Below are 72,089 nucleotides of genomic sequence, written 5' to 3'. Positions count from 1 at the left end.
GTTTTAAAACTAGATAGAACTTGTGGTTGCACAACTTTATGACTTCACTAAATTCCATTGAAGTGAACACTTTAAATTAGTAATTGTATGTTACATGAATTTTATCCCAATTTTAAAGAAATTATACTTCTACAAGTATAGGGGCATACCTATTCCCCACACCCTCACCAATGCTAGAGTTGTAATTTCCCACAGGCTTTAATTTGGGGAAAATAAGCAAAACCTTAAAGTTATGCCTTCCCTTTGATCTAAAATTCCTAATTACGTACCAGAATATCTTCCAAGGCAGTGGCTCTCAACCAAAGGAAATATTTGGTAAAGTCTGGAGATATTTCTGGTTGTCACACTGCTACTGCTGCCTAGGGGATAGACATCAGAGCCGCTGCTAAATACTTTACAATGAACAGGACAGCTCCCTACAACAAGAACTTGTCCAGCCCAAAGTGTCAAGAGTACCAAAGTTGAGAAACCCTGTTCTAAGGAAATAATCAGAAAACTACAGGGATATATGGGCAAAGATGTATGTTTTAGCCTGTTTACAATTACAATTTTATCTAATAGTTTGCCTAAATGTCTACCAAACACATTAGATCCCTAAACATTGTTAATAAATATAATCAGTAACCAGACACAATGACACTATACACCACTTATGTCAATGGCACCCAAAGCTGACCTGTTTTTTGTCCAAGGTTTGTTTATATGCCTTTGTTCATGCAGCTGTGGTTCCCAAAGGAGTGCTGAGCATATAGCAGGTGCTCTGTAAATCTTGGATGGATGAATGTATATATTCATTAAATTTCAGGCATTCAAGAGGAAGTTCTGTGCTTCATATATCACGGACATTGCACTTTATCAATAAGTAGAAAAAAAACAGACTGTAAACCATGTATTTGAAATGCCTGGATCTTCATTGAGAACTATATCCATATGTAATATATGCAAAGGAAAGCTGGGAAAGATATACATCAAAGAGTTAAAAGTGGTTCTTATTAGATGATGATGGTGCACATGATTTTTCACTTCTTCTGTATGTTGCCCGAATTTTTTTTTACAGCAACCATAAGTTCCTCTTCTAATCAGAAAAATAAAAATTCTTAAGAAACAAGGAAGCCATTTCCACTTCAAAAAAGTTTTTCATTATGTTGTTTATAGTTCAGTTCTGAAGACTGCTAATTGGACATGCTGGATGGTTCCATTAAACTGCTTTAGCTGTTCTAAAGTCTAAATCCACTTAGCTCTCTGAAATAAAGGACTTATCCAAAGAAAACCAGACCTATCTGGGAAAATCAAATATTAGTTACACTCAACCACAACTGCAAGAGTTGTTGGGTCACTGTTGGCCCAGAAATCCAAGATGTATTTGTTTTAAGGTACAATGAACCAGCTCGTTCAGTATCTACCCAGTACCTCTCCTTCTATTGGCATTAACTGGCCCGTGCCCTGGAGTGGCATCATTAGGGAAAAGAAACAATCTAGCCTGTCAATGATCAAAAGGTTAAGGGAAGAACAATCCATTAGCCTGCTATTCCCAAACCACTAGAAAGTGTGATTCTCTTAAGGGCTCTTAAAAGCAACAAAAAAATCATTCTCTTTGAGTTTCTTTTGGGACCAAAGAGAAAACTCAAGTATAATTTTTCATTTGACACCATAGTTTCTTTTATGTTGTTTTATTGCCTCCATGTCACTTGTTTTCCATGACTTCTACTTTGGGAGTAATTAAACAAGGAACGTCTCCTAGAAGTTAGTCCTGAACTGGTCATATGTCAAATCTGCCTGTCAGGACTCAGCTGGGCACAGAGATCCTAAAGTGGGGAGACTGAATTTCAATTCCTACAGGGCCAGTATGTCTCACACCTTCCTCCTCACAAATTGAAGAAACAGCAGGGCTGGGGGAGCCCACACAGAATGAAGAGCACGCTGCCTCTCCACTCCTGATGTGCCAGACTTGGGGCCCAGTGGTCATGTCTTTCAGCTTTTAAGAAGACAACAGAAATTCTGATCTTTATATAACTCCTATTATTTTCCCCCTGATTTGATTTGTTTTTTCAAACAACACTGTGTAGGCCAAACAATGCACATCTGTAGGCCAGCAGTACACAATATCTGAGCACCTTACATTAAATTTGGTATTGACTCCAAATCTTTCTTCTCCTTGTCATAACAGAAGGACAAATAATTATTCTCGCTTCTTTGGCTTGAATTTCTTATCTTTGTCTTGTGACTTTTTAACACAATTCTAGGGGAAGTTGCCCCCTCTTAAGACGAAGGTGGTTTCTCCATATAACTTCTGTCCGAAAGTCACATTAATTACATCCCAAAATTAATTTTCCTCTCTAGTCAACTGGATAATAGGATTACAGCCTCTGTTCCTAGAAAGGGTGCTTAGAACAGAATTAGAAGATTATCATGATCTGGATACCCCTAGCCTACATTATCCTAGATTCCGATGCAGAGAAGCCAGAGCAGCTGTGAAACCAGGCTGCCTGGAGCAGGACATGAATGACTCCCCCTCAGCAGCCCAACAGCCTGGCACTAAAGAATGATGTTAGCCATTGATGATAGCCATTGCAGACACTGGATGTCACCATGCCAAGCATGCTAGTGTCCCTCTCCCAAATTCTTGCCCCTCAGCCTACTCCACTACCTGTCCCCCACAAAGTTTCCTATATCAAGTGCCTGGAGAACATTACCAAGTCCTTCTCCATCCAGCCCCTCTGGTTTCCAAGTACTAAGGAACAAAGACAAATTGCTCTTAAATCTGACATGACATTGACTGACACCTGGCATACTTTTATAGTGTTTGATAGAAATAAAATCCTTGAATATATGCTGCCTTTTTTTAATCCTCACAAAAACTCTATGAGTTTTATGTTTTTATTATGGAGGAGGAAACAGAAGCTTAGGGATTTACCTAAATGGAAAAAAAAGAAGCCTTTGGGAAGGTGAATGTCCAGTTGGTTCCAGAAGTCTGGACACTGGGACAAGAGCATGAAGGGTACATTAGGAGAACAATAAATTACCTAAATCTATCTTCCCCAAAGCACCTCTGTTAGATCCTACCAAGCCCACAATATTCTAGCTGCACAGGTCTTCCAGTGGGGGCTTTGACAAGCTTCATCCCAGAGAATAAGCATCTTGTATACCACCTGAAGACTTTGCAGCAAGATGAAAAGTATGATGATAAAGCTGAGTAGTCCAGTGGTAGAACTGGAGGAGACCGCCTTGAAACTGCAAACAGAAAGCTCTGCCTAGAAAGTCAATTAGCCATCATTCCCACCAAGCCTTATTCGCTATTTCTGTTTATTTTAGGTTACTCCTCTCTCTCTCTTTTGTCCCTGTAGGCTTTTGAGTTTGTATTACTTTGTGCCTAGAGTACAAATTAGGGACAAATTAGGGCGCTGAAACAAGCAAGAGATGGGGTGGGGGTGGGGGGCGAGCTGAGATGACAAAAGTGGGCCTGGAAAGGAGACTTGCAGGGAACTGTCTGGCCCAAGAGGGGTAGGATTTAGCAACCCAGAAGCTGGAGGAAAGGACTGATAGCAGGCAGGCTTGGACCATGGGAGGGTCAGCTATCAGGGAAGGGTGAATTTGATTCTCTCCTGGGAAATAACATCACATCCCTGCAGGGTTGTGCCTCCTGTGTCATGTTTCCACAGTTAGTAGTTACTCGCCTTTCTGGTGACTGTTTGGCCTGAGGGTATCTCCATCAAAACAAAAGGCTTAGAACTAAGAGGTCAGAGCTGGAAATGTGGCTCTACAAAATTTGTCAAAATCAAAGTAGAGTCACATTTCTCAAACCATAACCAAAAGTATAAACAAAGCTGGGAGGTTGCTGGAGGGGATCTCAGGCTTATAATGAATTATTCACAAAAGACTCTACCAAAACCACAACCTTACACAAAGGCCACCGTGACCTTACACAGAAAATACTTCTGCAAGGACATGTGTCCAATGACCACCTGTCCATTCTGGGACTGAATTCACCTGTTAGCAATCTTTATAGCCCAAGATTATTATACATAATCCCCCTCATTTTGCCTTTAAAAACTTCCCTTGTCTCAACCTCTCTTGAATATATACATAGTATACTATCACATACACATTCCCATTGTCATGCTACTCCCGAATAAACTCACTAATCTTTGGAGAATCTGTTTTTTATTTAGGTCAACATTGCATGAAGATTATATTTGAAGTTGCGCAAATAGATGTAAGCAGCAAGAAAGAAGGTCTAGAGGAAAGGATGGAGTGCCTAGGGATCTTCTACTATACGACCTTTCAGTAAACCCTTTTCCGATTGCTGACTGAAGCAAAGCTGTCTGAAAGGGGAGAACAAGAGCAGCCCTGGACAAAGGAGCAGAAAGGAATTAAGCTCTGCCCTTAGAATAACCAAACTACCACTCGGTTCAATCTTCAGTCACTCAGCTCAGGAACAAAGGTCCAGAGAGTTTAGATGATGTCTGTAGTAACCCATAGATACAGCTCTAGGAAGCTTTTCCCTAATCACAGGAAAGGGGCCAAAGATCAGCCAGTTTTACAGAAGAAAATTAAATGGCTGTGTCCAAATAGCTTTTCAGGACCAGAATCCTTGTCAGGATCCTCCTGTTCTACGACCCAAGAAGTAGGTTAAGGGCAATACTTCTCTCCTGGCCTGGATGAACCCTAAGGACATTGCCATAGGCTGTTTAGAGGGCTGACCCCTCTGCAATGTAAGGGCTATGGGTTTTTTCCGGAATAAACATGTAACTTTGAATACTGAAAAAGCACTCCTTTATTTTACACCTTCATTTTACACCTTCATTTTACTTTAAGATTTATTTGTTTCTAATGGCTTTCTACATATTGACCTATTACCACACTTGGTCCTAGAATCAGACACTGAATTATGCTCACCATCCAGAATTTCATCCTAATTTGATAAATTTGAAATGATTTTTAAATGTAGTTATAGCTTTATCTGTATAATAATAAATAAAAATATTTGAAAGGCTACAAGAAAAAAATCCCAGGCTATATTTAAGAGCCTAAGGTTTTAACCCGTGTCTATGACTTGGCTAAAAGAAAACAGAAAGCCTTCAGTGACCATCCTCCCAAGATGGAATCCAGGGAGAGAAGGAGAGATATCTCCACTTAGCAAAATCAGGATGGGATGCTTCACTAGGTTATCTCAACTACCCATCTAGACAACTGCACTGATTCTAGGAAAGGAAATTGTGTAAACTCACACGACAACTCATTCAAAAGAGCATTTTCAGTAGATGACAACAGGAAGTCCAGACTGACTCCTTCTTTCCATTTCCTCAAATCCATGTAGAGACAGTGGGGAGATCAAATGTAGAGCAAGCATGCAGGGAATGAGTTTTGGTTAAGCTCCAAGTTCAGTGAAATGTTCAAACAACTCACTAGTGACTGCCAAATGAAAAAATTAACAACCAGCTTGAAGTCAGAAACACCCTTGAACTTAAAAATAAACCTTTGGGAATGGGAATTTCAAATAAATCTTCGCAGTCAGGAACACAGCTGGCACACCTCTCCCCAACACACCCATGCACACATGCACACACGCATACACCAGCCACCATTGATAAAAGATCATGCCCAACTCACATCTAAAGTGTCTAATAGGTCTAGGAAAGAAACGTCCCATATTCTCTTCCCATGTTGACAAGAGCAGGGAGGCTTAATGAGTTAATGTTTTCAAAAGCTTCTGAGAGCTTTGATGGGAACAGCTGCATCACTACAAAGCAGCCTTTCATCTCTGATGCAGAAATAGTCTCTCTCCTCCTACCCTCTGCATCCAGCTAGTCTTGAGCAACTCCACCAAGTCTGTCCACTCTAAAGGGAGAGGAAAGGAGGTAACTCACACAGCTGGTGACCTATGAGTCTTTCTTCCTTCACCTAATGCACCTTGACTAATTTTGCCCAAACAGCATCAGCAGAGGCACATGTGGCTCTGCTGCAATGTTCTGTGCCATTTGAAGAAGCAAGAAACCCTTCTGCTGGAAAATAAATGCAAATAGATTCTAATCAACAGGAAGAGCTCAATTAGAGCCAAGTTCAGCATGCTTCAAAGGTGTTGCTATTTTCTCCCTGGCTGATCCCCTCAGCCATTTTGAAGGGGCCTCTGACCTTGGTGGGCCTCTGACCATAGACCTGCCCCAGACAACGCTCTAACTGGGCCAGCAAAGTTCCCACCCCTCTTGGACATCTTCTGCAAGCCAGAAAAGGGGAAAGTTTCCTTGTTACTGAGGATGTTTGAGTTCAGAGCCTCAGTTCTCCTCCAGCACACAACAGAAGCTCAGTGAAGACCTGTGTTTTGGCCACTGGTCTGAGGGGCCTTGTATCAGTCCCCAGGTCATTACCAACAACTGCTCTTTTGAGTGGCAAGGAACAGACACCTGCCTAAGTGACTTCAGGTAATGAGGAACCAGTTAAGGGTATGGCATCTGTGGAAGTGAGGCAGAGCAGGAAATGTGGCCCAAATGCTAGGCAGTGTTTTCTGGGTTCCAGATCTTGTTAGAAACTATTCATCAGCTGTGCATTCTTGGGAAGACTGCTTAATCCTGAAGGTAGGGATTACTGTTATATTCAGTTTGTTAAAGAAACAAATCCTCACAGTATCTCAATGATTTAAGAAAGCAGAGGAAAATCTCAGCACAGTGCATGCATATTCTAAGTGCTCGATAACACTGGCCACTGACATCATCCTTTCTGCTGCTGTTTATAATACTGATGTGTTTGGGAAAAGCTGGTGAAGACTCTGTGGGAAAGAATTAAAGGCCAGAAGTTCCAGGAAAAGCTGCCTACATACTCCTTTGGGAGTTTGAAAAGGCTGTGAAACCTCTCAGAGCCTTTAATGTGCTGAAGATAAGTTTAACTTTGAGAAACACTGAATTAAATAAATTTGCTTACATATTTTTGCTATAAAGAATATCTATATAAAGAAAAATATATGACTGCTATGAAGACCAAATTGAGAAATGCTGTACTAGTATATTTTCAGCTCACTCTCTGTTCCTAAGCAATGCCACCAAGACTGTCCCTCCAAGAGGAAAGGAAATATAATTATAATATCATTACACATCAACAGGCACAAGGAGATCTCAAGCAGCAGTGAAAGGAAATGGGCAATAGGCAGACAGCAGGCTGAGGTGTCTGTATACCTCACTATTTTGGACATTAGTCTGTACTGTAATATACTCCTCCATCTCTCCAGACTGGATCATTGTAGGCTGGAAGCCATTGTTAATTTACCTTCTATATTGCTTTTGGATTTGGTAAATTCCAGATTTTAGTTTAGTTTAGCTTTCTTTGTTTCCTTTTTAATATCTATCCTCTTTTTTAATTAAAAAAAAATGGAAATTGAGCTAAGAAAATTGGGTTGTGCTGTCAGTTTCATCTTTGCAAAAAATAGATTGGGTCAGTCCATTCACTCGTAATATCTGCTACCCCAACTGAGAGCCTTCCTTTTTATCACAAAATCTAAATTGAGAAAGTGCTTCTCCCGGGAAAGAGTTTTATTTATTCTTTTTAAAAACTCATGTATTTATGACAGCGAGGCATTCACCCCAGTGCAAGGGCCTAATCAGCAGAAGGAAGCTCCAGGACATCTCTGGAATATTTCTTTACTGTTTCTTATACAAAAACAGACCTCAGAGCCCACCAGGTATGCTCACCAACTTCCAGCTTGTCATGGTATTCCTGTTGATCTAAACCTTCATACCAGGCTCAAAGTCTTGCTCTGTCTTACCAGGGATTGCAGGGCTACCCTATGGTCTCAAAAACAACCCTTAGGAACCAGGTACATGTCCTAAATATGAAATATGGCAAAGCAGTGTTTTCACTCCTCTAAGTCTTGACCCTCTAAGCTTTCACCCACAGCAGAAAACTCAGACTCATGAACACATGTGATGGCAAGGATAAGCTCACTTAGAATGGAGTGGTGTGGTAAAACAGGAGTCTCTGTTAGCTTGTCCATTATGTCCCCAAGTGGAGGTGTGGGGTCACTGCTTTAGTCCCTTCTCTGATCCCAAGTGTCTTAATACAGTCAGGTCTAATCCAACTGCAAGATAGTAAAGGTATTAAAAGTTCAGGATGTAGTCTGCCTGCTCTGGGTTTGTCTTCCAGCTGCATGACCCAGGTAGGTGGCCTAACATTTTTGAGACTCATTGGCCCAGTTTCATAGGTACAGAAGCTAGTAATTGTCCTACAAGCTGTAGTTCGAAGTGAAAAAGATAGCATAAATGAAGCTTTTAGTTCCTCTCCTGGAACACAATTAATGCCAACCAACATTTATTGAGGACTTAATATTAGCATCATTAGTAACTAACTAATGGACACTAATGGGCAATTAATGCCCACAAGAAGAAGAGAAGAGAGAAAAGGCATAGAATCAATCAAGAGGAAAACAATAATGTAAAATTGCATGCTACTTTCCATTTAGAAAGCACTGGCACAGACATTGCCTCATCTTATTCAGATAAATGTGTGAAAGTGCCAGGGCAGGTACCATTATTCCTATTCCACAGGCAAGAGAAGCTGTCCAGGAAATGTGAAGGGGTTTGTCCAAGGCCAGGTAAGCAGCAGAAAATCCAAGACTGGAATCTAGGTTTTTGGCCACCAAATCCATCAGTCGAAGTGGCTTCCCATTAAAAACTGAATTATCTGCTTCCTAACCTTGCAGAGAACCAGCTTTATAACCAAGAGTTCTGAAAACATGTTCACTAATAGAGTCACTTTGGGAAAGGAAAATGAAACATGCACATGGGTACCCCATGCCAGGGCCACCCAAACTCCACTGTTTCTCACTCTTTGTCAGTGAGACAAGATTTTCTCCCAAATCATTTGACCTCTTTTCCATAAACCCTGCAACATTTAAAACTGGAGTGCTTTCCAAGGGATGAGTGCTCTGGAACAAATAGATGGGGCCATTTATTAAGGACATTTAGTGATTTTTGAGAATGAGCTAAATAATAATGAAAAAAGTCAAATTTAAAGAAAAAGAAACAGGCAAAAAAAACCTCAATGTAGGCAGCCCCTGAATGACTTGAGATTAAAAGTGAAACATTTCTTTAAAAGTGAGTTCTGACCTGATATTTTTGACTACCGTAATTGCTGGATTGTGTCCTCATTACTGCTATCTCTTCCAGCTTGGGTTCTTTGTGACTCACCTCTAGATCTCAGAGAAGCCTCCTAATTAAAGCCTTGCCTCCACTCCTCTGTCCTCCAAAGTATCATTACCCTGTGCTCAACATCTTTGGCCTGGCATCAGAACTTTCTAAAGATCAATCTCAAAGTAACTCTCAGCTTTGCCTCTTACTGCCTCACTACATAAGCCTATACCACAGCCAGACAACCCTCACAGGGAAGGCCTTCGCTTACGTGGCAGAATGAAGTGTTCCTGAAAGTCTTCTAATGTTCTTTCTGTCTCACCACTTTCCAAAAACATTCTATGGTCAAACAAACTTGAGAAATGTTCCTCCTACCCCCACCTCTATGCTGGAAATCAAACCAGGGCCTTGCACATGTTAGACAAGCGCTCTACCACTGAGCTACAACCCCAGCCAAGAAATACTGCTGATTCTAGCCCACATTTTGGGAATTCATAATGCACATTGGGATGGTAGTCCCACAGTAAAGAGGTACAATAGTCCCCCCTGGTCTGTAGGGGTTAGATGCCAAGGTCCCCAGTGGGTGCCTGAAACAGTAGATACTACAGAACTATGTATATACTTTTTCCTATACATATATACATGTTTGTATATATATACATACAGTAATTTATGTATTAGGCAAAAGAAGAGATTAACAACAATTATTAAAAATAAAGTAGAAAAGGGCTGGGGATTTAGCTCAGTGGTTCCGCCACTCGCCTTGCAAGTGCAAGGACCCGAGTTCGATCCCTAGTACCAAAAAAATAAATAATAAATAAAGTAGAAAAAATACAACAATATCTTGTAATTAAATTTATTCAAAATATGAATTGTTGGTTTGTTTTGGAAATTTTCCATTTAATATTTGTGAATCAAGTTTAACAGAGGGTAAACAAAATAACAAAAAGCAAGACTGAGTATTGAGGGGAGACTACATTTAACCCTTTTAACTCCACAATCCCCCAAGCATATTTTTTTTCTCATTAAGTTTATTAGTACATTTTAGGTATACAATAGTTACATTTATCATTGGGATCCTGTATCTTTCTTTATGTGATGTACTTTGGTTCTTATTTTTTCCCCCTTCCCCTGCCCTCCCTTCACCCCCTCCACCCTTCCCTGTTTACACAGACTTTGTTTCCATTTTATTCTTTTCTCATATTTTTTTCCCTTCTTTCCTTTCCTCTACTCCTCCCACTTCCCCTACTCCTTTAGACCCTTTCTTCCTATTTCACATTATCAATTATACATTTTGATCCTTGTTTACACTTTTAGTTTTTCATACCAGAGAAACTATTTGGTATTTACACATGTGAGTCCTATTTATTTCACTTAAGAGTATGGCCTCAATGTCCATCCATTTAGTTATAAATGTCTCTAGTTTCTCATTCATTATGGCTGAGTAGTACTCTATTTTATATATAAAAAATCTTCTTTATCTAGTCTCCAGTTGATGGGCACTTGGGCTGCTTCCAAGTTTTAGCTATTACAAATTGTGCTGCTATGAACATGGGTACATATATATCACTGTGATATGATGCTTTCAATTTTGGGGGGAAGATACCCAGCAGGGGAATAGCTGGGTCAAATGGGACCTCTAAGTTTTTTGAGGTATCTCCATACTGATTTCTACAGTGGTTGTACCAGTCTGCACTCCCACCAACATGGAGAAGGGTTCTTTTTTCCCCACAACCCTGCCACCATATGTTATTGGTTGATTTCATGATAGCAGCCATTCTTTCTGGGGTAAGATGGAATCTCAGCATTGTTTTCATCTGCATCTCTCCGATGACCAGTGATGTTGAACATTTTTTCATATGTTTATTTGCTGCTTTTACTTCTTTGTCTGAGAAATGTCTGTTCATTTCAGATGCCCATTTTTGAATTGGGTCTTTATATTTGGGGGGCTGATTTTTTTTTTAGTTCTTTATATATTCTAGATAGTATAGAGGAACAGCTGGTAAAAAATTTTTCCCACATTGTATATTGTCTCTTAGCTCTGTTGGTGGTTTCTCTTGCAGTGAAGAACTTTTTAAAAAAGATGAGATACCAGTTGTTGGTTCTTTGTGCTAGTTCCCATGCTACTGAGGATTTCACAAAGTCTTTTCCTATGCCAATGTCTTTGAGAGTTCTACCTAACTTATCTTCCAGCAAGTTTAGTGTTTCTGTCTTAATATTTAGATCTCTAATCCACTTCGATTTTAGTTTAGTGCATGGTGAAAGATAGGGGTCTAGTTTTAATCTTTGGCAGGTTGAAATCCAGTTTTTCCAACACCATTTATTGAAGAGGCTATCTTTCCTTCAGTGAGGATGGTTGGCTCCTTTGTCAAAGATGAGGTAGCTGAGTATGTCTGGAGTTGTTTCTGTATCTTCTAATCTATTCCACTGATCCTCAGGTTTGTTTCTTTGCTAGTGCCATAATGTTTTTATCACAGTGGCTTTGTAGTATAGTTTCAAGTTGAGGATTGTGATACCCCTTGCCATGTCTCTGTTGCCTAGAATTGCTCTGGCTATTCTAGGTCTCTCTCTTCTAGTTCCAAATGAATTTTTGGATTGTTTTCCCTCGTTCTGTGAAATATACTGTTGGGATTTCAATCGAGATTGCACTGTATCTATATAGCAGTTTTGGAAGTATGGCCATTTTCACTATATTGTTTCTTCCTACCCAGGAACAAGGGATGTCTTTCCATTTTCTTATATCCTCTTCAGCCACTTTTTTCAGAGTGCCCCCAAGCACATTTTAACTACAAGGTCCTTTTTGCACATAACATCTGCAGAACTGCTATTCCTTTAAGTTTTTGAGAACCATTTGCATAGTGGTCAGCAGAAATTCCCTGACCTTTTCTGTGCATAATATATTAAGTGGTCAAAACACCTACACCTCATAAGATTGTGAGAATGAATTTGCCTAACACAGTGCAGGGCATATAGGTTTAATAACTGTTAACTTCTAAAAGAAATTAGAAACTAGGTGTGATGGCATATGGCTATAAGCTCAGCACTCTGGGAGGCTGAGGCAGGAGGATCACAAGTGCAAGCCCATCGTGGGCAACTTAGCAACTTAGTGAGATCCTGTCTAAAAATAAAGAAACATTAAAAAGGTTGGGGATGTAGCTGAGTGTAAAAGTCCTGGGTTCAATCACTGAAATAATGTTAAGCACAATAAATTGCACAAATCTTAAGTGAAAAATATATATATATATGTCCACTCAAATCAAGGTCTACTCTAGAATACCAAATGTCTCCCTCCAGCCCTTCCTAAGCACTAGTCCCCATTTATTTTTCCTTTTACCACATAGATTGAGTTTACCTATTTTTACCTTCCTATAAATAACACATAGATTCTGATATTTTTTAGTTCTGGTTTCTTTTGCTCAACAAACAATCTAAGAAATTCACCGATGTTGTTGCATGAAATAGCCCAGTCTATGAATATACCACAATTACTTACCCATTCACCTGTTGATGGACATTTGGGTTGTTCCCAGTGTGGAGCTATTATGAATAGCGTAGTGGATTCCTTCCTTGTGGGTCTATAGGTAGGGGTAAAATTCCTGGGTCATAGGGTAGGTGTATGTTTATGTTTAATAGGCAGTTATTATTTTTATCACCTAATAAAATGCCCCTGTAACACATCCTCTAGTCACTGCCAAGCCTTTCTTAACCATTGTAGGGTTTCTCAGAACATGGAACTCTCGGTGCTAACAAAATCCCAGGCAAACCAAGATGAGTTAACACCTATCCTGTCTATAGTACCCTCTCTTCCTCTGTATACCTTAACTGATCACATGACACAATATACAATAGTACAAGCTTTTAATGTAGGTGTCTCACCATATAAGAAGATGCCTTAAAACAGGAATTAGATATTATAGATCTTTCACCCTCCCACAATGCCCACCAGAAAGCCATATACAGAGTACTCCTCAGATACTTCACTGGGAAAATCATTATCACAGAAATATTTAGTTAAGAGAGTTAAACATTAAGGATCCCTTCAGAAGTTAATTCTAAGGATGTAAGCAAAGTGGTATTAGTCCCAGTTCTAATCAGTACAGAAATATCTCAAAGAATTAGGATTAGAGGTCCTATTTGACCCTGCTATTCCCCTACTGGTTATCTTCCCAAAGAATTAAAAGAATCATACAGTGATATAAGTGCACCCATGTTCATGGCAGCACAGTCTGTAATAGCTAAAACTTGGAAACAGCCCAGTTGCCTGTCAACTGGTGACTGAACAAAGAAAATGTGTTTTTAAATATAAAATGGAGTACTACTCAGCCATAAAGAATGAGAAATTAGAGTCATTTATAGCTAAATGGATGCACATTGAACCAATACTCTTAAGTGAAATAAATAGGACACACGTGTAAATACCAAACAGTTTTTCAAGAAACTAAAAGTACAAATAAGGATCAAAAGGTATAATAGACAATGTGAAATAGGAAGAAAAGGTGCAAAGGGGAGGGGGACTTGGGAGGGATTGGGGAAAGGAAAGAAGGAAAATGAAAAAATGGAAACAAAGTCTTTGTAAATAAGAAGGGGTGGAGGGGTTGAAGGGAGAGCAGGGGAATGGGGAAAAAAATAAGAACCAAGATAGATTATGTAAAGGTACAAATCTCCAATGATGAATCTTATTATATTGTATACCTAAAATATACCAATAAAATTATTTTTTAAAAAAGAAAACATCCATAGATGACTTATTAATCTGTTCAGTGTCACATAGCTAATAGGTGGTAGTGTTCAGGAAAAAAAAAGATTTTCCCATATTTCTATAAAGTCAGATAGTCGGAATTCTTGGCTTTCTGCAGCCCTGGCCAACAGGTAATAATGTAACAATTGTGAAGAAGTTAGAACAAGACTTAGCAATTCTGTTTCTAGGCTTGAATGTTAATTAGATACCATCACTTCTTGCAGAACACAAAAAGTAGTGTTAAGAAATAATGTAGAAGACAGGCACAGTGGTGAATGCCTACAATCCCAGTTACTTGGAAGGTGGAAGCAGGAGGATCACAAGTTTGAGAACACCCTGGGCAACTTAGTGAGATTCTGACTCAAAATAAAATTTATAAAAGGGCTGGGGAAGGGTATGTAGAGAAAGAGAGGGGAGGGAAGTGGAGGGGGGAGAGGAGAAGGGAGGGGAAGGGGAGGGGAGGGGAGGGGAGGGGAGAGGAGAGAAATAGAATGCAGGACACAGCCCACAACCCTTATTCTCTGAAGAATACTGAGGTACTATTCCTACTGCACACTTTGTCTTATAGTAGTAGTTAATCTTAGCAGCATATCAGGGTATTTTAAAAATGTTTCTATGCTTGGACTAACTATAGACCAATTAACTCAGAACCATGTGGGAGAAGTGACAAATGGGGATAAGTATAAAAATTCTTTTAAAAAAGTGTACGAAGTAATTCTAATGTGCAGGAAAGTGCTGAAAAACATTGTCTACTATTCTAGCCCTGTGGTATTTTAGAAAGTTGGCATGGAAAAAACACAAAGAAGCTAAAATAAAGTCCCCACAATCAGCCTTTAGACAAAACAACAACAGAAGACTCGGACTCACAACTAGCTTTAGAAGTAACAAACATTTCCACCTTTATGTTCTATGGAAATCATCCTTAGAATCTCTAGAAATAAAACTCCTGGATAAACAAAGTATTTATACATTTCCATCACATCTAAAACAATATCTTCTGAGTGCCTCCTATATTCCTGCCATTTTCCACATCCTCTGTATCATCAAAAACTGGATGTGGAGAGACCCAGTATTTTTTTCCGGATGGGTAACAAATGCTACAGAAAAATACATCTAGGCCAACATTTATACAGTACCTTGGGAAAGTGATCTAAGTATTTTATTGTTAATATTTGTTTTAATATTCTCAGATCTATCCAGATGACATTATACAGTTCATTTTATAGTACAAGTGCTTGTCTAATATTGCCAGTTCATATCAACCTCCCCTCAGGAAAAGCTTTTAGGTGACAGCATTCTTCCCCCTTCAAAGCACAGCACCATTAGCAAATTAGTCACTACATTCCACAGAGCCTAGTGCAACTCTTCCCCTCCTCCGTCAACTGCTGAATAATCAATTACATCCTGGACATGCGCCTTTACACTGATTTAAAAAAGAATTACAACTGTTGATTCTGCTTTTTGAATTAAGGAACATCTATGTAATACAGAATTATAGTGACTTGACTTAACAAAATGGTTATTTAAAAGAACAGATAATTGGATTTAGAGGAAAACTCTGTGACCATGACAACGTGACTTCCTAAAAACAAAAAGTAGGAAATCTTGTTAGACTTTCTAAGCCCATAAGATTGAAAGACCCCAGGGAACTGTAAGCTCTAACCTAATATCAATACTACATTGAAAACCAAAACGGTAATTTCCTCTAGCACTGACCTGAGAGGATTTGTCTCACTAGCAAATTTTAGATATAAACACCAAATCAAAAATAATTCTCCAATGACTCTGAGCATTTTACCAATGACAACAGATTTGAAATGCATTTTAGAGGCAGTGACAGGAATTGAATAGATTTCTAGTGCTGTAAAGCTTAATATTATTTTAGAAAGTGTAAAACTGTCTACTTATCTTCCTTGCAGCTCATTTGCTGCCTTGTAAGTACTGAAGAAAGCCTAAGTGCAGGAGCAATTTATTAATGTACCAGAAGCCACATCAATGGCAGTATGCCTAACACCTTCAGGAAATTTTTGAGAGATCTAAAATAAAACAGTACATGAGTTCCTGAAAGTGAGGATGGAAAATATCACCAGCTCTCATGCAGAAACTTGCCTCCAGCTTAAAGGCCAACTATAACTTAAGGATATTTGATTTTATAAGAATATTCATGAGTAACTATAATGTATTATGCTTTCCATGAAAATAATGCAAAGATTGTAATTAGTTTTTAACTACTTGTTAAATTGTTCCAATTTTATCCAAAATGGCCTTTAAAGAGCTGCTGCCCACTAAGATTACTTTCAATATTTTGGTAAGGAAATTGTCACCTGCCCTGCAAGTAGTAAAAGATAATCTCCAGAAATACAGAGGCATTTGAGCCCACATGTGTTTTTTGGTAGGATTTTATTTGTCCTCCACCTTTGATCTCACTCACACAAATAGGCCTGAGAGCAAAAAACTCTTAATCTTGGATGGAACCAAACTGAATTAGAGTTAGTATATGAATGTGTTTTGTTGAAAGAGTTCATGTCTTGTGCTGCCACTCTATCCAGAATCAGAGCCCCCTTTATTAAAACGTCCTCAAATGTCTTCATGATCAAACACCAACCATATTAATACAGATTTCAATAGAAATTTGATAGAGAAACTCTTAGAAACATGACCTGGTTACCAAGTGGCTATTAGCATAGAATCCCCCAAATTCCTTTGGAAATGGCTCCAACATGAAACATTCAAGAAGACTTGAGCTTTAAGCCAAGACTGAGTAATAGGTATCAGTTTTACCTTCCTGATTGAATACATGAAAACTTAATAAAATAAATGAGGCAGTGATTTATGAGACAGGAGACAACAAGCAACACAGGACTATGATACCTTGGAAGGAAAACAAAAAGGTAAGTTGTACAATTTTACCAGCTTACTACCTAATTACAGCTTTTCAGTTCTCACTACAGGGAGGAAAAACAGAGCACAGTTGATTCATCAAGTTAAGAAGATATAGTCAAAGTTTAGAGCCCAACACAGCCAGAATTTCCAACCCAGAGTGCTGTGAGGATGAATATACACAGACAAAATGCACCAGAAATCTCTGATAGTCCCTTTGAGCATAAACACAATCCCCACATATGTAAGAAGACACAACCCAAGGGTAGGGAAAGAGCCACAAGAGAGTAATAATTTTAGTCCAATCAGTCAGAGCAAAAATACCTCGAGACACATGGGGAAGAAGAAAGAATTCTTTAAAATAAAGGAAAGTGCAGAGACCTACACTAAAAGTTGCTCTGATTATGCTCAAAATTTAAAAGCAAGTATTGAAAGGATTCACTTAATTCCAAGTCGAGAAACACATGTTTTAGTCAATGACAGACCACAAATATAATAGTAATCCCATAATACTTTATTGGCATTGACATCATGGCCATTTTAATTTATGTAAGCACAGTCTATGATATTTGCACAACAGTTAAATTCCCTAATGATGAATTTCTCAGAACGTATCCCCATAATTAGGCAATGCATGACTATAACTGCATCCCAGAACAAAAGCCACTACTAAGTAAAAGAATCAGACAAACTATATCAGTTACATAAAATTCATAATGACCAGTATCCAATCAGAAATAGGCAGACAGCAAAGAAACAGAAAAATGTGGTCTATATCCAAGGGACAAAATAAATAAAACAGAACAAGAAGCAACAGAGATGGTAAAGCTAGCAAGGCCACTAAAATAACTATTATAAACACTCTGTGTATGTTCAAGAAAGGAAAAAAACCCAATATGATCATGAAGAAATAAAGAAAGGCTATTAAAAATAACCCCCATATACCTATCCAGGATAAAAAAACAAATAACTGAAAGTGAAAGTTTCACTGGGTGGGACAGATATTTAAACAGTGCAGAAAAAAAGATCCACAAACTTGAATACAGAGCAATAGAACTTCCCTAAAAAGAAAGAGGTTGAAAAATAAAGCAGCTATGGGACAAAAGCAAACAAAATAACATGCATGTATTTAGAGCAAAGAAAGGAGAAAAAAGAGAGAAGGTGGAATAGAAAATAATGTGAAGAAATAAACTCATACAATGAACTCATTGAAGAATAAACATAAAGAAAACCACACATATACAATGAAACTGTTGATCTGTGATGAAATGAAAATCTTACAGCCAGAAGATTCATGACAGAGCAGCTCACTTATCAAAAATTATGTAAGAGAAATGTCAGTAGAACAGCATCTTTAAAGTAGTGAAATAAATTTTCAATTTAAAATTCTGTTCCAGGAAGTCATGTTGCAAAAACGAAGACATTTTTGGACAAATGAAAGCCAGAAGAATCCAGTGTCAGTTGACTTGTGCCAAGAGAAATAATAAATGAAGTTATTTGACAGGACTATGATTCCAAACATAATAAGGAGCACAAAAATGTTAAAGATATCACTAAGTAAGACATATTTTAATATTTTTAAAGGCAAATAGTTTAAAACAAAAGTAACAGCAACATATAAGAAGATTTACAACATAAATAAGAATAAAATACAAGGGATAATCAAAATACACAATGAAAATATAAACTTTTAAAAATTTACTATAGCAAATGACACATTGTCATTAATCCCTCTCAAATACTCCCCTTCAGTTTGAACACACTTATCTCATCATTCTTTCCACTTTCTGAGGCAGATCTAGAAATCCTCCTTCATGTCTTTGACATGTGATCAAAAATATGGTGAGGGCAGGGGATTTAGCTCAGTGGTGCTGCTGCCTGCCTTGCAAACGCAAGGTCCCAAGTTCAATCCCCAGTACCAAAAAAAACAAAAAAGGTGAATGGGGGAGGCAGGCTTCTAGTAAAAATATTACAGTTCTCCTCATCTACCTTATTCACTGGATCTGACACTGTTTTACATCTGGTTCTGCCCCCAAATCAAAATGATCATGAAAAGTAAACATTTGAATTGATTCAGGACACAAATGAAGACACTCATAAAAGAGGACTTCCAGAACTCCTTCAGAAAGTGGCAAGAATGATGGGATAAGTATGTTCAAAGTAAGCAGGAGTATTCTGAGAAAGATAACAATTTGCCCCTTATTGTAAAAAATAATAATAATAATTTAAAACTTTAAATGTTCAGAGTTTTCAATGATACCTCAATTATAACAATAGCACAAAGGATAGAAAGTGGGAATTATACCTTATGTATAAGGTGATAAAATATTCTTTGTGTATATTGTAGACATCAAAATAAGAGTCAGAAAACTCTGGACACAGGCTAAATCCAGCCTGCTGACTAGTTTTCTATAGTTCAGTTAGGAATTGGTTTTACATTCTGAAAGGGTAAGGAGAAGAAAGTGAATGTAAAGGCAAATGAGGAAACTTTTGGAGGTGGTGGAAATAGTCGATATTATGTTGTGGGCCTGGTTATATAGTTGGAATTTACTTGTCAAGACTCAGGTGCTGTTGTTTTTATTGTATCAAAAATAGGTGGTAAAAACTGCTTTTAAGAAAGACAGCTCAAAAGCCAAGAAATGTTTAAAAAATTTTGGGTGGAATTAGAATGAGCCTAGATTTTCCTGAAGTCACTACTAGGAAAAACAGATTGCTATATGTAGGGTGGGTAGGAAGTAGTTCTGATAAAATTTGATCAGGTTGTGCAGTCTTTTAGGAAAGCCCTCTAATGTTGGAGATGAGTATCAATAGAATAAACTTGTGTCCAGAAATAAGGAAGTAAAAGGCCTGTTAGGACAAATTGACTTTTTTAAAAATTAATTTTATTGGTACAATTTAGGTATACAATATAATGACATTCATCATTGGAAATTTGTTCCTTTACATAATCTCTCTTGGTTCTTATTTTTTCCCTTATTCCCCTGCCCTCCGTTCAACCCCTCCACCCCTCCCTATTTACAAAGACTTTGTTTCCATTTTTTCCTTTTCTCATATTAATTCCATTCCCTTCTTTCCTTTCCCTTACCCTTCCCACTTCCCCTTTCCCTTTGGACCTTTTCTTCCTATTTCACAATATCTATTATGCCGAACAAATAGCATCCTTTGAACACCAAGATCAGGTCAGTTTACTTCATTTCTCAAACTGATCTTTGAGTGCTATATGGAACTTTATTTTCTAGGATGCAAAGCAGCAGAGTAGGCAGGTATATTGTGAAAAGAGAAATAAGAGAAAAGGAGAGTATAAACAGTAAGCAAGTTCACTGAGTACACCTTCCTTCAATTGAGCAAGCTAAAAGTCAGTGGTGCCTCAGGCTCCACTAGACAATGATAAACAGCAACAAAGACAGCTACATTTGCTGCAGCATATGTATGCTTAAATTTTAAAATATAGATATTCCATCACATAGTAAAGTACAGAGGATATGTTTATGTGAAACATTAAAACATAAAACACAAACATTGGTGTTTAATTGTATAAAAGAAGTGAATAACAAAAAGTAATAGATATAGTGAAATGAGAAATGTTCAAATGGGAAGGGGAACTAAAGTGGGGAAAGGAAGGACGGAAAAAGAAAAAACAAGAAAAGGAGAAAAATGGAAACAAAATTTTTAGAAATAAAGAAGGGAAAAGGGGTTGAAGGGAGGGGAGGAGGATGGGGAAAAAAAATGTATCATGTACAGGTACAAATTCCCTAAGGTGAATATGCTCATGAAAATGTATCAGTAAACTTAATTAATTAAAAAATTAAAAAATCAATCAGGTGCTAGTGATTTGAATCCTTGTAGTGAAATACAGTATAAATTTCACTGGAGACTACTAGCCAGGAGTACTTAAGTCAGACTACTCAATAGACAGTGTAAACAAAACTCTCTAGCCTTTGAGGAAAAAAAACATTTCTACATCATACAGTACATAAAACCAAATGGCAAATGGATTAGAAATGTAAATTTAAACATCATGATAGTACTAGAACATAATATAAAATATTTTAAAATCCATCTATAAACAAGTCACAAGACACAAAAGAATGGGTCTGACAATTAAAACTTAAGTAAAATAAAATAACCATAAACAAAACTCAAAAGCTCAGCAGCCCAAAAGGATTATTTCATACTTATAAATACATATACTCATATAAGTATGATATATATGAGTTTAAATCCACAACATTCAACCCAAAAATTCTGCATCTGCTATCTAACTGTATAAAACCTTAGAGAAGTCACAGTGTGTTGCACTGAGCATCCTTTTCAGGCATCTATTTTTAATAATGAAAAACCAGACACCTGAATACCCATTAGAACAAGAGAATGGGTTATGATCCATCTATACATTTGAGGTCTCTGTGTTTTTATCTGCAAAGGACCCCTTCTACTTTCTTCTGGTAACAGAGCCCCCTTTTCTTCTGAAAACTGCCTGCCCATCCCTTGGAAGACAAGTCATCCGTAAGACTTCCTTGTCTCTATACAGGGAGAAGTGTTATTCATTGAGGACAGGTAGATCCATTCCTATTTGATAGTGAATGGTCAAAGAACAATAGCCATACACAAGCAGGACCACAGACTAGCAGGAAAGTTTCTCTTCCTCCTCCTGAGTCCAAAAAAACTGGAGCTGCTTGAGGCCCCCTTTGCCACCATATGAAAAAAAAAAAACCAAAAAACTAATCTGAGAATGAAGCCAGCACTAAGGGAGGCAGAACTAAAAGGATGGATCCACATGAACATGGATAAAATATGCTCCCATCCCTAGACTCTAGATCCAGAAAGCCTCATCAGCCTGTCTGAGTTGAGTTTCTGTCACTTACAACTGAAAGTATTTGACAACAGAATATAACACAACCATCAAGAATTGTTTGATAGACCATAAGGATAGGACACTTGGTAACTTAATCAACATAAACCACTGTTCTTGTCCACATCAATATTTTCATCTCAAATATAACATCCATAACCACCCAGGGCTTCTCTCTACTCCCTATACTAAGTCATCTGGGCTGCTTAACTATTCATTGATTGAGGCAAAAAGTACTCTACCTAACTCAAAGAAGACCACATTAGCCCTAGCTACTGAGACCATGAATAAAAATTAATATAAGTTTAGATTTTAAACTCAAGAAGAAGTAAAGTAAAATCTTAAAAACTATCATGCTAAAAAGGAATAAGAAAGGTATTTACTTACCTAGCTACATAATCTCTTAACACTCAGCAAGTTATGAAAGAATATACAAAATCAAAATTCCAAGATAAAGTGGAAATTCAGTTGGAAAACCAATTTGATTTTAAAAGTGTAATAAATGGTTTTCAAATCAGTATTTGGCTGAACCTGATCCAGAAATAACCAGCATTTTTTTTTAAACATCTGCAATGGATTTTTTAAGTAAAAAACATGACCTTCAGTGGTTAAACAATAATTCCAACACAAATCCTTTCATATTTAGAATTTGAAAAATGTTATTATCTATTCAAATTTAAGAAACAAACATAACAACACTCAAACAGAAAATGTAATATTCTTTCTGAAATACTAATAATATACCAAACTATTATCTGATAGCTGTGCTACATTGGCACGATGGCCCATAATAAGTTTGGAAAAACATAATAAGATTCAATCTTCATCACTGTAATTTTAATCAGGCATATTAACATCACATAGATTTTTAAAAATATAAATATGTTTAAAAGCTATGCTTTATAATATGAGATTCCAAGAATACATAGCTGATATAGCTTGTATAGGTAATCATTTTAACTGTGTAAGAAATATGATCAGAATACTGTTATGATGAAAGAAAAATACTTTTTAATCATTCACATTCAATAGTGGGAATGTTTTATGCACACATTGGCTCCAAACAACACTATTTCATTTCTGTTTTAAACCTGCTATGCTACCCATTGCTGTTTTGATGATTGCACAGTTCAACACAAAAATATATCCCACTTAGATTCTCAATAATAAGTCTCATTAGGCAGATAACTTCCCAATCATAAAAGCTTTTAAGACAAGTATTATGCAAACACAGTGTGGAAAGCAGACTCCCTATAATTTGGATAAAAAAAACAACCCAAAAGAACACTGTACATGTGATATCTATTGCATTTTTTGTATACTCATCTTGCATTCTCTCCGTTTCTTCCATCTCTTTAAAGTGCTAACATGTATTTATACAAGAAAGCTATGAGCAGGCTTAATATGAGAAAATTATGCATTTTAGAAAGCAAGTTATTGTAGATAAGGAATATCCAATTATGTTCTATTTTGCATGTTTTTATGACCTTTCTTACAAAGGAGCATTTATGTGCAATACTTACAGATAGAAATAAATCTACATTTCACTGAAGCTCAATCAAATATAAAAAATAGACATGAAGCAAACTAGATGAGCAGCAGAGATTCTTAGGGCAGCATGAAAAATCCATTATTTTGTTATCTATTTACACCATTGTGATCAGAAATGTGCCAAAACTCTCTTTCTCATTTCACTGAAATTGATTCCCCACAACTGCAACAAACATTTCCTGTGACATTAAGTTATCATCTGCTTGTGTGTTCCCCAGTTCACTCAACCTTTTTGAGTGGAGGCAGCAACTAGTTCATTTACAATTTCACAATTTCCTTCAACTTGCTTAGAAAGGTCAGCTCTAGCATAAAGCTCCATTTTGGCAGCTGCACACTGAATCAGCTCTTCTAGACACACTGTTTCAGCTGCATCTACCTCTCTACTTACCTGAATTTTAACTGCTTCATTTTCTGGAGAAACAAACAAATTCTAACAAATAAGTTAAATATATAAGCTAACTCAAGTACATATATTTTATAACATATATTTCTGTTAGAAATTTCAAGTTATAAATTTCCAACAAAGATTCCTGTTATATCTGACTGGATTTTACAAATTCTTTGCCATAAAAATTTCAACAGGTAGCTGTCTTGTTCTAAATACCAAGGGATTCCTGACCCTCAAACAGGATCATGAATTTTGAATTCTTTGTTTACCCTCTTTATCCTAGAGCATCAATCATTCAGCAGACAATTCTTGAATATTTTCTACCTGCTAAGCACTGCATCAGGAGTTAGGATACAAAATATTAATAAGACAGTGCTACTTTTCTTATGTGAACTCCCCATCTAGCTGCTAATTCTAGATGGGTCCCATGATTCCTGCCAGCTGATGGTATTTTCAGGATTTTTAAATAATAAAAGGAATTTTGCATTCTAATTTTCCAATGTAATTAAGATTACTGATCAGTTTATTTTTACAGCTACTTGCAGAAGAAAAGATCACAGAGATTTTCCTTGAAGGAGATTCTTTATTGGTGAGGTAGACAGGGCTATGGACAATGAGCTAAGCATAATCCCCAGCCAAAAAGAAAATGTGGAGATCGCTGTCCTACAATCTAAAAAGGTATGGGTTCTACCAGTGAATGACATGAATGAGCTTGGAAGGAAAGTCAGCAGAGCTTTCAGATAAGACCTGACTATCTGACACCTTGATTTTACCCTATGAGACCTGTGGAGATAAAAACTTCTAAGGATATAATGAAGCAGATCCTGAAAGATGACAAGGTCTACACTTTAAAATGCTTTAAACTTTCCATGCCAACATCAATGCTTAAAGCTTCTCTATGACTGAGACTTAAGAGTCATCTCCATTATGTCTTGAAAGTCATGAATTTCCACTGAGCAAGCTCACCTTTGCTGCCAAGAAAGGCCAGTGACAGAGAGGCACTTACTTCTACAATGAGAAATAGAGGCAAACTCCAGTATTCTTTTCAGTAAATGCAGACTTCTACCTGGCCGATTCATTTTACTACTTCTATCCTTAACAAATGTCAGCAGGAACCACCACTGCTATCACACATTAATCCTTACTCTACATTTATAGAAAGCCAAGAATGAAAACAAGGGAATTGCTGGGCCACAGATCCATGACATCAAGGTTTTGAATGAACAGCTGAACTAGTTGACCTTGAAAATTTCTTTCACTCTGAGATTCTATAATATCCCTTTACCTAGTTTCTCTATCTCCATGGCCAAATATGTTCCAGGATTACTTTTAAGGATTGGAGAAACACTCAGATCCTAATCAGAGTTTACTGCTGAAATAAAGTAAATTATATATGATTTTTATATGAAAAACATTACTAACTATAGCATACCTTCAATTTCATCTTGGGCATTTTCTTGCAGGTAAGAGAAAATGGAAGGTATCACCAAAACATCATAATCTTCGTTATTACACATGATATTATTTACCATGGGTATTTTGGGAATGCCACAATGTTCACTTAAGAAGTCCTGTAACACTGAAAACAAATGTTGTAAGGAACTGTCACATTCAGTATTGCCTACTTTAAAATTTTCTGTTTTTACACTGCTAAAAATAAAATAGAAAAGCTATGCTTATTAATACATTGCAGCTCTGAGTCACACAGCATTCTTGTCATTTCTGCAGATCTAAAGGCAGTGAAACATTCTCACAAAAGACTTTCAATCACCAAATACTGGTATTATTAAAATTTATATTTTTTTTGGTTTTTTTAAACTAGAAAAAATATTTTTAAAAATTTGATCAACCACCATGATGAATGTATTCATTATGTATCACAAACATATACTAACAAAAAATTAGAAACATCAAAAATGTTTAGAAAACAAACCATAGAAATGATCCTTGAAAGTATAGCCTTCTCCATTGTTGGTGGGAGTACAGACTGATGCAACCACTGTGGAAATCAGTATGGAGATACCTCAAAGAACTAGGACTAGAGGTCCCATTTGACCCAGCTATTCCTCTGCTGGGTAGCTTCCCAAAGAATTAAAAGAATCATACCACAGCGATATATGTGCACCCATGTTTATAGCGGCACAGTCTGTAATAGCTAAAGCTTGGAAAACAGCCCAAGTGCCCATCAACTGGAAACTGGATAAAGAAGATGTGGTTTTTTTATAAAATGGAGTACTACTCAGCCATAAAGAATGACAAACTAGAGACATTTATAGCTAAATGGATGCACATTGAGGCCATACTCTTAAGTGAAATAAATAGGACACGTGTAAATACCGAATAGTTTCTCTAGTGTGAGCAACTGAAAGTGTAAATGAGGATTAAAATTATTAAAATGAATAATTTATAATTTGAAATAGGAAGAAAAAGGTCCAAAGGGGTAGGGGAAGGGGAAATTATAAGAAAAGAAAAAAATGGAAACAAAGTCTATGTAAATAGGGAAGGGTGAAGGGGTTGAAGGGCACACAGGTAATGGGGAAAAAATAAGAGCCAAGATATATCCTGTACAGGTACAACCACCCAATGATAAATGTAAATGTATTGTATACCTAAAATGTACCAATAGAAGAATTTCAGCAAAAAAAAAAAAATAGTAGAAAACAACAGAACCCAACATAGGAGTTTAATAAAACATAATTTCTTAGGTGAAAGTATTCTAGCATTTGGATATTCCTTGATGAGGATCCCCTTCTTGCGGTGATGGTCTTATTGTTACTGAGGCTGCATTTACTCCCAGTATTTCTAGTCCAACACCTTATACATTACAATTTGAGGTGATGATAATTGGTTTTAAAAAGGCAGGACTTTACAATCACTTCTTAGCTTTTAACAGAGTACAAATGGAAAGTACAAACACAAAGTATTTTACAGATAACTCATCTCACATCTTTTTTATTAGTGCATATTAGCTATACAAATTAATGAATTTAATTTTCAGACTTGTGCATGCACATAACATGCTTTGATCACTCATCCCACCATACAGATAACTTTTAGTAGGTATTTCTAATTAATATTTCCATTTGCTCCATGACTAACAAGTTGTTGATCATTTATCACTTTTAAAACCACACACACGCACACACACACACACATGCACTCATACACAAATAAGAAGTGGCTAAGAATGTCAGGTTGGATTTTTGTTCCACTCTTTTATTCTAGACAAATGATTCTGCTCCAAAAAAGTCAACAATTTTGTTGAAAGATGTACTTATTCAAAATGACCATTCTCTCAGAGATATTCAGTTAGTTGGAAAACAGTATTTGGGTCTAGTAAAATACTGTAATTTGAAAATAGAAACAAGACCCTGTTTTTTAAAAACAAGCCAGTCTAAAATACTCAAAGATAGTGTAACTTCAAATCATTCCCATGAATTAAACAGTGACCTTTACTACAACAACATATTAACACAGTTAATTCAAGTGTTATTTACATAAAGTGACCAGAAAGGCCCATGAATGATCCAATTTGTTCATGGTATCATATAGAACCAGTGAAAAAGTAAAGTAATAGGAATAATTTATTTCCTAAAGCTATGCTAGATACGTTGGAAAACAAAAGCAATTCACTCAAATCTCTATAGTGATTTAAGAAACCATTTTGTAATCACTTAATTTACCACATTATACAAAAAGAAAAGTTGCTTAGTCATTTATGACACATCCACTACATGTATGTTGAGTTCTTTTTCTAAGCATAGTAATTACCATAAGGAAACATTTATCACTATCACTTTCACCTTTTTATAGATGGACCATATGTACACACTAACCTAACTCTTCTGGAAAAATTTTAATCTGCTAAATATCAAAATCACCTAACAACAAATTTTTCATAATAAATACCTATTAGGAAGTGAACCATGAATCTATATGTACAGTAAACTTTTGACAATAACAGCTTTATTCCAGCCAAACACCAGAGATAAAAGAGTGGCCACATCTCCACTCATGTTAGCAAAGGTCAAGAGGAAAGTATAAACTTCCATCTTCTCAATGCCCAGGTGACGCAACACCCCAGCTGACTGGCACCAAAAGGCCAAGCAGGGAGCCAGAACTTTCATCCCCACCAGTCAGTAATAAATCCCCTCCCCAGGCAGTGTCAGTGGATACTACACGGGGATCCTAGACTTGTCCCCTTTGTGGAAGTAACAAGGAGCCAGCCACACATTCCCTGCTGGAATGGTATCAGAACTGGCCCAGTGGTGTCTGGACTTGCACTGTTGCCCAGTGGTAACAAGAGCACTCTCAGGTTCCACAGTGTCAGTGGAGACCACAAAGGAAGCTGGAACTCCCACCTCCATCCAGCAGTAACAGCCAAGTGTGATCTGTGCCTTCTACCTCCATCTGGTAGTCACAAGGTGGTACTCTCTCCCCACTCTATCCTTTCCTGTAGCACGATGGAGAAGCCCAATAAAAACAGAAAACCCAGACTCTCATAAGATTACACAAAATGTCCAGGTTTCCTCTGAAAATCATTTGTCACACCAACAAGCAGGAAGACGTCAAACTAAATAAGACAATCAATAATGCTAAAACCAAGATATCTCATATGTTCAGTTGATAATAATTTTAAAGCAACCATGATGAAAATGCTTCAGTGAGCAGTTATGAACAATGCTTAACAAGTGAAAATTTGAGCAAAGACATAGAAGACATAAAGAACCAAATAGATACTTTAGAACCAGGAGTATTTTTGAAGATTTTGCACATTTTCTGTATAGATAATGTCATCTGCAAATAAGGATAGTTTTATTTCTTCCTTTCTGATCTGCATGCCTTTTGTTTCCTTTTCTTTCCTTATTGCAGTGGCTAGAACTTCTAGCACTATATTGAATAATGGTGGTAAGAGCAGACATCCTTGCCTTGTTAGTGATATAAGGAAGGATTTATTATTATGATTTTAACTAGTTTTTGTAGATATTATTTATCAAGTTGAGGAAGTTCACAATAGATTTTTTAAAAACAAGAAAAAACTTACATGTTCTTAAATAGCTGAACAAACTGTGGAACAACCACACATTGGACAATTAATCTACAATAATAATAATAATAATAAAACTATTGGTATCTATGACAGTCTGGATGAAGTGCCAGAGAATTGTTTAATATGAAAAAACTCAATATCACAAGATTATACACTATGTAATTCCATTTATGTTACATCTTGAGACAATGAAATAATAGATATAAAACAGATGAGAGTTTGCCAACAGTCAAGGAGGAGGCTGGTCAGAGAGGCAAATTAAGTGGGTTTGGGTATAAAATGACAACATGAGAAATTCTTGTGTGGGCAACATATTCTTTACCTTGAATGAATCAATGTCAATATCCTGGTTGTGCTATTATACTATAGTTTTGCAAGATGATTCATTAGGGGAAGCTGGTAAAGGGTATACATACTGAATCTCTTTGTATTATTTTTTGTAACAGCAGGTAAATCTACAAGTATCTCAAATTTAAAAGATTAGAAAAAAGCAATTGAGATACTGGGCACGGTGCCACATGCTTGTAATTCCAGAACTTTGAGAAGCTTGGAGGACACAAGTTCAACCCAAGACTGGGCAATACTGTAAGACCCTGTCTCCAGATAAAAAATTAAAAAAGGACTGGGGATATAGCTCAGTGTGAAAGCCCCAGATTCAATCCCTAGTACTGGGGCAGTGGGGATACAAACCACAATATTGGAGTGTTTTAGGAGAAAAAAAAATAACCACAGAAAAGAAAACAATATTAAACTAACAAGTTTTCAAGAACAGACTGAATGATCTTTTTTACTTTGCAGTAAGTTCCCTAAGTCAACACGTTATGTACATAAAGAATTGATCAGCCTTCTTTATATTCAAAAGTGGTATTTTATTAAATTCTAGCTTCCATACAAAGTAAAGTTTTCTTTCAAATCATAGAAGAAATAATACACCAAACATTCAGATTCCTTCTACAGCATCATGCTGAACAAATTTTATACTTGAGATTTTAATATCCGTACTTGGGTAATCCACAGAAGTATCTCTTTTGCTCCCTCCCTTTTTAATTACAGTATCATCTGGTAGACTATATCCTAACGAAGAGAGCAAGAACACTTAGAAAGGGTGAGGAGAAATGTCTAAACACAATTATGCTAGGGCACATTCCTCTAGATCAAGTGATTCCAAATGATAACTTGAGATCCATCAACCTAGTCACCTAGCCATTTGCTCTAATTATCTCCCCATAGACCTTAGTTAATTTAAGCCAGGGTATCCAATTTTTAACACATGTCCTCTTAGCACGAAGATTATCCTATCAACCATCTTAGACAGACTTAGCACTAAATTCTTCATAAAACTGCTATAGAAATAAATAACATTCAGGACTCACAGCTCATCAAAAAAATTTTAAGGCATTCAGCCTTTCTAAGTTATTTTTCTAACCCTAAAATTCTATGACTCTAGCATTTTTAAGATTCTCTGACTTTAATATTGTTAAACAGACTGACAAAAAATCTGTCAAATTGACTCCAACCAGTTTTAGCTACTAGAAAAAAATTGGTCTGTTTTATTAACTTATAAAAAAATTGACTCTGTATTTTGAGACAGAGTTTCATTATGTTGCCTAGGCTGGCCTCTAGGAATCTTCCTGCCTCAGCCTGCCTGGTGGCTGTGATTTCAGGCACATGATATTGAGCCCAGCTAAATATTAAACCAATAATGCCACACCTCTAAATCAGCTAACAAAAAGTGTATTAGAAAAGTAGAGAACTTGTTTGGCTCTCATCATAAAGCAGAACCAGCAAGCTATAAGTAAGAAGTAACTCTCATTGTCTAGAGAAGAGCCTTTGTTTGAGTGGATGAAAGCAGTGAACCGCATTAAATAGGCAGAGTCACTTGGAGGGTGTAGACAAGCCTTCGGGAACATTAGCGAGGGCCTCAGAGCCTATATACAGAATGCTGAGCGTGGGAGGAAGGTGGGCATGGGATGACTGGATTATAAGTAATTTTGTTTTTCTCTATAACAAAAGAAAAGGACATATATTATGTGTCTGTCTATATTTTGTACATTTTCTACAATCGCCATTGTTTATCTTCAGGAAAATTTTTAAATGTCACGTTGAGTAAAAAACCTGAGTTTATTATACAAATTATGTATTCTTAGCAGTTAGAAACATAAAACTAGCAGATCATGGTGGTACACACCTGTAATCCCACCACTCTAGATGCTGTGGAAGAAGGATGGCAAATTTGAGCCCAGCCTAGACAATTTAGCAAGGCCTTGTCTCAAAATAGAATAAAATGGGCTAGGGATGTAGCTCAGTACTACAGTCCTAGGTTCAGCCTCCAATACTACCAAACAATCAATCAATCAATCACCAAATTAAAAGAAGTTTTTAAATAAAGAAGAAAAAAGCCTTATTGTAAGTACTGTTAATATCTTGCACATAGTAGGTGTTTTATGTGTATCATTTGTTACAAGTGGTAGCTATAGATCACTATTAAATAAGCTTTAATCTTACTTATGAACAAGTACTCCATATATCCAAGCTAGAGATAACACCCGATTCCCTAATTCTCAGAAATGCCCTCTGTTAGGAAATTTATAATCATTTTTACTCTTAACTATCAGAATTCTATGTGGTTATTTATGATACTGTAGCAATTACATTATAATTTCTTCACCAATCTAGGAAGAACTCTTATCCACCATACTATAATATCAATGTTATTTTCACTCTGCCAAAAAATAAAGTGCTTTTATTACAGTGATTTATCCTGCAGATGTGTTATTTATACATATATATATATATATATATATATTATAAATCAAACATTGGAGAGGGGAAAGACCAAAAATTACACACATAAAATAGAAAAAGGAGGTGAGATAATGTACTAGTGAACAGCAGGAAATAAAACTCTCAGCCTTGTTTCCATTAAGAAGTTTTGACAAGATAAAGATAAAGAACACAGCTTAAGCAGTTTGTGAACAGCTGCACAAGTCCCAAAATGATATATGATTTTTTGCATTACAAGCTTTATTGCTAACTTGAAGCTGTTCTGGTAAATAGTTGAACAGGTGCAACTAAATTTGACACATTATGGAAATATACAGGACCAAGATGAACAATTGGAAAGTAGCCTAAATTTAGGAATCACTCTAAATGTATAGTAAAAATATAACTGCTTAAATGTTATTTTTAACACAATCTTCCAAAGTTAATGTCCTCAAAAGGATACTTTGGCCACGATACAAAGTGTAGCATTTGTGACATTCAGTAAGCTTTTAAAGAATTAAGATAATTTTTATGCCAATTCAAGAAATTCATTTCACAAAAATATCTTACAAAAATTAGCTAAATTTGAGACAAACAAACAAACAAAGGATCAGGTACCAGGATAACTACAGCATATATAAAGTGCAAGGAATAAATACAAAACAACTGAACAAAAAAATATATATTCCTGGGAATAATTTTCTATTCTAAAAATTAAATTTCCTTTCTATAAACCATCTACAATTTGGAAAAATATACTTCTTCCTAATGTTTTTACGTATTCCTATAAACATCTTTCCAACATATATAGTGCTGCAAAGACTTATGACTCAAGTTCTTCAAGTACTGGGTCAATTCCGGAAAGATTTAAATACCTTTAATGTGTTAAGGCAAATCATTTGAAATCAATGAGCTAAAATCACATTCTTGGAGCTTCAACAAGATTAGCAATTTACTGTTTATTAAGCATGTCATGCATGACAGTTTGGTTGTATGATCTTCCATACTCACCTTCTAATTCAATGAGGTCACCAATGAAGAATGTGCCATGTACCACATAATGGCCAGGACAAACAATAACAGTTACCTTCATACCAGACCACAGATCACTATGGAACAAGAAAATAACATACAGTAATGCAAATATACATCCTCCAAAGGCAATTTGCATGTTACTCTAAGGGTCTTCATGTCTTCTTTTGAAAATGGAGCAAAAATTGCCTATTTAAGTATCTCCACTGATAGTGCACTGAGCCCAATGAACATTTGGTAAGTTACTATTGCTGATGACAGACAATGCTCTCACCACTTCCAATTTTATTGAAAATCAGCTCTGGAAAGCTCCTGTAAACATTCTGTAGAATTCATGAAAACCTGGGATAAATCAGAAGTCCCTTGGTACAAGAAATTCTTCTTTTACCTGAATTACTGTTTCCTCCTTAAAAGTTTCCTCACAAAGCTTGTCCCTAAGCAGAGGCCACAGTAAACCAGTTATCACAGTGGAGAAGACCACCTGGGTGACCTTCTGGCCATTTTGACAGACACCCTTTCCTTGGGTATTGAGATCTTCTGATAACCAAACATATACCTTAAAGAAACCAAAATTAAACCCTAAACATATATCTTAAAGAAACCAAAATTAATACAGGTGTGGTGGTGCACAGATACATGGTAATCCCAGCACTCTGGGAAGCTGAAGCAGGAGGACTGCCAAGTTCAAGTCCAGCCTGGGCAATTTGGTGAGACCTTATCTCAAAAAAAAATTTTTTTTTAAGATCCAGGGATGTAGCTCAGTGTGAAGGCCCTGGGTTCAATCTCCAGTACCACAAAACACAACAAAACACAAAACAAAAACACCCAGAGTCCTACCAATAAGACAGCTATTTAAAAAAAGCGCTACCTAGTTTGGAATAACAAAGACACATATACTTCAACAAAGAATTCTCAATGAGTTTTAGTTTTTGTTTCAATGGTTCAATGACCAAATAAAATTTTAACCCTTCCACCATGAATATACTGTATTTTCCTGCTCAGAATCAGAATTATAATTTGACCAACTAGTACAGGTAGCACAATGGGGGCTAGAAAAACCACTCCCTTCCACCCACATGAGTATGCCAACACACTGAGGCTAATACTTCTTGTTCTAAGGGAGGCAGGTAGAAAATAAAATAACAAAGCCTTAAGAAGTCTCTGAAGCTTTACACAAGAGCATATGCATGTTAAATCTCCTGATCTTCAGTAACCTTTTCTCCCATTCAACCTTATTCAAGGTTCATAAATATGAACTATATCTCATACCTGTAATTTAATCAGTATGAACTCTGGAAAAGTCCAACACAATAGAAGCCCCTGAGATGAGTCGGTACCCTGTCAATCATTCCTGTCAATCTTATCTAGAGACCCAAGGAGAAGCATCCAGACTGGGGTGTGCTTCCTTTGAAATCCAAAAGCCTGAGGTATCTGTGTGTTTTTGTTTTTCTGATGTCCACTCTTCTGTTCATGCCAAATTTTTTGTCAGCAAGGACTTGCCCTGAGCACATCTTCTCATGATCTTTAGTAAATGTTGCTGCTTTTCTTTTAATATTGGACATACATTTGCAATTCTTTGCTCATCTTACTTGTACAAAAGCCTGGAATCTATCCACTGGATCCATCCCATGGTATCACAACTGTCTTTCGCATTTAAAAATTTCCTGTAATTCTACTCACATTGAGGCAATAGACTGTGGTAGTCAACATATCCTGAAGGAAATGATTCTTCAAGGATGTCATAATACTTGAAAATTTAAAAGCAAATTGAAATCCATTGCCTTTCAGGCACATTTCCCTGTCATTAAGACAGCCCATTTAGTCCTCAAAGATCCAGTAAGAGAAGTGTTTTATGGTATCAAACTCAGGTACATTTTAAATCATTCTGAATAGCACTCTATTATTAATGGAGGCTGTTACCAGAGTCCATGGAAGTCCCCAAAGCAGAAAACCTTGACTTACCCCAAATGTGGGACAGGTTGTTGGTTTGCTAACTTCAATCACCAAAAGTAAATAAATATTTTTTAGGATGTGTCAGTAAGAGGCATAACTGTATTAGGCACAATTTTGAAATTACACAGAGAAATTAAATGTGGGTCCTCAAGAGGGAGATAGGTGTGCTAATGGCGTTGAACTGGGTACATTTATGGGGACTTCTGGAGGGAATCTGTGGAACTTGTATATCTTTGGAAAGAGATGAAAGGCAGTGGTCCTCTCTGAAAAGGCAAGGGATGATGGCCCATTCACAGGCAAGAGCCATGATGGGAGCTGTAGCTATCCACAGGGGAAAAACACATTTTGCAAATAAAAAAGAACCAAAGCAAGGCCACTTGCGAGTAAAAGGGAAAGCTCCAGCCTTATTCTGTCTTGGGAGAAAAAAAACAAATTTAAATTATGTTTTCATCTTAAAGTTGTAGTTTTTAATCTTTAATTTTATTAGTACATGTTTGCAGTACATGAAGTTTACATTCGCCTTAGAGAGTAGGTATATGTACATAACACATCTTGATTCTTTTTTATTCCTCTTTCTCTCCCTACCCACAACCCTCCCTCCATCTCTATGATGTTGCAATTTTTATTTTTTAAATTATGATTTTCCTTGTTTCTTTTCTGCCACTCAAGGCATGGTGTGTGAGGAGTCGGTGCTATAGGTGGTAAAGGAAATTACCAGTAGTCAAGGACTATAGAAAAGTTGAGTTTATTGATACACTGCAAGAGAGCAGTGGGCAAGTCCAAGAGAGGCCTGTGCCATTCAGTGAAAGGCTGAAATTTTTATATTTGATTTTATCATAAGAAGGAGTCTGAAAACATCATCTCAGGAATGCTTTCAGCAGATCATGGTGGTTCTATTGTCCATCCATCTCAGTTCTAGGACAGCCAGATGTTATTTGAAGACTGAGTAATGTTTTTTCAACTGGGTCTGAAGGAGGAGATTAGGATTGTGGTGAAGACTATCTGGGAAAGTGGGTAGTGTAATCTGTTGATTACAAAATCCCAGGACACATGCACAGAACAGTTCCCAAAGCACTGCATGTGGACTTATGAGAACTTGAGCGGGTGGTTTTCAACAGGATGGCCTGAAGCTGAGGTCCAACTGAGGAGTGGGTGATACAAAAACGACAGTCAACAATGAGCTCTTTGCTACTGTTCTTTCACAGCAATCCACCCTCATGCTATATGGTGTACTTCTTTTACTTGGCCCAAATTTACTCTACAGAGCCTGGTTCTTTTCTTACCTTTAATAAATGTAAAATCTTGCTACTGCTGGAGCTTGTCTTGGCAAATTCTTTGCTCAGGTCAAAAAGAACCTAGAAACCACCTCTAGAAGTATTACAGACAGCCAAGTTAGGTAGAAATATTGTAGGGAGTCAGACAGGGCTAGGCCCTCAACGAAATCAGTTCACATTACAACTGTGGCTGGAGGTGCATCTGTTGGAGGCCAGGCCTCAAGATAAAGAAGAAATGGCTAGGCCTACATACTTCTCCAAGGGATAAGACAAGTGGTAATACCTGGCCCAATAGTCTAGATAGACATCATTCACCCCAGTGGGTGATCAAGACCTCTGGATTCATCCTTTACTTAAAAAGTCCTTTGTTCTTTCCATGTACACTTGCTGTGTGACTTGCATCTCTGCTGGATCAATATTACCTAAGTGGCTATACTTGTACTCTTAGTGATCATAATTTGTGCCGCATTGTACCCACTTCGTGATTTTGCTCTATAAAACCTTCCCTGTGAAGTGGGTTCCCTAAAATTTCTCCTTCTCAATAAATATTTCCTACTCTTAACCTTCGTTGTTCCTTTGAATTCATTCTCCAATTTTGGGAAACACAAACTTGTTGTATCTGACATGTAGCAGGTTGGGAGTTATACTATGTCCATTATATCCATATGGAGGTCCTATATCAGATGGAGACTCCAGTACCCAAAAAAAAAAAACAGATCCAGTATCCTTGGTGTGTCCACACAGTCTTTGCAGGTGAAATTAATTATAATATATACAATATATAAAGAATGACTAATCTTAGTAGTCAAGGGGACTAGAATGAAATATATGTTTGTATTTGAAAGGACTTTTGACATTATATTGGGACAGAGAAAAGAATGGTATTTTGCGTCAGCAGTTAGATCATCTAGTGATATGTGCATACTTTTTGTACATAGCTTACAAGGTGGAAAGTTAATGTTCTACTACAGACTCATCACTCAACCGCAATGCATCTTTAAAGAAAACAATGGTAAAATAACCATGATTCCCCACTTTCTACCTATCTTTATTTCTTCTGTCCCACCTTGGAAGCTATTGGAAGTTTGAAGTACCATTTGATTAAGGTCATTAATTTTTCTTTTGAAGAATTATGTTTTTCCTTAGATCCAAGCATTTGTGTTTTTAAACAGCATTAATTCATGCTGCACAATTATAATTGTTACTTCATAAGAAATTACTTTCTCCTCATATATCAGATTCAAAATCAGTAAGTAGGTAGTGGGGGAAATTTGGGAGTTGGGGTAGTAAACTGAGAGCTTAGGGATGGGGCAGACTGGCCGTCCAACTGAGCACACGGTGGGGTCAAAGTCATGGAGACCTAGGAGATGTGAGCAGAACACAGGATGCGGGATGATGCCGCAGCTCCGGATCACTGTATGCAAACCAATCAAATAAGTGCTATTTTCAATTCTTCATTTACATCTGGTGTAAGCCATGTTAGTCTTGCAATAGGGGACCAAGCCAAGTGAATTTCTGATAGGACAACTGTCTCAAGCTTTATTTGCATGACAGAGAAGTCGGTCCAAGAATTCCAGATACAAAACACCCCTTTCCCTCATCCTCCGGCTGGTGTGAGTCTGCTCATGAGCCCGCTTACACTCTGCAGAGTGTACTTTTTTTCCACCTTCAATAAATGTACGTTCCACTATCTTTTCTGTGCATCTTGTCCAATCTTTGTTCAGGACACCAAGAACCTGGAAAGAATTCCCCTGGGACCCACTGTCTGCTAACAGTAGGGAGGGGATTATCTTTAATTTTTTCACAACAATAATGAAGATCACCGTATCTGTAGGATCAAAAATTAGAAATGATTCAAATAATCTAGGCCTTCTTTGCTTCTACAGCATATGGCACACTCAGGAAGCTGAGGCAGGAGGACTGCTGTGAGTTCAAGGCCAGCCTGGAATACATAGTAAGACCTGACTCAAAAAAACAAAAACAAAACAAAATAAAATAAAAATAAAGCATATAGCACAAAAGTAGGCTAAATATTCCATAAGAAGATTATTAAAGAAGTTCAAAGACAAGCCTTTGGGACTGTGAGAAAAAAAGTAAAGCTGTCATTACTAACTAGAACATGACTAAAACAAAGTAACCTTGTACTGAAAACCGTATTGGCACTTAAAATTTATTAAATTATAAACTTTCTCAAATATCCAAACAGATCAAAAAGTATTTTGGGGTGTAATAATTTATAGATGCACAATCAAGTTACCAGATTTGAAATATGAAAAAAATAAAATTAATGGATTTGAAAATAAAGTACAATATTTTTGTCAATATTTAAGTGTTTGAATAATTGCTTTATTTTTCAGTTAAAAGTATACTGATGACTGGTATAGTGGCATATGCCCACAATCCCAGCTACTTGGGGACTGAGGCAGAAGGATCACAAATTTGAGGCCAGTCTAGGCAACTCAGGGAGATCTTGTCTCAAATTTAAAAAGGGCTGGGAGCCATGCCTGGTGGTGTAGGTCTGCAACCTCAGCACTCTAGGAGATGAGGCAGGGGGATCACAAGTTTGTTCAAGTATCCCTGGGCAACTTAGTAAGACCCTGTCTCAAAAAAATAAAAAGGGCTTCTTACGTAGCTCAGCATGAAGTCAACCGGGTTCAATTGCTACTACCACAAAAAGATGGAAGCTGGGCTTGGAATGTAGCTCAGTGCTAGTTTTGCCTAGCATGAAGCACACTAGGCTCTGGGCTGAGCTGAGGGGTTGAGGAAGGAGCAGAGGAACCAAGGGTGGTTACTGACTAACTGTGTCTCAGGCCTGAGTTTCTAATCCTGGCTTTGTACTGTATTAGATTCGCCTGGGGAGCTTTTAAAAATACTGATGCTCAGGCCACAATCCAGACCAAATAAATTGGTCTCGGGAAGTAGACTTTTTTTTTTTAAGTTCCCTAGGGATGCTGATGTGTAGCCAAGATTAAGAACCATTGCCTTAGATGGTGTGTGTGTGTGTGTGTGTGTGTTTCTTAGTTATGCTCTGAATAAAATGGACAAACAGAACCACATCCTAAACAAATTTACATCAAATTATGGTGGACACTCAAATAATATTTTAAATGAATAAAAATTTTTTTGTACTCTTCAAGTAAATGAATTGGGTGACACTTGAAAGACAATGATTTTGTCTGCTTTAGTTAATCCATATTCATTTAAAGATATTCTGGAAATCCACTTTGCAAGCAAGAAATTAGGGAGCAAACCAATGACTGTTCGATCAAGTCTATTATGTTGTGAAGATTAAGACTCAAGTTTTAGAATGTTTCATAGTATTCCTAAAACCCATGCTGATCAGCTTATTTCTTTTCATTATATTGATACGTCATAGTTTGAAAGCAATGAACCAACATAAACGTCTCAGGCCCCTAAGTTTTGAAATAGTGTGTTTTGAATTACATCGAGAAAATATTTATCATACAGTCCAAAATCAAGATAGTACAGTTTGTGTGGTGGATTAACTAATGGTTTGACAGCTGAACTGATTCAACATGGCCTGGGCATGGAAAACCCACATGAGGATTATTGCCAATAGCCATAAAAAGAGAACTGGAGGGGAAGATTTGGGCTGCTGATTTTCTAGGAGAAGCACGTTGCAGTTGGTTTTCCCGATGCAAACTTGGCTGTTCTCATCTCGGAGGAGCTCAGGGCCTCGCTATTGCTGGGAATGGCTGCTGTTCTCATCAGAGGAGCTCTGATCTTCACTGTGAGCATCATTTCATGGCTCCAATGTGGATCCCTCAGCCTGGTGGCATAAATCCTTCACAATACTGGCACAGACTTTCTGGCTTCCACCCCGGCCTTTGGGCCTTCCAGGTGCAGATCCTCAAAATGGACAAGCATGAGAAATTGCCGTGGGTTTTAGGTCTCTGACTAGACTTGTGGAGGACAGTCCCTTGAACTCTGGGCTGTCAGCTGGACTTATGTGAGACACTGCTGTGGGATCCACAGCCCTTGGCTGAATTCTTTGGGTCTCTAGGGTGCAGCTAATCTCCTGTACTCCTCTGTATTTGACTTTTTGGGTGACTATTACAAAATAATCCTATATATTATGTGTCCTATATTAAATCTATTCCCTTGCAAAACCCTGACTATAACAGTTTGACTCCTTTGGAGTTTTGTCTGTTGATAGCTCTATTCCTGTCTTAGTCCAGGAACCTTCTTAGATGTGCTATTTGATGACATTTCAGTTTCTCCGTCAGGTATCAGTTTCTTCTCTATAACCAAAACAATTCCTCCCTTATGCTTTCCCATCTGCCAGCGCTGTACAAGGTTGTATGTAAATCACTTCTTGTTAGCATACACAAAGCTGTCAAATCAGAATACAGTTTTTCTCCAAGACCGAATTTTCCAAATTGGCATGATGTTCACCTACCACTACATTTCACTTCAATCAAAACCAATCACTGCTGTTTAAGAGTAAGCATTATCAAGATTATTATTATCAGAAGATACTCGGGCTTATTGAAATTTTGGCATTTTATTGAATGTGCTATGGGATAATAGGATAGGCACAACAGAAAAACTGGAAAGTCTAAATAAAAATCACAGCCAATTTATGAAGTTTAAATCAGATATACATATTTCTAAACCAGCAGGAACCATTAACCAGGTTTTCACATATTTTTAATTATTTAACACTTAAACCAAGAGAAAATTACTAGATCAAACTGTGTTCCACAAAAATGTGAAGGCTTGCTGCCTTATCTTGTACAGTCCAAGCATCTTTCACAAAGGGCAAAAATTAGCATATACAATCCTTCTGGGGGGGCACAAATTCTAATTTTATTCTTATTGCAGCATTGCTTATTATTATTGTTCATGAATAGAGGAAAAAAGTACTGGTCTTAGAGCACCATCTAGTGAAAAGATAAATAAGTGCCACATTTAACAGTGCAGAACTACATGTATTTGGATGGCATAGTTAAGCCTGGTATTTTTGCACAGAAGGGGTTTTCCCTGCCAAAATATTATAAATTAGAAAAAATGTGTTTCAGTATTTTGGAAATTTTTATTCACTGCCAATATTAACTAGTCTTTTTATCTGTTTGTCAAATAAGGCAAGAGCTTAACCAAACATCCTCAGATAAGTCTGTTTAGCCTAGTGTGTTTTACAATAGTAATTTAAATTAAAACCTTACGCCTTTAAATATACTCTTTTAAAAAAATAAAAGGAAAAGATACTTTTATAATTCAAAAAATTTTACCAGTTTTCAACCATCACTGGATTTAACAGAGGGCTTTTCACTCATGAGTTCAATTAAATGGTTTTTATTCATATTTTCAAATAGTAGGCTACTAGTTGTTCTTGAACTCTGCTTTACAACTCAGTTAATAAACACTATACACACCTCTGCCTTTGTACAAGTTTCATTTAAAAATTTGTCCATGGATTGTACTATATGAAAATAAATCTGTTTTCTGTCAGGGGTCGGGGGAGAGAATCACACAAGTAAAACTAATCCATGGATAACTTTTCCAACATTACAAGGTTAGAAAAAAAATACTTAAAATCTTAGTTGGAGTTCAACACATCTGACAAAATATTCATCTTCTTCATCTCAATTCCTCTAAACGTTTTTGCTTATAAAAAGCCTGAAAAAAAGAGCTTAGTACCAAACCAGGACTGGTGGCACAGCCCATTTAGTCTTGGTTACTGGAGAGGCAGAGGGAGGAGAATTACCTGAATGCCGAGTTTGACACCAGTCTGGGTAACATGGCAAGATCCTGTCTCAAAAGAAAAAAAACAGAGAGAGCTTCATGTCATTCAAATTTAATTATTGGCTCAGAGTGTGAGTTTTATAAGGGTGAGAGTTAACAAGCAAATTTTTAAAATCCTACCACTGGGCATGATGGTGTACACCTGTAATCCCAGCACTCAGGAGGTTGCAGCAGGACTGCGGCAAGTTTGAGGCCAGACTGGACTATATAGCAAGACCCTGACTCAAAATAAATAAATAAATAAATAACCTACCAACTATATAGCAAATACACAACATTCTCTAAGATAAATGAATGTTGTGTACCTGCTACAGTTGACAATCACTAGTCACATGAAATGAAGACCACAGGATCAGCTAGAGAAGTTTGTCCACAATACTGGTTTTGTTAGGACTTTGTTTTTGCCAGAACTGACCATCAGTACCTGGGCAAATGATGATGTCATTTATTGTATAGAAAAGACCAGGAGAGAAAAGTTCAGAGTTGAAAATGAGGTCCATTTCCACAGTGTTCCAGTTGAGTTGCCTATTGAACCAAGTTGATAACATCCAGTATGCAGATGATTATAGAACCCCAGAGCTTAGGGGAAAGGTTATCTGGTAGGTGTCAGTATATTGACAGTATTATAGCAATAGATGAGATCATCTAGGGACAAAATAAAGCAGTAGGTCACAACCCTGGCTACATATTATAGTTCCCTGCGACACTTTTAAAAATTGATTTTCTATACTAAGACGAGTGTGTTACTTTTCCCTCGTTGCTGAGACAAAATACCCGACACTCAAAGTTAAAGGGAAAAAGGTTTATTTGGCTTACAGTTTGTAGAGATTCAGTTCATAATCAGCCAGCTCCAAGGAAGGGTGGCAGAGGGGTAACAGTTCATGGCAGCAGAAGCAGCAAAAGCAACAAGAGAGACTTTAACGTGTCTTTCTGCTCCTTTTATCTTATTCAGATTACTGGGGTTAGGGAGGTGCCAAATCAGTCACTCGAGTTCAGTGGTTTAGTAATCACATTCCCTTAATCCTAGCATCACATACTCTAAATTCACCTGTCTCAGAAAAAGCCCCATCTACGACTGCTTGAGGCTTTGTGAAGACATCAAAACACAAGCCATAACAACCAATAACTCAGAATCTTGCTGGGGGAGAGGGATCAGCATCTATATTTTTTTAAAGCTCCCCAGGTGATTTAACAACTTTTTATTATGGAAAATTTCAAACATATACAATAACAAAGACACAGTATCTTGAACATCATGTATCCATCACTCAACTTCAGCAATTATCAATTCATAGTTAATCTTTATTCATTTCTACTCCACCTACATACTCCAGTTTCTCTTCCCCCTCCACCCCAACACTGGATTATTTGAACCAAATCTCAGACATATCTAGCATTCATAAAATTTTAGTGAATATCTCTAAAATAAAGTTACAACCAAAAAGTTTTAATTCCTTAATAGTATCAAATACCCAATGAAGGTTCAAATGCCCTAATTGTCTCTTTTGCTGTTGTTTTACAAGATTTTATCAGGATTCAAATAAGGGCCACTGTTGCATTACTTGGAACATCTCTTAAATCATTTTTATTCTATATTCTTTCTTCTTTTATTCCCTTACAATTTAATAGTTTTCCTATTTAAATTTTTTTTCATACTCAATTTTAATTTTATCCCCATGGGGTAATAACACATTCTTCTGCTTCCTTTATCTCAAATAAACTGATAGTAAGATCTAGGGACTTGGTTGGTTTTGGGAAAGATTTTTTTCACAAGAATACTTTAAGAGAGGTAGGCATAAAATAGCTTTATTAGGGAACACACTGTAATGGTTTAGATCTAGATGTTCCTCAAAAGCCTCATGTACTCAGAGGCTCAACTTTTGAAAATGACTGGATGATACAGGTAACTTGCTGTTAGGAGACGGAGTTTGGTCAGAAGAGGGGGTCACTGGGCTTATGACCTGGAAGGGTGCATCTCCCTTCCCAGCTTCTCGTTTCTCTCTCTGCTTCCTGGCTGTAGTGACCTGAGCAGCTTTCCTCTGTTGTGACCTTCTACCACGCTGCTCACCATACATGGACTAAAATGTGAGCCAGAATAAAGCTTCTCTCCTTTAAGTTGTGGGTGTAGGGTATTTTGTTCCAGCAGTGAGAAAAGTGACTACGAGACACATAGTGCCTGGTCATCTCTTTTTACAACTAAGATTGATTGATAAGATTCAGGTGTTGTCAGCTCAACAGACCTATTACAAAGTTTTCCGTCAGTTTTTTACCTAATCCTTTAGCAGCCACTGATGATCAATGCTTCAAACCTTTCATTAGTGGTTATGAAATACTGATAATCTAATTTTGTCATTACTTCTGCACATATTAATTAGAATACTTCCATTAAAAAAAAAACTCCAGGTAATTGTAATGTGCATCCAAGATTGAGTGGAAATACAGTGGTCCCTTGACTGACGAACTCAATCAGTTCCCGAGGGCTGACTGTAACTCAAGTTGGTTGTACATCAATACAACTGAGATCTGGAATGTCTACCTGGGTACCTGGGTACACTACAGATAAAAAGAGGCAAATGAATCTTCCATTAACCTAATTAACCCAAGTTGTTTGTATGTCAGATCAGAAGTAACATGAGGGTCCACTGTAGAAACATAGACGGCTGGTATGGTTTGACTGTCCCCTTCAAAAGTCTTGTTGAAATATAAATTGCCATTATAACAGTATTTTTTAAAAGTTTTTTTACTGTTACTTGCTTGCAGTACATAAGGATTACATTCATTGTGGGAAGCTGGTACATGTACATAACACAGCTTTAACATGTTTATGCCCCTGTCCCCTCCCCCATCTCTTGGTCCCCTTCCCAAGGGATCAGACTCATGTTCTTGGGCTTCCAGCCTCCAGAATAATGAGCCAAAACAAAAAAAAAAGGAAAGAAAGAAAGAAAACATTATTATTTTTTTTTTTGGAACCAGGGATCAAACTTGGGTCCTTGCACTTGCGGGGCAGGCAGCAGAACCACTGAGCTAAATCCTCGGCCCAGAATACATTATTTTTTATAAATTATCCAGTCTGTGGTATTTTTATAGCAACAGAAAACAAACTAAGATAATGTCACAGGACTGATCCCTAGGTAACTTCAGGAAGAAGAGATTAGCTAGTGAGATACCATCTGAACAGCAGTGTCCCAGAAGCTGAGAGGAAAGTGTGTTCAGAAGACGGGAATGATCAAATGCCTAGAATGTGGCCAGGCGGTCAGGCAAGGTAAGATCAGAGACACGTTGACCGGATATGAGAACATGAAGTTGTTAGTGACCATAAGCACAATATCGTGGTGAAGCAGAGTATAACTGGAATGCCAGGAGTACAGATTATGACTGTATGACTCTAAATTCTTCTGGGAAGAAAAAGGAGCACTGAAAATAAAGCTATCTGAATCCTTATGGACTGGAGACTTTCTTCACCCTCTGGAATGCATCTTTAAAAAAAAATTGAATCTAAGCATGCCCCTACTCAAAAAAAAAAAAGAAAAAGAAAAAAACCTGCTGGCTTCCTATTGTGCTCAGAAAGAAGTCTTGAGTGTGGTGATAAATATATGTATTAATATTATGGCTCTCAAGCACCTCTACTGCCTCAGAGCCCTTACATATAAATTACCAATTTCCTAAGATCTTTCAAATTCCCATGTAACATGCTGGTCAATAGCTTTCCTCCTCTCTACCTGGTAAACTTATATTTACATTGCACAGCTCAGCTTAAATATTATCCTCACCATCGTGGCACCAGGCATTTACATCACTTACATCTGTACCTCCTTCGGTGTTTGTTCTTTTAAGCCAGAAACCTGGAAGCTGCCTTGACTTCTTCCATATTGCTCATCTCCTTATTCCTCATCTCTCATATCTACTCGACTACCAAGTCCCAGTCACTTTACTTTCTTAATAAATCCTCCATCTGTTCTCCTCATATTATTATTCCAGCTCTTTTGCCTCTTAACAGGCTTCCCTATTCTATCCCTATTCATTTTTTCACATAGAAGGCCAAATTAACCTTTTAAAACACAAAATTGATCATATTCTTCCAAGAATTCCCTTGAATGGCTTCCGGCTGCTCTTATAGACAAAAATTAAGTGGCTGACAAAGCCCTGAACCTATGGACCCCCACCAACTTCTCTACCTGGTTTCTTACGGCTCTTGCAGTACTGTGTTCTGACCACACTGGCCTTTTAGCTCTAAAGCTCACTGAGCTCCTGCATTTGTTCCTACCTCCGGTACCTCTTTCACTTCAACAATCTGTCCCACCCAAGTTCAAATGTCATTTCCTCAAGAAATAACCACAGGACGAGCTGACCCAGTCTTAGAACACATTATTATTCTTCACAGCATTCACTGCCAGTTCCAATCACATGCATATCTTTGTCTGATTATGTCGTCAAGGCTCATCACCTGCCTCTGACAGTTCCCTGATGATGCTGATTGCTTCTTTTCATGCAACAGTCAAACTGAGGTACTGACACTCAAATATTTATTGTATTAATGAACAAATGAAAATCTTCCCAATTTGACTTTGGGTACTAATCAGACTCTGGGCCCTCAAATGAAGACTAATTTAGCTAGGTTTCTCTTCAAATAAGACTACCAATTCCAGGAACTCTTCTACCAACTTTTAAAACCCTAAAGAGAGATTGGCTCTCTGATTCCTAATTGTTTAAATCCATCAATTATCTCTTTACCTCAATTGCTAATTTTTTTCTTTACATGAAGAAAACATAAGGGAGCTATTTTGGTTCTGGATAGAAACCAGTTCTTTAGATTTATATTGCTTGATCTATTACTGAACACCTAGGGTTAAATGTTCTTGCATACAATTAGGAATTTACCATGGAATGTGAAAAGCAGAGTCCAAGATATTCTGTGTCTTTGTAGAGTATTCAAATTAAGCTCAGCAAAATCAGTTTAATTCAGTAATGGTATAAAAACTGGAACACTTTTTAAAGTACAAGAGAAACAAGCAACATTATTAACATATGATCATTACATTATCCAGTCTTCTAAGTTCTTAGAGGAATATATGTCCTTTTCTTAAATAAGTACAAGTCAACTTTCTTTAATATATGCACACATAAGATGAACAGTATCTGTATTAGAAGTTACTTAAGAGATGATTTATCTGAAATATTTTAAAAAGCATACCTAAGGACCCAAGTAGTATCCTGAGAAAATACCTTCTTTGATAAGATACATCCTTTAAAAAATGTGTATTAGTCTTATCAGTACAGATTATGGTATACAACTTGTTTTTTACTTCTTTTCCTTTCCTCTTTTTATCCTCATATTTTCAAATACACCAACCATAAGCTTTGGCATACACAAGTTTTAAGGCCATTTCTAAATCTATATTAACCAGATGAAGAATCTTTTGTTAACATTTGAGAAAACTGAGTAAAGGATAAATAAGAATGTACTATTTGTTCAACCTTTCTGTAAGTTTTAAATGATCACAAAATGAATGTTTACAACATTTTTTAAACGTCCTAAATTTTAATTTGTTAAATTTTTAAAATTTTAAAAAGATCTTCCTAGAAGCTGAGGATGTAGCTCATTGGCAGAGCACTTGCCTAGCATAAACAAGGCCCTGTGTTCAAAACCCAGCACTACAAACAAATGAAACAAAACAAAATTTAAAACACACACACACACACAAACAAATGAAACAAAACAAAATAAAAACACACACACACAAAAAAAATCTGAATATTTTGAAATATTGCAATGACACAGTTAAGTTTCTGGCACAAGGTTAGTTTTATCAATTTCTCTTCCTACCTAACAATCACAAGAGCTGTCTGATCAAACACCCTCGAATCATCATCAAATGTCACCCACACTGCCTGCAGAGGCAGCTGATATTCCTTCAGATCGAGGAGCTCTTTTATATACTTGAAGGTAAAAGTGCTCACTTCAAATTCACAGACATATGGCTTGGCAAGCCTCAATGCTCCCTTCAAGGGGAAAAGTCCACATCTGTAATCTGAACTTTAAAATAATGTGATTCAATTTAACACATGGAAACCAGAATTAAGACACATTTATAAACACTGTTGATAACCTAATTTTTCTTAAGCATGAAAAGGAGACAAGGAGCCTTCTTCCACCATATAAAGGATAAATAAGACTGGATTGGCTCTTATCTGATGGTAAGACATTGTAATCAGGAAGAAAATGAAACAAGATGATAGTGAGTATGTAATAGAGAATAACTGGGAGGTGTGGTGATCCAGTTTTGCTGGGATGGTCATGGTAAGTCACCTCAGAGCTGAGAAGAATGAAAAGGAAGCAAACATCTAAGAGCACAGAAGGTACAGAAGACCCTGGGGCAGAGAGACTTGATACCTGGAGGAGCAGAAAGGAACAGAAAGGCATTGCTTCTTGCAGGAACCAAAGAGAGATTAGAGGTGAGGAGAGGCAGCAAGAGATGAGGTGGGAGAGAAAGGCAAGAAAACCATGACATGAAGAGCATGAGAAGGAGCTCTGATTTCCTGCTCTGTCCTGCAACACAAAGCCGTAAAGCCAGCAGTAGCCCCTTGGTAAATGCAATGTATTAGGGGTTTTAAGTGGAGAAATGGCACACTACTCTTTTAAAACAATGATTTTGATTGCTTTTAGAAAATCAACTGTGCGGAAGAGGGGCAGTACCATAAGCAAATTAATAGACCTGAACTTCAGCTAAAGATATTAGCATAATCCAAACTTTAAAAATGCACAAGGAACAGCTGCAATCCCCTGCTTCATACATAATCACTGCAGTATATGATGTCATTTTCTAAAGAAGCCACAGCAACAACATGTAGTCACACTCCCTGGTTTAACATTTTAGCTTAACAGGGTTTTATTGTGGTCCAGTTCACAAACACTGAAAAAAATTCACAGCAGTAATTAGAGTGCAAATTTAATGTAAAAGGCCCAGTCAGTTGAAAAATAAGATTTTTTTTTTCACTTTCTGCTAGGGGATACTTTATCAAGAGGTTAACTACATATCTACAAATTTGTTAGACAAAAAAATGGACAAGTTTTTAAATATTTTTGAGTTGAGCTACTTAATGTTCTACAATTAAGGTAAAAAATTAATTGAAACTCCACTGACTTCATAATTAGGCCTCCTTATTTTTTTTTTTTCTTTTTGGTACTGGGGATTGAACTCGGGTCCTTGTGCTTGTGCAGCAGGCAGCGAAACCACTGAGCTAAATCTCCAGCCCGCAGACCTCCTTATTTTTTATCTCAAATACCTCCTTCACTTCACAGGTTTACAATCCATTTCCCCTTGTCAAAGAACAGTGACACTTATACCACCTTAATTTCCTGGTAGCTCCTCAGTTGCCTTTAAAATTTGCAGAACATTTCACACACCGTGGCAATTAGATGGGAAAAACATGCTATTTTCAATCAGCTCATAAACTTTAATTAAAAGTAAGTAATCTGGCCATCACAGTCTGAAGTAAAGTGCTTACAGCGAGAGACAAATGTCTTAACAACAGAATTAAATTTACCTCGACCAGTACCTCAAGCACATCAGTGTGCCAGAATGCCTGCCATCCAGATGGTTCAAGGACTTTCTCCAAGAACTCCGCTATGAATCCCCTTACTTCAGAGACCTTGCAGTCAGCTACAAACAAATTAAACACAATAAGAATTGAGAAAGCATAACACAGAGAAGTTAATAAATCTATTGAAATTCACTTTTTCAGAACCAACTACTGGCAATTGGGACTAAGGTAAAATCTAATTTTTGTAAACTGAAAAGATAAAAGAAGCAAAAAAGAGAAACTACTCACCTAAAATATAGTCTTGGTAGTCTCTGACTCATTCCCAAAACAAAAGCTGACTTGCTTGGAAAATTTCTAGGAAAAGGGTTCAAAATTTTGCAAATGAACATGCGCTTATCACAATAGTTACAATCACTGCAAGAACCTTCATCTTGGGACAAACCTAAAGAGCAACAAAAACAAACAGGCTCAGCTACCACATACTTCCAGTGTCTCTATTTTCACATCCTTGCTTAGGAATTCCAAACAAAATACAAATAAGGAGTTGGGCATGAATGGTCTACTTATCTCTCTCAGAAGAAACTAGTTTTCAAAACATAAAAATACCTCAAAACTCAAATTTTACTTCAAAACAGCATGAGCTTAAGATTTCTCACCAGTTAGGTTTTTGATGATGTTGTTCTATGAAGTTTTAAGGAGAAGTAGAGGAAGAGAATTATTTTTTACAAACAACTCAAGTTCTCCTTCAAAGGATTACAGTTATGACTTTTATTTTTGCTACTATAATTAGAAAGCTATAATGGTTCAATGTTCTAGTTTGTTTTTCCCCAAAAACAAATCCACCAAGCTACATTTTTTAAAAAATGGAGCTGATTTGCTTTTACTCTCCCTTTATTTTCTAAAGTGTGAGTCTGTCAATGGCCTCTCAATTAACAGGGATGAGAGAATCTTAATAATGCATAAGGTTTACCTCAATAAGCTACTGGTTTCCTCCTAATCTCAATGATTTTGTCTAAGGAAAAGATCAGAAAATGCAAATCACCTTAGATTTGGTCTGTATGTAATGTTTCATGTGGTATAACTTGGCCAGTGGTATATCTAATTCTGTGTAAAAAGATGTTTTAATAGACAAAATGACTACTAATAAATGATGCAAAGAGTGGCATTTAAACTAGTAGAGTAATTTGCAGAGGTAATTTCAGGTAAGGTGCATGAAACTGTTGTCAGTAGCAGCCTTTTTTCTCCCACATTCCTTTTTTCCTCTTTTCCTTTTCTTTCACCTTCCTTCCATTTGTTTGTCTCTGTTCAGGCCATCAAAATTACACTGACCCCACAGATGACTGAAGAATACTGAAGAATCTACTGCTCACAGATACCTCAAAGAACTAGGACTGGAAGTCCCATTTGACCCAGCCGTAGCGCTGCTAGGTATCTTCCCCAAAGAATTACAAGAATCATACCACAGTGATATATGCGCACCCATGTTCACAGCGGCACAGTTTGTAATAGCTAAAACTTGGAAGCAGCCCAATTGCCCATCAACTGGAGACTGGATAAAGAAAATGTGTTTTTTTTTATAAAATGGAGTACTACTCAGCCATAAAGAATGACAAATTAGAGACATTTATAGCTAAATGGATGCACATTAGGCGATACTCTTAAGTGAAATAAATAGGACACACATGTAAATACAGAATAGTTTCTCTAGTGTGAGAAACTGAAAGTGTAAATAAGGACTAAAAGGTATAATAGATAAGGTGAAATAGGAAGAAAAGGGGCAAAGGGGAAGGGGAAGTGGAAGGGATAGGGGAAAGGAAAGAAGGGAATGGAATTAATGAGAAAATGAAAAAATGGAAACAAAGTCTTTGTAAATAGGGAGGGATGGAGGGGTTGAAGGGGGGGCAGGGGAAGGGGGAAAAATAAGAACCAAGAAGATTATGTAAAGGTGCAAATTTCCAATGATGAATGTCATTATATTGTATACCTAAAATGTACCAATAAAATAAAATTTTAAAAAGAATCTACTGCTCACAAACTCTGATGCACATAAGCCTCAGAGGACTGCCAAGAGAAAAAACACAGCCCCCCCCCCAAAAAAAATTCCTCCGAGGACAGCAGTACCTTACTGTGTAACAATCTATGCCTGTTTCTTTGCCTAACAAGATAAAAATAGTATTCCTACTTCAATTAAAATAACTCAATAAATCATTTAACCTTTTACAACACTACTCATTTCATAGTATATCTGTTAAAAAAATAGCATCTTACTTCAACATTACCAATCTACTTTGTCTTTTTGTTTTTTCCAGGTTTACTGAGATGTAAGTGACAAATAAAAATTGTATGTATTTAAGGTGTACAACATGACGTTTTGGGATATGTATATATCAGGAAATGATTATCACAATAAAGTTAACATTGTTTTCACCTCCTTCATTTGCTTTTTCCTTCTCTCTCTCTCTCTCTCTCTCTCTCTCTCTCTCTCTCTCTCTCTCTCTCTCTGTGGTGAGAACACTTATGATGCACTCTCTTATCAAATTTCAAATATACAATGCAATACTAATTAACTGTAATCATATGCTCTCTCAGAACTTACTCATCTCAATTGTGTGGCCTTTGACAGACATCTCCTCACTTCCTCCACTAGACATAACTGCTATCTACCCTTGGTTTCTCTAAATTCAGTTTTTTTAGATTCCACATATAAGTGATAACATGCAGTATTTGTCTTTCTTTATGGCCACTTCAAAAATGTGACTTTTCACACATTATTGCACTTCATCGTCATCACAAATAGAACCATTGGCTCTGTTTTCCAAGGGAGAAAGCTGAATCTAAGCAACTGTTGCCAGTTCAGAGTAGGTTAGGAGTAGAATTAAGTCATACTTAAATTTTCTCACTTTGTCAGAACTCTTCCCACTACACAATACAACCGAAAGAGTTAAAGAACATAAATCAGATTAAAATTTCAGAGAAAAAAAGGTACTAGGGGTCTAGAGATGTGGCCCAGTGGTACACTGCAAAATAACAACAACAACATTAATAACAATAATGGAATCTCCATGAAGAGGTAGAAAGGAGAATTAGGAGACCTGCGTTCTATTTCTGGACTCCGGCCCAATTTAGCAGGTCACTTGCGTTCTATGCTCAGAACAGCTATCGAGGCCAAAGGCTCAAACTTCCTTCTTTTTTGAAAAAAGGAAATGTGGTTATCGATCTCCTTTGAGATTCATTTGAAAAAGATGAATCTTCGCCCAACAGATACATGAGCAAAAATCTCCCTGTAACCGGTCCAGGGAGGGAGGTCCCAGCCCACTCCCAACTCCCTCCAGTCTAGCGGAAGTGAAGGCCAGAGAGGGTGGAGGCAATTGGCCCAGGTACTCCCCAACTCTGACTTCCAGACCACTGCCGCCACTTGCAAGGCCAGCGACCCAGACGCTCCGCCAAGAGTGTCCAGGGCTTACCTTTCTCCTCCTCGGCTTCTCAATCAGGGAGCCCTGGTGCGATCCCCACAGGCCCCAGACTGCCACACGGCAGCAAGCGATCATTTCAAATTTCCGCGGGCGGCCACCCCACAAGGCACCACGACGAGGAAGGCGCTTCTAATTGGATAGTCCGGCCGAAGCGGGAACCCCAGAGTCCCGCCTCCCCCCCCGCCCCCCGACAAAGCCACAGCGCCGCCTATTGGCCGGGCGGACTGATGTTCTCCAAGTTCCCAGTCTTTGGTTTAGTGTGACCAATTTAGACAAAGCTGAATTGGTACATAATTTGGGATGATTTCTGAAAAACTAACAAGCCATTCCTGCAAATGGGCCTTAATCAAGGAGATACTGGATTGAAAGTCAAAAAGCATAGTACTTAGACTTTGCAAATTCCCCGAAGGACAAATTATTTATTAAGATGGATACATTTGCTATACACAGCTGTCATTTCCAAACTTACGTTGATATTTATTTATTACTTATTCAGATTATACCAAAGGGTTTTAGAGTCTTCCCCTAAGTGAAGATCTTTTAGGAGCACACATTTCTGGAGAGTTTGTGATTCTTTCTCTCCCGGCCTCTTACACCATCAAGTAGGTTTCTCCTTCCTCTTTTTTAATCCTTCCACCCGTAAACCTATCACAACCTTCTAACTGCTCTAAGGTGGGATGTCACCCACTATTCCTCGACCTTTTTATGTTTTCATTCTCCTTCTCACCATGCATGGGCTCAAAATTGTCTGCACGCCACAAGAATAGTAATAACTTCCCAAAGCTGAACTGCAACCTTGAAATACTGCCTTCACGGTTTCTTTCTTCATATCCCCAAACTGCTCCTTTCTTCTCCTGCTTCCTGGCACACCAGTAGCTCCCTCCGAGGCCTCCCCTCACTGCTCCTCATCACCTTCTACCCCCAGCAGCCTGGACTCTGCTGATCATCCACTACTGGATTCTTTCCTGCTATGGCCTCTTGGAACTCACTGTCTAGGTCTTTCTCATCTTCTGACTACTCCTTCTGCCCTTATCCCTCTTCCTTCTTGAAGATGCTTGACAGCTGGGTACTTCCCAAGGATACATCCTGAAGATGGCCACATGCTGACGGTGGTAATCACTGTGACTGTGCAGGAAAGCAAATTGGTTAATTCACTGGCCAAATAATAAACACATGCTGTGTATTCTGTATTCCAGACATTGTTCTAAGTTCAAAGGAAACGGAGCAAGCAGGACAGACAAGGTCCCTGGCTGTGCAGAACTCATAGCCTACTGGCGATACATAATAAACAAGTAAAAGTATCAACTAACAAGCTAATATCAATAATGGAAAATATTAAAAATAAAACAAAATTCAGTAATGTGATATAGAATGATGGAGGACAAATTCAGATTTTTATGTGAAAATACCTGTTGTTAAACCGTTAGCAATTAATTTTTTAATAATGTAAATACTTATGGAAGCCAGAAAGTCTTTATTTCCCAGGCCAAACTGGCCCATGGCCCACTGGATAGTAACTTTGTCCTAAGCCCTCAATACTCAAAGTCTGATCCAGGGGCCAGGAGCTTGTTAAACTACAGCATCGCCCTCTTTCCTACACCATACTCTAGATGAGGACTGTTTTGGCAAGATCACTAGTATCCAATTGACATCATTCATGTTTGATTCCTAGGCCTTCAGAACTGACTGTTCTCCTTAGCCTGTATATTCCTGCTGAGAGTTTGACCTAAGATTCTGCCAGTAATTCCCATTCGCTGTGCTGCAAAGCTAAACCCAAGTGTAACCTCCCCCATCTCCTCCCACCCTCCCAGCCGTGCATCTACATGGGCCACCAACATCTCCCACTTGGTTGCTGAGATAGTATTTTTGCTGTGATTCTGCTAAGAAGCTTGCATTATCCTACCCCTATCTCCAGAGTTAATTGGTCTCCTCTTGCTGCTCTTAGTACAGGGATCTCAAATTTTCATGCCCAGAGAGGGCATGCAGGAAATAAAAAAGGGACAGGTTTCTGGGCACGCCTGTGATCTCAGTACTCAGGAGTCTGAGGCAGGGGGATCACAAGTTCAAGGCCATCCCTGGCAACTTAGCAAGACCCTCTCTCAAAATAAAATTTCAAGAGCTCCGAGGAATCATGTTGTTGGCAAGAAAATGGATAAAAACAGACATCATCATGTTAAGTGAAACAGGCCAGACTCACAAAGAAAACTGTCCAGTATCTTTTATCAGGTGGAATAAAAACAAAACAAAAACACTGACATGAAAGTAGAAATTAGATTATTAGCAACATGGAAGGAAATAAAAGGAAGAGGGGAAAAGGGAGGGGGAATATTAAGGGATGAAAAATATCAAAGTATGCCATATGCACTTACACATTAAATAAAATCCACTATTATATTTAATATGCACTAAAAGAGGGGGTCTAGAGATGTATCTCAGTGGTAGAGCACTTGCTTAACATGCACAAGGCCCTGGGTTGGATCCCCAGTACAAAAAAGAAGGGGGGGAAAGAAGGGAGGGGAGGAAGGAGGAGGGGAAAAATAGAAAAGTAGACATTGGTATAAATCCAGCAGGAAGTGGTGGGTGTTGACCCAATTATTCCACATTGGCCTTTTAGGAGAAACCAGAAATCCAGTTTTTATGAGAAATACCTCATATTAAAATGTTGACACCTAGTTTTTAATGATTTAAACACCATACCAGCCGAATAAAAATTGTCTGTAGACCACCACTTTGAAACATCGGAAACTTGGTTCATTTGGTACACTGTGTTTGTGAGTTCTCTGAAGGCAAGTGCTAGGCCATCTTCCTCTTTGTATTGCTGGCACCTGCTATTTACCCTGGCTTACTATAGGAGCAACCTGAAGCAATACTGTTTCTTTCATATATAATGTAATATTCTGATATCATTAGCCAAATGGCTCAAGTTTCAAGTCAAGCAGCCAATGAATACTACATACATTTGGGGATTTCTGCTCTCAAACGAGCCATTTCAGACTTCTAGTAGATTTTGACCAGCTTAGGTCAGATCACATGCTGCTGACAGAAAGCTGACACCTGACTGATAGTACCATCAGCTCCCATGGGTAGAGAGAGTTTGAAAAATATTCATTTTGATTAACAATTAATAAGTTTTGGGTTAGGGATGTAGCTCAGCAGTATAGCAGCCTGCCTGGCAAGGGTAAGGCCCTGAGTTCAACTCCCAGTACCAAAAAAACATTCGTTTGTTTCTTCTATGAATCACTATTTGCATAGTTTAGAAATTAGGGTTATATTATTCAAAGTAATACAAAAGCAGAGTTGGAGAGAGAGAGACACAGAAAGAGAGATATTAAAGTTGCACTGTTATTAGAAAGAAATATATGTCACAGAATTTTTAAAAACTAATACTCAATTAATCAAAATTTCATATGTCCAATAGATTGAATAGAAAAGAAGAGGATTGGGGGTAGAACGGAAGGAAGAAAAAGAGGAAGGAAGAAGGAGGGGTAAAGAAGATGAGGGAGAATGGGAAAGGAGACCAGGAGATGCCACTGGACTGAGCAGAAAAATCTATGCTCAGCTATGGATCCTTCCTGGTCCTGTTTCCTGGCTGGGATCCCCATTTTTGTCTGGAAACAGTCCTGCTGGCCAGCCTGGGCTCTGACAACCACCTTTGGAAGACATCTCTGCTCCAATCTGTCTTTGGAAGATTTTTTTAGCTTATTTATTTATTTATTTATTTAGGTGTTTTGATACTGGGAATTGAAACCAAGACCTTCATACTGAGCTACATTCCAAACTCTTTTTCTTTTTTGAAATATGGTCTTGCTACAATTCCCAGGTTGATCTCAAATTTTTAATCTTTCTGCCTAAACCTTCCAAATAGCTGAGATTAGAGACATGCACCACTGTGCCTGGCTTGTATGATCATGAGAAACTACCATGGCAATAAAATATTCTGAAATCACCTATGCCTGCAGCCTCAGTTCCACAGAGTTGACAATTATTATTTTTTTTAATGAGCTGGGTTTGGTGGTGCACACCTGTTAATCTTAGCATTCTCCAGGACTGAAGCATGAGAATCATATGTTCCAGCCCAGCCCAAGAAACTTAACAACTTACTGAAATTTTGTCTCAATATAAAAAAAAACTAAAAAGCAGGGATGTAGCTCAGTGTAACACCACTGAGTTTAATCCCCAGTACAATGAATAATAAATAAACAAACAAAAAACTACAGAAAAGCAGACAGTAGTATCTTTTTAAATCTACATGGTTGAAATTATGCAAATACAAGTTTGACCTGATTTTTTCACTTTATTATAAACATTTTCCTTATGTCACTAAAATTTTCCAAAACATTGTTTTAATTCTTATAAATATGCCATCTTATAACATTATAATAACTGATTAAATGTCATTGGTTAAGATTTTGGAGTCACTGCCCTGGTGCAACTGGATTCAAATCCTGGATCTACCATTTAATTATTGACCCAACACATTGCTTATACTCTATAGGTAGGTTTCCCCACCTGCAACATGAAGCTCCCTCCTAGGTTGTCAGGGAACTAAAAAAGAGGATGAACGTTAAATGCTTGGCACAGGGAATGCTCTGAGTGTTTCTAAATTTTCACTGGTATTATTAGAGATGTTTTTCCTTCAATTTTTTTCAAATATAAATGGATCTGTAATGAAAATCTCAGCACAGAGTTTTCTGGAATTAGAATTACTGAGAAAAAACTTTTTCAAAGTTCTCAGTACAGCTTGCCAGATGGTCCTGCTGAAAGGCAGGCTCCCTGACCAAGCAGGCTTTCAACTGTAAGCAATAAGACCTGTCTCTATCTCTGTCTCCCTGTTTCTCTCTCTCTCCTGCCCTTCCCAACTGTCTTTCTGGCTCTGCCTATCTTTCTGTCTGTTAGTTTCTTTCTCTACCTCTCTTCCTCTTTGTCTCTTCCACCATATTATTCAGACCCTTTCCTGATGTACTCTATTCCTTAATCCATAAGATAGCCCACTCATCCACAGTCCCAGAGGAAACTAGCATCTGTGATCTCATCACAAAGAAAGAGCCCTAAAGGCAAGCTCAAAAGAAAATTTTTTTTTCCAGTTTGGAGTCTGCTTCAATCAGAATTGAGTTAGGCATTGCATTTTCTCCACCTGTTATATGTGCACCTCTTGTATTTATCCATCCAGATAGATTCAGGAGCATTTGTTGCCATTTGTACTATCATTTTAATTTAGTCCTTTTAAAAAAAGATATGTGCATCTCTGGCCTCATCAACGTCTTTGGTGAGAAGTGGTTTTGTTTCCATAGAAACTGAGGGGTATGTTGTAATCAAATATTGAGCCCCATTAAATCGCAATCTTCTATCCCCACCACAGCTTACTCTAACTCGTGCTCAGTATTATGCTGCTTTTCCTCTGCATCGTTAGTCACATGACACTCATTTCACGATGATGGACAAAGCCCATGCTAGACGACTTAAGAATAAGCATTTTTAAAAAATTATGGCCACTCCAAGTGCCAAAGCCAAAATGCGTGTGACTAATTGCCCTTTTAAAAGAACAAACAACCTCAAGCCAGGCATAGTAGTGCACAGCTGTAATCCTAGCACTCTGGGAGCCTGGGCAACTCAGCAACTCAGTGAGACCATCTCAAATTTTTTTAAAAAATGAAAAAAATAGAGGGCTAGGGATGTAGCCCAGTGCAGAGGCACTGAGTTCAGTCCCAGTCCGCAGTACTACACAACAACAAAACAAACAAATATAGGAACCTTAAAGAACAATGTTTTTCCCCAAAATATTCTTATATCATAATTGCCTTTAATTCCTCTATCTGATCCCAAACTGGACTAGGTCTTTCTAAGCTAATAGTAATTATAATACACTATCATATATTGAATACATATGTGCCAGGCACTGTACTGTCTTTTTTGTTACTAATTATTAATATTTGATTCAATAACCATTGGGATCCAAATTGTAAAAATGTAAGTGTACTGCCAGCAAATGTTTCTCCTGGGATACCTACCCCACAGACAACCAGCACCCCTCCTCACAGACGATGACTGCTACATTATATTCTCCCTGAGACAATTTATGTATATTGCAGCAAATATGTGGAGGTATAGCCTGTACCTTGCTATTTTCATTTTGTGTCTCTTCAAAATCATTCAATGTTAGTTCATCCTTTCTATAGCCAAACATTATTTCATTATATGTAAGTATCATAATTTACTTAATTTCTCTAGTGCTGAATATTTTGGATTGTTTCTAACCTTTTGAATAATTTCGGGCAATTTTCATTTTACACATGCACATGCAGGAGGTTTTAGAAGTACAATTGCTAGGTCAAAGGGTAAGTACATTTTAAATTTAAATAGATGTTACAAAATGTTCCCAAAGATGTTTTACTAATATCTAATACCATCAAGAAAATATGAAAGCCTCTATTTCCTCAGAGCTTTTTTGTCCAAGCCCAAGAGAGGAATTTGCTTTCCTGGGGTGAGGATTGTGTGATAGATAGATGGGAGAGGAGCACTCTGTGAGACTTGGGAAGGTGGCAGATGCCATAATGAGCTGCTTCTTTTTCACTGTCAAATCATTAGTAAAATCTATTGAATCCCTAAAATGCCTGGTGTCAGTGAGTTTATTCTAAAAACTGGTAAGAAGATTTATTTTGCACGTAGACAATGTCATGTGAAAAACAGAGCCCAGAGTGATCCAAACAAGGAGGCAGAAGGCACCTGAGGATCCACTCAGAAATCTGAAGCAGGGCTTTGAGCTGCTAAGTGTGGTTATTTATGGGGTTCTGCCCAAGTTTAGCTGTTCCCTAGGGAAAAGAGGCTAGAGGGAACATCTAGGACCCATGCACAGAGAGCTGGAGATTGATACAGAAACAGCACGTGCTCTCTAGAAGACATGTTTGGAATGGAGACAAAGAGAAATCCACACCTTTCCACAAACCCACCATTTTCCTATGAAAACAATGGCCCCTCTCTTTGGGAAATCTTTGTATCAAACATGATATCTATTTAAAATTATTTTATTGGTACATTTTAAGTATACAATATAATGACAATCATCACTGGAAATTTGCACCTTTACATAATCTCTCTCGGTTCTTATTTTTTCCCCCTTCCTTTGCCCTCCCTTCAACCCCTCCACCCCTCCCTATTTACAAGACTTTCCATTTTTTCATTTTCTCATATTAATTCATTCCCTTCTTTCCTTTCCCCTACCCCTCCCTCTTACCCTTCCCTTTGCCCCTTTTCTTCCTATTTCACATTATCTATTATATCTTTTAGTCCTTATTTACACTTTCAGTTTCTCACACTAGAGAAACTAAACGGTATTTACACGTTTGTCCTGTTTATTTCACTTAAGAATATCACCTCAATGTGCATCCATTTAGCTATAAATGTCTCTAATTTCTCATTCTTTATGGCTGAGTAATACTCTATTTTATTAAAAAAAGAAATCATTTTCTTTATCCATTCTCCAGTTGATGGGCATTTGGGCTGTTTACAAGTTTTAGCTATTACAATATATATTACATATATCACTGTGGTATGATCCTTTTCATTCTTTGGGGAAGATATCCAGCAGGGGAATAGCTGGGTCAAATGGGACTTCTAGTCCTAGTTCTTTGAAGTATCTCCATACTGATTTCCACAGTGGTTGTACCAGTCTACACTACCATCAGCGGTGGAGCAGGGTTCCACTTTCCCCAAGGTCCCACCAGCATTTGTTATTGGTTGATTTCTTAATAGCAGCCATTCTTTTGGGGGTGAGGTGGAATCTCAGCCTTGTTTTCTTTTTTATATATGTATATATATACTTATTGGTACATTTTAGGTATAAAATACATTTACATTTATCATTGGGTGCTTGTACCAGAACATGATGTATTTTGGTTCTTATTTTTTCTCCCATTACCTGTGCCCCCTTCATCCCCTCCATCCTTCCCTATTTACACAGACTTTGATTCCATTTTTTTTTCTTTCTCATAATTTTTCTTTTCCCTTCTTCGCTTTCCCCTTCCCCTCCCACCATCCCCAAACCCTTGGACCTTTTCCTATATCAAATTATCAGTTATTCATTTTAATCATTTTCATCCTTATTTATACTTTTAATTTCTCACACTAGAGAAACTATTCAGTATTTACACGTGTGTCCTATTTATTTAACTTAAGAGTATGGCCTCAATATACATCCATTTGGCTATAAATGTCTCTAGTTTCTCATTCTTTATGGCTGAGTAGTACGCTATTTTATTAAAAAAAAAACCCACATCTTCTTTGTCTAGCTTCCAGTTGATGGGCACTTGGGCTGTTTCCAAGCTTCAGCTACTGCAAACTGTGCCGCTATAAACATAGGTGCACATATATCACTGTGGTATGATTCTTTTAATTCTTTGGGGAAGATTCCCAGTAGGTGAATAGCTGGGTCAAATGGGACTTGTAGTCCTAGTTCTTTGAGGTATCTCCATACTGATTTCCACAGTGGTTGCACCAATCTACATTCCCACCAACAATGGAGAAGGGTTCCTTTCTCTCCACATCCCCGCCAGCATTTGTTATTGGTTGATTTCTTGATAGCAGCCATTCTTTGTGGGGTGAGATGGAATCTCAGTGTTGTTTTCATCTGCAACTCTCCAATGACCAGTGATGTTGAACATTTTTTTCATATATTTATTCACTGTTTTTACTTCTTTGTCTGAGCAATGTCTGTTCATTTCAGATGCCCATTTGTGAATTGGGTCTTTGAATTGGGGGGGTCTGATTTTTTTCAGTTATTTATATATTCTTGATATACCTTTGTCTGAGGTGCAGCTGCTAAAAATTTTTTCCCACATTGTAGGTTGTCTCTTAGCTCTTTTGGTAGTTTCTCTTGCAGTGCAGAAGCTTTTTAATATGATAAGATCCCAGTTGTTGATTCTTTGTGCTAGCTCCCGTGCTACTAAAGATTTGCTCATAAAGGCTTTTCCTATGCCAATATCTTCAAGAGTTCTACCTAACTTATCTTCCAGCAAGTTTAGTGTTTCTGACTTAATATTTAAATCTTTAATCCACTTCAATCTTAGTTTAGTGCACAGTGATAGGTATGGGTCTAGTATTAATCTTTGGCAGTTTGAAATCCAGTTTTTCCAACACCATTTATTAAATAGGCTATCTTTCATCCAATGAGGGTGGTTGGCTCCTTTGTCAAAGATGAGGTGAGTGAATATGTCTGGAGTTGTTTCTGCATCTTCTAATCTATTCCACTGATCTTCGGGTCTATTTCTTTGCCAGTACCATGCTGTTTTTATCACAGTAGCTTTGTAGTATAGTTTCAAGTTGGGAATTGTGATACCCCCAGCCATGTCTCTGTTGCCTAGAATTGCTTTTGCTATTCTAGATTTCTTCTGTTTCCAAGTGAATTTTTTGATTGTTTTCTCTAGTTCTGTGAAGTATATTGTTGGAATTTCAATCGGTATTGCATTAAATCTATATAGCAGTTTTGAAAGTGTGGCCATTTTCACTATATTGGTTCTTCCTAACCAGAAACAAGGGATATCTTTCCATTTTCTTATATCCTCTTCAATCTCCTTTTTTCAGAGAGCTGTAGTTTTCAGTGTAAAGGTCTTTTGCTTCCTTTGTTAGGTTGATTTCTAGATATTTCATTTGTTTTAGATGCTATTGTAAAAGGAATTATTTTCCAAATTTCTCTCTCAATGGGCCTGCTATTTGCTTATAAGAAGGCTATTGTTTGAGTGTTGACCTTGTATCCAGCTACTCTACTGAATCTGTCAATTAGGTCTAGAAGACTTTTGACTGAGTTTTTTGGATCTTCTATGTAAAGTATCGTACCATCAGCAAATAATGACTATTTCACTTCTTCCTTTCCTATCTTTATTCCTTTTATTTCTTTCTCTTTCTAATTGCTATGGCTAATGTTTCCAGAACAATATTGAACAGGAGTGGTGATAGTGGGCATCCTTGTCATGTTCCTGATTTTAGCCTGAAAGTTTTCAGTTTTTGACCATTTAGTACGATGTTGGCTGTTGGTTTTTCATAGATAGCCTTAATCAGGTTGAGATAAAAACCTTCTATTCCAATTTTCTGTAGCATTTTTATCATGAATGGGTGCTGGATTTTGTCAAATGCTTTTTCTGCATCTATTGACATGATCGTGTGGTTTTTGTCTTTGACTCTGTTAATACAGTGTATTACATTTATTGATTTATGAATGTTGAACCATCCTTGCATCCCTGGGATAAATCTGACTTGGTCAAGGTGTATGATCTTCTAGATGACACTCTGTATTCTGTTTGCCAGTATCTTGTTGAGGATTTTTGCATCTATTTTCATTAGGGAGATTGGCCTGTAGTTCTCTTTTTGGGTTGGGTCTTTCCCTGGTTTGGGGATCAAAGTAACACTTGCTTCCAGGAATGAATTTGGAAGCCTTGCTTCCCTTTCAATTTCCTTGAAGAGTTTAAAGAGTAATGGTGATAGTTCTTCTTTAAATGTGTTATAGAATTCAGCAGTGAAGCCATCAGTACCTGGGCTTTTCTTTGTTGGTAAATTTTTTTATTACATTTTCAATTTCACTCGTTGTTATTGGGGTGTTTAGAATTTCTGTATCTTCTTCATTTAATTTTGGCAGTTTGTATGTATCCGGGAATCTGTCCATTAACTCTGTGTTTTCCATTTTATTAGAGTACAGGTTCTCAAAGTAGGTATTGATGATTCTCTGGATTTCTGCTGGATTGGTTGTAGCTTCACCTTTTTCATTCTTAACTGCATGGATTTGAGCCATTTCTTTCTTTTTTTTTGATAAGGTTGGCTAAAGGTTTATCGATTTTATTTATTTATTCTTTAAAAAAACCAACTCTTGATTCATTGATTTTTTTGTATCGTTCTCTTAGTCTCCATTGCATTCATTTCTGCTCAGATCTTTATAGTTTCCTTTCTTGTATGAGCTTTGGGTTTGTTATGCTCTTCTTTTTCTAGGAGCTTGAGGTTCTGCATTAGGTTATTTAACTGAGTTCTCACTGTTGCCCTAATATGGGCATTCACTGCTATGAATTTCCCATGTAGAACTGCTTTCATTGTTTCCCACAGGTTCCTGTATGTTGTACTGGCATTATCATTTACTTGTAGAAACTGTCTGATTTCTTCTTTAATTTCCTCTGTCACTCATTGGTTGTTCAGGAGAGTGTTGTTCAATTTCCATGTGTTTGTGAGAGTTTTGCAGTTTCTTATGTTATTGATCTCCAATTGTATTGCTCTATGGTCTGATAATATACAGGGGATAACTTTGATTCTTTTACATTTACTTAGATATGTCCTATGAGCTAGCATGTGGTCTATTTTGGAGAATGATCTGTACGCAGCTGAAAAGAATGTGTATTTTGATTTTGTGGGGTGGAACACTCTGTAAAAATCTATTAAGTCCATTTGTTCAATAGCTGGTTCAGTTCTAGAATTTCATTGTTAATTTTTTTTCTAGTTGTTCTGTCTATTTGTGATAGAGGGGTGTTGAGGTCCCCCACTACAATTGTACTAGTGCTTATTTGGTTTTTCATGTCCATTAATATTTGTTTTGTATAGGTGGGGGCATTCGTATTTGGCATATATATTTAGGATTGTCATCTCTTCCTCTTGGATTGTTCCCGTCACAAGGAACTAATGACCATCTTTGTCTCTCTTAATTAGTTTTGATTTGAAATCTACTTTGTCTGCAAATAAGATTGCTACATCTGCTTTTTTCTGGGTTTCTGTTGTGTGGAGAACTGTTTTCCATCGTTTTACTTTCAGTCTATGGATTTCCTTTTGAGTTAGGTGTGTTTCTTGTATACAGCATATTGCTGGGTTTTGTTTCTTAATCCATTCTGTCAGTCTATTTCTTTTGATTGGTGAATTGAGGCCGTTAACATTGATAGTTATAATTGAGAGATATTGACTCATCCTTGTCATGATGTTTTATTGTTGTTGGCTCTTTTATTTCTTATTTTCCCCCTTTTCTCTTTAGTGTCTTACCTTGCATGGTGCCTTCTCTCTGCTGGGCCTCATAGAGTTGTGACCTTCATTTTCTTTTTCTAGGATATTGCTTAAAATTGTTTGGAGTGCTGGTTTGGTGTTCACAAAATTTCTCAGGTGTTCATTGTCATGAAAGTATCTAATTTCCCCATCAATTTTGAAAGATAATTTTGCTGGATACAACAGTCTAGGTTGGAAGTTATTTTCTTTTAGTGCTTGAAATACTTCACTCCAGGCTCTCCTTGATTTGAGGGTTTGTGTTGAGAAATCTGCCAAGATTCTGATGGGCTTTCCTTTGTAGGTGATTTGTTTCTTTTCTCTAACTGCCTGTAGGATATTGTTCTTCTGTTGGGTTTCTGGGGTCTTGACTATTATATGTCTAGGTGCAGATTTTTTTTGGTCATGGCTGATTGGAGTTCTATATGACTCCCTTATCTGTACATCCAACTCTCTACCTCTGTCTGGGAAGTTTTCTACTATTACTTCTGTGAACAGTTGTTTTTTTTTTTTTGTCAATTGTACTTTCTCCTGTTTTTTCGTGGACTCCTATAAGTCTTATGTTATTCTTTGCATCATCTAGCAGCTGTTGGATTGATTTCTCATGGTCCCTTACTATCTTTAAGAAATCTCTATTTTCATGGTCCTTAACCACAATCCTGTCTTCTATATCTGATATTCTGTCTTCAGATTCTCTTTGTCTGCTCTGCATGCTTTCAATGGAGTTTTTAATCTCCTGAATATCTGTTTGAATCTGTTTCATGTTTTCCATTTCTTTCTTATGCTGGGCATTCATGGCTTCCAGCATGTTTCTGATCTCATCTATTTTCTTATCTGTTTCTGCTCCAGAGCTTCTAATCATGTCTTTCACTCTGCTCACCATGTCTATATTTATCTGGGAGATTATTTCTGTTTTAAATTTTTCTAGAGCCTCATGCATCTGTTACTTTCTGTGCTATCATTTCAGGGTGTCCAAGTGGTTGCTTATTAGACTTTTCCACCCCTCATTTCCCCCAGAATTTCCTTTTTGTGGCATGGAAGCCTGAGTGTGTGCCTTGAGTAAGTGTCTTCTCATTTTTGTTTCTGGTACTGACCTTGGTTTAATCCCTAGATTGATATTTCAAAATTGCTTAATGTAGGTATCTTTGTTGCTTGTGTTTAAAACCCTTGTGGAATGATTGCTTTTCAGAGATGTCTTCCAGATATAGCTTGTGTTTGGGTTTTGAGACTCTAATGACTCTGAAGCTATTTTATTTTCCTTATACCAGGAAGGAAAACTATTTAAATCAATCACAACATGTTAGCCCAAATGACATAGTCAGCAATACCACAGCACCAAGCACAGCTTAGAAAATGACAATTTGTGGTAGTTATTAATCTATCACATTTAACTATGTGAGTTAAATTAAAACTGAGGACCAGCCCAACATAAGTTTATAATGAATAAACTCTTCAATATAGCATCCTTCCCCTTCGGGGTGGGGAGTTAAAAGGAGTTGGGGAGGGAGGGACAGGTAGAAAGAATAGGTAAGATTAGTGGTGAGGCCAGAAGACACAGAAAGATTACACAAACTCTAAGAAGTTGTTAAAGGCAAGAGAAAATGGCAGAATGAAAGAACAAAGATGTGAATAGAATCACCTAACAACAACAGAGAGGCTAGATACTGAATTTACTTTCCTTTAAACCTAATGATAAGAGAAGGAAAAAGAGAAAAAAAGAACAATAAGGGAGAAATCCAAATTCAGTGCAGAAAGGAACAAATGGGGTGATGAGGAGCAATGTGAGACAGTGAGAGAATGAGTGAGAGAGAGAGAAAAAGAAAAGATAAGAGAAAGAAAAGAAAGAAAAGTAAAAATTTGAAGAGTAAAAATTAAGAATTAAAAATTAGAGAAAAAATTTTTTTCTTTTTTTTTTGCAAATAGCAATAAAAATTATGGGCCTCCTTCAGGGTGTGTCTCTGCTCTCCCAGTAGGCCACATAGGAATCCGTGTGCATATATGAGTCAATGAGTCTCAGCAAGGCAGCAGCAGACCAAGTACAGTGGTCTGATGTGCCTTTATTGTAGAGATTCTCTTTACTTTTCCACTGAGCTTCAATTTTCATCGAGGAGCCTAAGAAGCACTCTCTGTTACTAACTTCTGCTCCATCTTGTGGCACTCAGGACAAGGGTCTTTCCAATCTCCTGTGCCTCTGTGGTGTGGAACCAGGTAGTAGAAAAGCCAGAAGGCCAGAGGCATGGGGGGTGGGGGGTGGGATTTGAGCCTTGCAGGCACCCGCACAGCTAAGCAGACCTCACCGTGGCGTGGGCAGGACCCAGGACGGCCTCGGAGCTTCAAGCTGCTTGTCTCTCCTGGCTGGTCATGCTTGGAGAGTGTCGGATGGGGTTGGGGCTGCAAGTCGCCCCTGGGACCTCACGATGGCATGCTCTGGGCCCGGGATGGCCACGGAGCTTCAAAGTCAGCATTGTTTTCAATTGCATCTCTTGAATGATCAGTGACATTGAACATTTTTTCATATGTTTATTTGCTATTTCAACTTTTTTGTTGGAGAAATGTCTGTTCATTTCAGATGCCCATTTTGGGATTAGGGCTTTAAATTTGGGAGGTATGATTTTTTAAAGAGTTTTTTTAGATTCTAGATAGTAGACCTTTATCTGAGGAACAGCAGGTGAAAATTTTTTCCCACATTGGGGGTTCTCTCTCCAATCTGATGGTGATTTCTCTTGTGGTGCAGAAGCTCTTTAGTAAGAGGAGATGCCAGTTGTTGATTGTGCTAGTTCACAGGCAACTGAGGTTTTGTTCGTAAAATCTTTTCCTACACCAATGTCTTCAAGAGTTCTACCTAACCTCTGTTCCAGGCAGTTCACTGTTTCTGTTTTAATATTTAGATCTTTAATCCATTTTGATTTTAGTTTAGTGCATAGTGAGAGATATAGGTCTAGTTTTAATCTTTGACAAGTTGAAACACAATTTTTCCAGCGGCATTTATTAAAGAGGCTATCTCTCCTCCAGTGAGGGTGTTTGGCTCCTATTTCAAAGATAAGGTGGCTCAGTGTCTCTGGAGCTCTTTCTGTATCCTCTAATGTGTTCCACTGGTCCTCAGGTCTGTTTCTTTGCCAGTACTGTGAGACCTAACTAACTCCATTTTAAAGTTTGACTCCATCTTAAAATAAGACAGTGAAGTGGCCTTGACATAAATTCCACTTCACTGAAGTCAACTATTCCCCTAGTCTCCTTTGTGCCCATAAAATAATGATAAAATGTCCTTGCTGTGGGACAACAGATAAAAAGACACAGCTCCTAACGCAATCCTCTGTCTGCCCAGAAAACAGATGCTCCCGGGCCCATTATCTATAGAACATTCCGTCAATGTGCTGATTGTTCCTTTTTCCCATAAACTCTACATGTAGCCACCCCTCAACCCCCCATGCTTGCTAAATATCAACCAATCATGTAACTGCTAAATGGAACATCCCCAAACCTTGCAGTAGCCACAATAAAAACCCCGTTGATTTGGAATTCGGGGCTCTCAATCCTGATCCGCTGCGTTGGTGACGGTTGAGTGCCCCTGCTCGAGCTTGAATAAACAACCCTCCTGTGTTTACATCGGAATTGGCTCCTTGGTGGTCTTTGGGGACTTCGTGATCTGGGCACAACAGTACAATGCTGTTTTTATCACAGTAGCTTTGTAGTATAGTTTCAAACTGGGGGTTGTAATACCCACTGCCATGTCTCTGTTACCTAGAATTGCTTTTGCTATTTTGAGTCTCTTCTTGTTACAAATGAATATTTGGATTGTTTTCTCAAGGTCCATGAAGGATCCTGCTAGGATTTCAATTGGAATTGCATTAAATCTATACAGCAGTTTTGGAAGTATAGCCATTTCACTATGTTGATTCTTCCTACCCAGGAGCAAGGGATGTCTTTCCATTTTCTGATATCATCTTCAATCTCTCTTTTCAGAGTGCTATAGTTTTCAGAGAAGAGGTCTTTGATTTCTTTTGTTAAGTTGACTCCTAGGTATTTCAGTGTTTTGGATGCTATTGTGAAAGGAATTGTTTACCCTATTTCTGTCTCAGTGAGTCTGTTGTTCATGTACAGGAAAGCTATTCATTTTTGTGTGTTGACCTTGTATCCAGCTATTCTACTGAATTTAGTTATTAACTCTAGAAGACTTTTCGTGGCATTTTTGGGGTCTTCTACATAGAGTATCATGTCATATGCAAATACTGACAATATGACTTCTTCATTTCCTATCTTTATTCCCTTTATTTCTTTCTCTTGTCTAATTGCTGTGGCTAATGTTTCCAAAACTATATTGAACAGGAGTGGTGATAGTGGGGATCCTTGTCTTGTTCCTGATTTTAGTGTGAAGGATTTCAGTTTGTGACCATTTAGTATGATATTGGCTATTGGTTTTTCATAGATGGCTTTTATCAGATTGAGGTAGAGACTGTCTATTCCAATTTTTTGGAGGGATTTTATCATAAATGTCTGTTGGATTTTGTCAAATTCTTTTTCTGCATCAATTGAGATGATCATATGGATTTTCTCCTTGGCTCTATTGATATAGTGTATTACATTGATTGATTTGCATATGTTGAACCATCCCTGCATTCCTGGGATGAATCCCACGTGGTCAGGGTGTATGATCTTCTCCATTCTATTTGCCAGTATCTTATTAAGGATTTTTTGCAGCTATGTTCATTAGTGAGATTGGCCTATAGTTCTCTTTTTCTGTTGGGCCTTTCTCTGCTTTGGGGATCAAGGTGATGCTTGGTTCCAGGAATGAATTTGGGAGTATTGCTTCTCTTTCAATTTCATTGAAGAGTTTAAACAGTAGTGGCAGTAGTTCCTCTCTAAATGTCTTCTAGAATTCAGCATTGAAGCCATCAGGACATGGGCTTTTCTTGGTTGGTAAGTTTTTAATTACATTTTCAATTTCACTGGTTGATACTGGGTTGTTTAGAATTTTTAGGTCTTCTTCATTCAACTTTGGTAATTCACAAGTATCTAGGAATCTGTTGCTTTGTTCTGTGTTTTCCATCTTATTGGCATATAGGTTCTCAAAGTAGGTATTGATGATCCTCTGGATTTCTGCTGGGTCCATTGCAATTTCATCTTTTTCATTCCTAATTGCATAGATTTGGGCCTTTTCTTTCCTTTTTCTGATAAAGTTGGCTAAGGGTTTGTCAATTTTGTTTATTCTTTCAAAGAACCAACTCTTGGCTTCATTGAATTTTTGTATCATTCTCTTAGTCTCTATTGCATTGATTTCTCCTCTGATCTTTATAATTTTCTCCCTTGTATGAGCTTTGGGTTGGTCCTGTTCTTCTTTTTCTAGAAGCTTGAGGTTCAGCATCAGGTTGTTTAATTGAGCTCATTCTGTTTTCCTGATATGTGTATTCACTGCTATGAATTTCCTCACAAGACTGATTTATTGTGTCCCATAGATTCAGATATGTTGTATTGTCGTTGTCATTTAATTGAAGGAACGGTCTCATTTCTTCTTTCATTTCCTCTGTGACCCATTGGTTATTCAGAAGTGTGTTGTTCAATTTCCACGTGTTTATGAAATTCTTGCAGTTTCTTTTGCTATTGATCTCCAGTTTTATCACACTCTGGTCTGACAATATACAAGGGATAACTTCAATTCCTTTGTACTTACTTAAACATGTTCTATGAGTGAGTATGTGGTCTATTTTGGAGAATCACCCATGTGCAGCTGAAAAGAATGTGTATTCTGATTTTGTGAGGTGGAACACTCTGTAAACATCTGTTAAGTTCATTTGTTCAAGAGTTTGATTGAGTTCTAGTATTTTGTTTCTTTGTGTGTGTGTCTAGTTGATCTATTTATGACATTGGGGTATTGAGGTCCCCTACTACTATTATATTAGTGCTTATTTGATTTGTCATGTCTGTTAGTATTTGTTTTATATAGTTGGGTGCACTAGTGTTTGGTGCATATGTGTTTATGACTCTCATCTCTTTGGCTTGGATTGTTCCCTTTACAAGGATGTAGTGTCCTTCTTTGTCTCTCTTAATCAGTGTTGGTTGGAAATCCAATGCATTTCCAAAAATTATAGCTACTTCTGTGTTTTTTCGGGTTCTTCTCAATGGAGTACTCTTTTCCACCCTTTAACTTTCAGTCTGTGAGTTTCTTTTTGAATTAAATGTGTTTCTTGTGTGCAACAAATTGTTGGATCTTGCTTCTTGACCCATTCTGCCAGTCTATTTCTGTTGATTGGTGAATTGAGACCATTAACATTGATGGTTATAACTGATACGTATTTATTTATCATTGTTATGACTTTTTCTTTTTGTTGGAATTTCCCCTTTGCGTTAATTTCTTGTCATGCCCAAGGGATTCATTCTGTTGGGCTTCCTGGGGTTCTGATCCTCATTGTCTTTTCCTAGGATATTGTCTAAAATTTTTTTGAGTGCTGGTTTGGTATTCATGAAGTTTCTAAAGTGCTCTTTGTCATGAAAGTATCTTATTTCTCCATCCATTTTGAAAGATAGTTTTGCAGGGTACATCAATCTGGGTTGGAGGCTGTTTTCCTTTAGGGCTTGCAATACATCACTCCAAGCTCTTTTTGCCTTGAGGGTTTGCATTGAGAAGTCTGCTGTGATTCTGATGGGCTTTCCTTTGTATGTGATTTGTTTCTTTTCTCTAACTGCTTGTAGAACTTTGTTATTCTGTTGGGTTTCTGGAGTCTTAACTATTATATGCCTATGTGTAGATTTTTTTTGATCAAGGCTAGTTGGAGTCCTATATGCCTCACTTATCTGTATGTCAAGTTCTTTTCCCCTCCTTGGGAAGTTTTCTGCCATTACTTCTGTGATCAGTTTTTTTTTTTTATGTCGTCTGCACTCTCTCCTGTTTTTTCGTTGACTCCAATCAGTCTTATGTTATTCTTCTTTGCATCATTTAGCATCTGCTAGATTGATTTCTCATGGTTCCTTACAATTTTAAAGAAATTTTTCTTTTCCTGGTCACTAATTGCAATCTTATCTTCTATATCTGAAATTCTGTCCTCACATTGGTTCATTCTCCTGTGTAGACTTTCAATGGAGTTTTAATCTCCTGGAAATCTGTTTGCATCTGTTTTATGGATTCCATTTGTTTCCTATGTTGGAATTCCATCATGTTCCTCAGCTCCTCTCTAGATTTATTAATCATGCCTTGTACTATGGGCACAATCTCTGCGGTTATGTGAGAAATTATTTCTGATTTCATTTTTTCCAGATCCTTTTTTGTTGCTAGTTCAGGGAGTCCAGGTGGTTGAGTATCAGAATGTTCCATCTTGCTTCCCTTTGGGGTTGCTGTAGGTGATCTGGAAGTCTAGTTTTGAGGATTGTTTACATGTCTTCTCCTTTTAAGGGAGGGTGCTGCTGGTGCCCTTGCAGCTCACCTCCTCCGCCCTGGGAGCGGTGGCACATCTGCCTGGAAGCATTCTTCTCTGCATTGGGAGTGGTGGCACTTTGGCCCAGAAGCCTCCTCATCTGCACTAGGAGCCAAACATGATATTATTACTTTATTCCTAATAGCTAGCTTTGCTTCAGCTGATATGTCATGCTAACTGCTTAACTGTAATCCTCATAGCCAACCTCTTTTACAATGGTTTGTCATTTTTTTTAACATTAGCATCACCAGAAAACTTTAAAAATTGCATACTAATTAAGTCAGAATGTCTGGGGATGGGAACTAGGCATC

At 37.4% G+C, this 72,089-nt stretch overlaps 1 long non-coding RNA gene across 3 annotated transcripts; it reads right to left on the bottom strand.

Annotated features, from left to right (window-relative positions):
* Positions 1-22,538: 22,538 nt before the first annotated feature.
* LOC101711476 (uncharacterized) lies at positions 22,539-52,503 on the bottom strand. 3 transcript variants are annotated; one of them, XR_015443034.1, is made up of 5 exons: positions 52,367-52,503; positions 49,191-49,344; positions 48,906-49,021; positions 41,323-41,366; positions 22,539-32,444 (listed from the first exon to the last, which is right to left on the bottom strand). It is a non-coding gene; the product is annotated as an uncharacterized LOC101711476 (long non-coding RNA). The 3 variants fall into 3 exon arrangements; XR_015443032.1 differs by having other exon boundaries at positions 41,323-49,021; XR_015443033.1 differs by lacking the exon at positions 22,539-32,444 and having other exon boundaries at positions 32,460-41,366.
* Between the last annotated feature and the right edge of the window lie 19,586 nt (positions 52,504-72,089).

Source organism: Heterocephalus glaber, unplaced genomic scaffold (genome assembly GCF_053883595.1).
Source record: "Heterocephalus glaber isolate CG9 unplaced genomic scaffold, H.glaber_assembly_v1.0 deba00001561, whole genome shotgun sequence".
NCBI classification, from domain to species: domain Eukaryota; kingdom Metazoa; phylum Chordata; class Mammalia; order Rodentia; family Bathyergidae; genus Heterocephalus; species Heterocephalus glaber.
Note: the sequence above shows the minus strand (reverse complement) of the source record. Positions and strands in the feature narration are given on the sequence as shown.